We start from the raw sequence: 72,089 nt of genomic DNA on the forward strand, positions 1-72,089 counted from the left end.
TAGTATAGGCCCTATACATAGCGCTAAGGTTAGGTTTCCATATATGGGCATTCCTACTACGGCAAAGCACGCGCACACACAGTATTCTCTCTCACGTGTGCTCACTTTATGTATCTTAAACACTTATTCTTGTGATTATTGTTTTCTTGTCTCGTTTCAGCTCTTATATATATTCAGCAGTGCACTTCGACCTTATCAGAAAGGTAAATATATTCTTACGTCTTTATTTCCATTCATGAGCGGAAAGCTCCACCTCCCACTTGCGTCAGTTTGTTTGTACACACCCCGCCCCTCCCGGCGGAGCAAAACCACACAACCACATCTGAGCGGGATATTTCATCAGCGACCACGGCAACAGCACCTCTACAGTCTCAGCACGTCAACCAGAAGACATTAAAGGTAATGTCCTTCATCATGTTTCAGTTTTTACAACTAAATGTTTTATTTTCTTATCGAAGTCGTCTTGTAACAGCACTGTACCCGCCGCCTTTTTCCTGTCGTTTAGTTCACCGGGTCGTAAAAGTGGACTGATGCAATCCTCCCTCATGTGTTCAGTTGTATTGGCGCACTAATGTTTACAAAGAACATAACGAGGCTCAACTTTACTCGGTGGTTTATAATTCCCAATTTAAAAAGGCCGTTTCTAGCCGACTGTTAAACACATTTTCGAGTTTATTCACGGTGGTCGAGGTTTCGTTAGGCGGCTTAATTTGTAATTTGAGCGGGGAATCAGCTGATGTGCTGTCGCGGGCACGGAAAACCAAAACAGTAGTAGAAACGTGACATCAAAAAAGTGATGGGAAAATGTTCAGACGGTTAAAAAATAATTTAAAACACACTGCTTGACACATTTCCGTGTTAGCACTACGAGTCTCCATTCATTGTTTTGGTCCCTGCCGGCTAGAGCACTTTGCTAGTAGGGCGTACAAGCTAGGCGTGGGATGACCGTAATGTTGCGTTCAAAGACCCCACAAAGCGTCCAATTCCTCACAATCCAATAAATAATTATCACACAAAACGGTCTTTACTGCAAGATGTGATTCTCAAAGCTGACGCAACATTGCCACGTTAGGTTAATAATTAAAAGAGTGTCACCTGCTACCGCTAATCGCTTCACGCGATTAACACCACTTTAGTGTGTACATTACAATCAACATGTTTCCGTAATCTCTGAAAGCAACATTAGCACCACGCGAGAACCGACCGAAGCCACGTAGCTAGCTGGCGCTTCATGCCCTGACAGATGGACAGCTGAACATCGCTTGTGTAGTAAGTAAGGCTGTTTTAAGTGTAAAACAAATGTAGTTTTTATATATCAACCACGATACTTAATATCCGTGAGGGTCGTGAGTGAGTCATCCTTCCGGGTTGTGTTCACAGCCAGGTGGTCCGCGTTCAGGGTGTTACCATGCTTGGGTTGCATCAGCCGGTTTAGAGCCTCTTCAGTAGTTAAAATGTGTTTAAATGCATAAATTCATAAATACCCGATTGTGAATATGGTTAAGAAAGTGTCGATCAAAGTTAGTCATACCTTGCCAGTCACTACATTCAGAAAGAGACAATCACAAAAGCTTTTTTGGTGATGAACTCTCTGAAGCTGTCTCTTCTTAATGCCGTCTACATTTGCTGATTAAGGATATTGAAAAAGATTGCAGCTGGATGGAGAATCTCACTTTTATTTTAGTTAGTTTCAAACATGGGACTTTTTAAACATACAAAAAAAAAAAAGATTTCAAGTGGCAATTGTGGTAATGCAATTTTTGTTCAACAAAATCTAACCCTTCTGTTTTTATTCCTTTAAGGGTAATTCTGACTGATAATAATGATGATTCTGTATTTTCTAAGACAGTTATCCCATACCATTGCAACACTAACTGTCAGTTTTCTGTAGGATATTGAACATTCGACGAACAAATGTTAAGCCACTTGATATTTGTATGTCTTATCATAATTTTATTTGATCTGCACATGGCGTTGTTTTCTCTGACCTGTTGTAGTCATATCTCTGCATGTGAAAGTTTCCTGCTGATGTTGATTTGTACTTATGCTCCTGAGAGTGTTCATGTTAGTGATGGTTATGGGAAAGTGAACAGATCCTTAATTTGTCACATTCCATCTCACAGCACGGAGCAGTTTTTGGCAGGAGTGCTGGTTTGCAGCCAGGTGACTTAAAGGGTCGTTCAGTTCAGTCTCGGTGGTCGGTCTGTCCACACGCATACTTTACTGAACACCAACACGCATAAACAAAAACACATACCGCCTTTATGTGCAAACTAAAGGGTATCTTATACATACAAACATATTTCTGGCTCAAAAGACGAACTGTTCATGACTTCAAACACCTGGAAAACCATTGTCTGTGTGCGTGATGCCTGAAGAATGACTCACTGACCCGATACAGCCGGTCAAGATACAGTGTACCTTCCAGGGTTATGCAAGGTCACGTTCACCCATTTCAGTGGATGTTGGCCCCGCAGGGTACTGAACATCTTGTTCCCTTTGTTCACCTGCTGGCCCCACAAATGAGCAACATGAAACGAGTAGTTTCACAACATTTTGCAGTAGCCTGGTGGCTCATACGTTCATATTTGCAAAGTGACTGAAGTAGTTACATTACCTTTTTTACCATTTTTGTTTAGTTAACTTATGAAACTACTATTAATTTCGGACCATAAAGGCAAAAGAATGATTTTTATTTTTTTATTTTACAATTGATTCTCTGTTGTAATTGAATCCCTTTTAACCACAAGTATTGATTATTGTTATTTATTGACAAATGTCCAGGGAACTTGTCACATGCTACTTCAGAAGTTACCTGGCTAACTGTGTAATCCTGCTTGGTGCGATACCCCCAACGCAGCTCTAGTCTCTGCATGCAGGCATCTGCCCGATGGACGTAACCAAAATAACCAAACAAAGCTGACATTAATCTCACATCCACATGAATAGTGTTTTTTTGGTTTATGACCTGTGAACCAATGGGCACTTTTAACAGTAATCTCAGTTGAGTGGCATTTTTTGTTGGCATGTGACTTTTTGTGGATTTTGTTATATAGTTTTGTACCACATGTACATTGTCAATTTGATTTTTCCTTTTGCAAACTAGATACATTACTTTTTCCAAAAAGCTGTAGTTAATAGTAGTATATTTCTACTTTTCAAAGCTATAGTTGCGTTGACTCTAGGATTACTTTTATTATTATTATTGGGGATAGACTGATACAGTATTGCCTTTAGCCACTTAGTTATTATATCCACATTACTGGTGATTATTTATTAAAATTCTCATTGTTAAATATCATGTTAATACTCAAACCTACAGTACCGTCGCAATATCAATTGATAAAGCCACTATGATATAGCAGAAATAACACGTCTGATCTGGTTATATAACCATGGAGCTGTGTAGTTGTTGTTGTTGTCAAAGGTGGCAGTCAAAACAAAGCCATGCGTTGTTTGTATCAGTAGAATGAGGACCAGCAACAAGCTATAATGAGGTTAGCAGGTTTGTTTCTTCTCCAGGTAATCCTCTTAGAGTCTGTGGCAGCAGTTGCAGCAATGCTAAGTCAAGTAACAGGACCATTATCCCAGAAGCCTGCTGTAACCGGAGCACTGCCGGCCCGAATCGCTGGTCCTAGTCCTCCAACATTAAGAGCCTTTTAGTTTGTCCCAGTTGAAAGAACCTGAATATACCGTTTGTGGTTTTGCTAAAGAAAGTTAACAAACATGTGACGCAGAAATCCACTTGTCAGCACTTAATATTTGCTTCCCAGCTTAGCTTAAGTGTATTCATTTCTAGAGTGAGAACATAAAATGGCCGCAGGTAGCGCACTGGTTTTTTCATGTGGGTTGTTGCGTAGTGGAGCTCCGAGACGGCACATTTGTGAGACACAACTTCGTGCAACCTGGCATACAGTAAACCTGCCCCGCTCACACAAACGGGCACCCTCGTGAAAACCACAAGGAAAAGATTAGAGACTAGCTGACGTGACTAAGACATCCACCAGGTTAAACGCAGCTCCGGCATCACTTTAATTAGACCACCCTTAAAGGAGGCCGTACAGGAAGCAGGTCTGCATGTTGCAACAGACATAAAATCCAGGCATTTCACGACAAATTTCAATTTTTTTTTTGAAACAAACTTTAATTTTCAGTCAGTAATGAAATTGTCCAGTGTTTGATCATGAAGGTCTTTTCAGTTTTCACGGTCACAGTTGAGCGCTTTTGTCCTGCTTAGTGAGGGTGAGTGTGCAGGTTTGGTTCACACCCCCCGTGGAGATCACAGCCAGGCGGGCACAGTATTAGTAATAACTGTTTATTGACACAGCACCGACAATCTCAGATCTCAGTTCCTGGTGTGTGAGTGGAAAACGTCCTGGAATGTCACACCAAGTGGGAGAATATCCACCGTGTACCAGTTTCCCATCAGTCTTCAGAGGGCCGAGTGTTTATTGTTGGGTGCTTTCTCTGTGTTGTTTATATTTCATTGTTTGGCAGTGTTTGTCTTTTTTTCTCCCAACACTTAACTGTACGAGGCAGGATATTCTCTTTTGAAATGTTAGACTAGAAAAACTTTGATAAAATAGGTTGTGTTGTCTTTGTGGTATTAATAGAATATTGTCATTGTACTGAGACATTGTGAGAGCGTGTATCCTGTGTGTAATGAAAAAGAACAGGCCAAAATTAGACCACAGCATAATCTACACCGAAAAGACCCTTTTCCTCTTCTTCCTTTTAAAAATGTGTAATGTACTGTGTGACCTTAAATTTCATATGAACTGAACTCGTGACATCGTGAGATCGTGTTGCCAGATCCGTGTGTACAATCCAGTAACCCTAAGAAATACAAGCTTGTTAGTATCAAAACGTGTTTCAAGCCACTTTACGTTTTGCATATTGCTTCAAGGTGTTTGCAGGGCCTTAAAAGTTGTTTTTAAAATGTCTTTCATTTTGTTTTATAAATACTGTCTTAGCAAAATGTAGATTAACGAATGCTCTCTGACAACTGTTTTTCTGCATAAAACCTGCCTCTGTGTTATCATGATACTTAAGTCACAACACAATTAAGTCGGGATTTTACTTTTTTTTTTCAGTAGGCTGTCCCCAAAGGAAAACTGTTTGATCCAATAAGTTTTCAGTCTGTTCTTCTCACTTCTTGCATCTTTTGAGTGAACAGCAACTGATTCTATATTTTAGAAGGCTCCCAAAAATTAGATTTGTATTTGTTTTTGCATTAGTAATTTTCTGTTCAAAAAAAATTCAATACATGGCATCCGTGTATTGATACTATATTTCCACGCAAAATCTTGCAGTACTGTGATGTATCAGGAGTTTCTTTCCTCACTCATACTGTGCACAGGACCATATATACTCATCACTTTTGTACTTACCTGCAATTCTTAAATAAGGAAACAATTTGTCCAAAAATTAGTCTTGATTTTGTTTAAAAGAAAGCATTAAATTTAAGTATCTAATCTAGATCTAGATTCTAGACACCCTGTGCTCGGCTATGTATGTTATATTATTTTCAAGTTTTTCTTGACCCATGCTACACCTTTCAGCTAAATTTCACAAAAATTGGACCAGTAGTTTTTCCAAAACACTGCAGAGAAACAGACAAACCAAACTGAAATCCTAACCTCCTTGGCGAAGGTGATAATAGTGAAATGGCATTTTTGCATAACCGCGATCCAGGTAGACCAGCACACTGACACTGTGCCTCACCGTTCCCTGTGATGCTGGGTTAGTGTTTCACTTCTTCTCTTTGCTGCCTGATCGCTGAAGTGACTGATAGCCCTGAAATGTTTGTCCTCTTTCTCAGCACTCACACAGAGGAATCGGGTATCATTGCATAAATAGCTTCAGACTCAGTGAAACGTTACCTTTGATGCTGCAGAATAATTAAAGGATGAAGTGATTAAAAGTTTCTCAGTCAACCATGATTAAATTCCCATCGATTAGTATTTTCTCTTGAAGCTTTAGATATTAAAACAGTGTTTGATTACAGCACTTTGATTAACTTATGGTAAATACTATCCAGAATCAACCAAAGTTAGCAAGGCCATATGGTGCCATCTTGTTGATGCACATTTGAAATGGTTTTCATATGTTTACATGAAGTAATGGCTTTTATTTAAAAGTTTATGCAAACAAGAAGTGTTTAGCGCCACTAATTATTTGTGTAAGTGTTGTAAGTGTTTTCAGTATGTGTCTCAGTATTTTTTGAACATTTAAAGCCCATTTTTAACAATACCTTAATAATACCTATAATTATTTGGGTCGCTATAATTGCAATGTGAAATTTTCATACCGTTTATCTCCACAATAATCACAAGTACTGTATTTCTTCGATTATTTGGTCGCTCTAATGCTCATATTTATGTATATTCACCCTTTCAGGACAGTTTGGAGTTAATTTATGATCATGCAACCTCGAGCAAGTTAACCATTGTCATGGTCCATTTTTACCAAATTGTTAATGGTTAGTCATGTAGGTGTTGGTTGTAGTAGTCATAAAAATAGTGTAGTATTTTGCAGATAAGATAGGCTTCCCATGTCCATGACTTTAGAAGCATGGCTTTGCTAAGACTTGCACGCGCCAACGCATGTGATACCTCAAATAACAATGTGCTGCAACAATGAATTCATCTGGCATTTCTTGCATATGGGCACTCATAGTCAACATTTTATTTTGAAACATGATGCACTGAGCTTTTTTGACCGAAGACAAATGTTGGATTGTTAATGAAACAGGGCAAGATGAGTCTCTATCTGCTAATTTTAGAAGAATTCATTTATTCTAAAAGTTGCCATTTATATTTATATGAGGCTTATAGATAAATTAGTCATCTATTTAATCTCTTCATATGTGTTTAAACTAGCAGCTGTGTGACAGAGTACACGTTGCCTTATCTCGGTTGAGTATTTCATTGAGGTGGAGTGAACTAGTCTGACTTGTTTGAACACCACACTACATTTACCAAAAAATAAGCATATCACCATTACAAATCCAAACGTAAAAGTCAGTAAACATTGTAGATAAATATCGTGTAGAGCCTCTTGCCACAAATAACTTGTAGGCTGCTGGTTGTCCTTTTGTAATGTAGCTTTTTGCTCGTTTGTGTCGTTACATTTCAGCCTTTTTAAGTTATGTTCAAATAGTGATCTACGACAAACAAAAAACTTTGTATCTGTCATGGTCAAGTGTGCTGCACTTAGTGTCCTTGGCCTGTTTGGACTGTGTGTGTGTGTGTGTGTGCGTGCACACAGTGTGTTTTGCAGACACTGGTGTAATCATTATCACTCACCCTTTTTTAAAACTTGACAAGCTCCTAACTGGTGACGTTATTACTGCTGATATGGTGCTGTTGTCCTTGAGGATGGTTGTGTCTGTTTCTTTTGTTTTTTTGTCCATCAATCCATCAAAAACTACGAAATACCCATGCACACTGGTTTCCATGTGGAAAGAGGTTTGGAGGTTTAGTTACTCCTTGAGGAAAGGTAACGATCATCACGCTCAAGTGCGTTTTTACATGATTAAATAGAAATGTAACTTTCTAAGGAGATATTATTCATGCAACTACAGTTCTAATCTAATGTCTAGGATAATTTTTTGGTTATTTGAACTTTTCTTGTAGTTTTTATATAGGGTAAGGGTCATTTTATATAGATACAGTGTGTTTGATCTGTTCATCATGCTTCTCCCAGTGCAGCTGGTTCACCTTATCCAGCTCCTGGTTCATGCTGTCCTCCTCTCCCTTGTTGATATTAGCTTGCAGAACTGAACCATATCATCCCTTTACAGCCTCTGGCGTTCCCAGGCTTCTCCTTGTCGACTTCTATTTGCTAAAAAGAACATAAAACAAATAGTAGAGTGCCCTCTCTCGCAGTAAGGGAGCATTGAGGAATTGAACTGGGTGCCCTTGTGTTTTTATAAAGGTGTGTACTATTGCAGGTTTATTTGTCAAGGCAGAATTAAGTAGGATAGTGTTAAGTTTTCTTTGACCTTTTATGAGATCTCTCTGTGCCCTACTACTGCGTCTCATGATGTGCTACTATGCTGTGAGGGCGGAGGCATGAATTCCTGGAAGTTACGTAACTGGTATTCATACAGGTTCTCGTGAAGTGTCTTTTTGTTGTTTCTTTAAACCTGCCTACTGACTGTCCCCTTTCTGCAGAAGAGGAGAATGTTATTTCAGGAACTTTTCCAAAATCACTATTTCCCGGTTCTACTGGGCTCCAAAATTTATCCCACTCCTAGTATGTGATATCAGACTTTGCAAGTAAACTTGACAACCCATGCTATAAAGATGTCCAGCTGATTTTCATGGTCTAGGTGGGATATTCAATGTAAAAATGACATAATCTTTGAGCTTGTCCTTTGAATCTTTGAGTTTTTTCTTTGCTGCAGTTTGCAGTGGAATTATAATGTAATTTCTTTCCAGAAATGGTGCTCACAGTGCCAAACACAGAGCTGTGTGAAATGTTTTGGCAGTTACTGAATAGTTCCCTGTTTTGAGCTCTTGTTTTTTGCATTTTCTCACAGGTTCTAATCTGCTGCTGCAAAATACCACGACCACAGACCTGCTGCTTCCTGTTCCTGTGCTCGAGTGACTGTTGCCAAAGTCGTCACACCTACACTAAAGGACCAATCGTAACCAAGCACTTGGTTCACCTACCCATCTGCTCAAAGTACTATACTCCCAGACCAGTCACACGTGTTCTCAGCTGTGTCAATCACACACACCCACACTAGGAGGATTTAAAACACATAGTCTGGTTCCTCGCCCACACACAGTCACAGCAAATATGGCCAGCAAGCTGACCAACATTGGCAAAACCCTGCTGCGTCGCCGGGCATTAGACTGCTCTGGTGAAGAGACCCGATTCGCTCGCTGTCTGTCCACCCTGGACCTCATTGCCTTGGGGGTGGGTTCCACACTCGGCGCTGGTGTCTACGTCCTCGCTGGCGAGGTTGCACGTGAAAAAGCAGGACCGGCTATTGTCCTCTGCTTCCTCATTGCTGCTCTGTCCTCAATGTTGGCCGGCCTATGTTATGCTGAATTTGGCGCCCGTGTCCCCAAAACAGGCTCTGCGTACCTTTACAGCTATGTGACAGTTGGAGAAATCTGGGCCTTCATCACAGGATGGAACCTCATCCTCTCGTATGTGATAGGTGAGCTTTTTATGTTGTGTTTCTCTGTACATTTAAAAGTTTGCTAAAGTCCCAATTGATAATCTAGAGAAGAAAAAAAAAAAGAAACAATGAGTCATTTTCCACATTGTTGATTTATGCAAGTTTCTTCGGCTTCGCTTTTAGGTACGGCAAGTGTGGCCAGGGCGTGGAGCTCAACGTTTGACAGCTTGGTGGAACAAAAGATCTCTGACTTCTTTAAAGCTTCGATGACAATGAAAGTTCCAGGGAATGTGCTGGCAGAGTACCCGGACATATTCGCCCTCATCTTGGTACTGCTGCTCACTGGTGAGTCAGCCCTGCTCATCATTCGTCATTATTCTCAGTGGTTCACAACCTGGGGGTCGTGATCTTCTCTGGTGGTTACAAAATAACTCTGAGCCAGATTAATAATATAATGTGGGATAAAAAATTAAGAAATATATTTCCTATTGACAGAACTACCGTAACATTGCGTTAATAACAACGGTCATATCCCAACAGACAATAGGTAAATGGTGTCAATGCAGATTAATGTGAGTTTAGCAAACTTGTTAACTTCTGTAGCCATTTTCAGTCATAACTGTAACATTTAAAGATATAAAGTTAAACGCAGTCGTTCAACCTATCTGACATTTCTGCTGTGCTCATTAAACTAAATCCACCGACACAGAAGCCAAGCAATGTACAAAATGTTAAAAAAAAAATCAATATCAGTTTGAGTATACACTATATTGGGAATATTTTCTCCACTTTTCACACCACCCGATGAAGACAGCAGTAGACCAGCAACTCCTGTGTTCAGTGAAGTAAAATTACTGTTTTTATTAATGCAGTCTCTATCCTAAAGTAGTAGAAAGTTTAATGTCTAAATTTTTTAATTAAACTCAGGAAATATTTTCCTTCTTTAGCTGACTCCATAGCTTTTTTTAATACGTGTATTTTATAAATGTGCCATCAGTTTAATTATTGCTGTCCACATTTACAAAGTCACTATAAAAACATTGCATAACAGCCAGAACAGTTGTCACACTGGTTTTACAGTTTTTGTGGTATGCCAGTAGCAGTGTTAGAAAGAAATGATTGGTGTTGTTGACTGATGGTATGTTGGATGTTATGAAATCCGAACACATCCACCCACATAGCAGGACATGTTGTTATTGATGCTGAAATATGAATTCTCCCTTCTCTCGCTGTTACATCCCGCTCCTCTCAGGACTTCTGGCCTTCGGTGTGAACGAGTCAGCGCTGGTGAATAAGATCTTCACAGGCATCAATCTGGTGGTTCTGGGCTTCGTCATTATCTCTGGGTTTGTTAAGGGAGACGCAGCAAACTGGAACCTGACAGAGGATGACTACATCAGCTACATAAACAGCACCAACGGCAGCGGAGCTATGAAGTCAGTATTTGACAGCTGCCAGCAAATAAACTTGTAGTTTTACTGTTTCACCTGTGTTTGATTGTTAAACGTGTTCTCTTTTTCTGCCACTCAAGAGTTGAGGAGGAATTTGGCACGGGTGGCTTTGCTCCGTTTGGCCTGACTGGAGTCCTGTCTGGTGCTGCCACCTGCTTCTACGCCTTTGTGGGCTTTGACTGCATTGCAACGACAAGTGGGTGGTTTGAACATTAATAAATAATACTATGATAAGCAATGTCAGAAAAAGGGCCATATAAACAATAAACAGACATTAATATGCTTTCTTAAAAGGAAATGGTGTTTTTCAACCTGCTTCCCAATGCTTTTGTGTGACTAATAGGCAAAACAAATTTTGAAATTGACCCAGTGTTCAGCGTGTGGACTGCAGCCGACAGCTGTTAAAACAGGCGGCAATGTAAACACTTGGGGCATGTTTGCACCATCAGTTAGCCTAACATCCACTAAAAATGTTTGTTTTTGTCATTGACCGGCTCAGTTTACTGAGTGTCTGACATCATTATGAAAAGAATCCCTACACATATAGACAATTTTGTTTGATCTGAAAAAGCTCCGAAATTGCCAAACCCACCGGACTGCATTTCAATAAACTGTAATTCTATCATCGAAAAACGCACTTCATTCAAAGTCAACAGAAACAAAATAAAACTCACAAAAACCATCATGGTTCGTCTTTTTACTGTTTCAACAGTCAGCAACTCTGGTTCGGTTTAAATAATCCCTTAATTCATCCAGTTAAATGTAAAAATAAGCTGGCTCTGAACTTGCTTAAATTACTGTTTATTAAAGTAGCGTCTTGTGTATCTGACAATGGCAAATTCAAGGCCGTTTCTGTTTAATCAAAAAGGATCTTACCTATAAACAAAAAGGTTTATCCCTGTAGAGATCCTTTCTTGTAATGGTGTCAGACTTTTCTAACAATCATAGCCTTTCAGTGGCCAAAGAGGAATTTTAAGTAGATGTGCAGTGACAGTGCAAATAAACCTGTTACATTTCAGCCTGTTCAGCAGCTTATGGCTCCAGCCCTCTCACTCACTGTTTGTCAAAAAATGTGCCCCTCCAATTTGTCACTTACAATTTCTTGCTTGGTATGCACAAAAAATGTACAATAAGCACGTCTTTTCATACATGCATATCATCAAGATCTTGGGTGTCTTTTTTTTTTTTTTAATTCCCGGTATATTTCTCTGTTTTTTGTTCATAAGTGCTTCTTACTGAGAATGTTAATGACAATGTTTCCACAAAGACATATTGCATAGGTAGTCAGTCTCGTCTTTTCTGTGACATGGGAACTTGTTGACCTTTAATGGTTACATGTGTGGTAATAGGTTTTCTTTGCTACATGAATAGACCGTAGAAAATTTCTGCATCGCTTAGCACCTGTTTCCTGTATTGAACACTTTTTACATGTAACCTTTTTACTTACTATGCCAAGACCATCAACTAATCTTTTTTGTTTCGTTTCCTCTGCTGTGCTCAGGTGAAGAAGCAAAGAACCCCATGCGCTCCATACCTATCGGCATTGTCGCCTCACTGCTGATCTGTTTTTTCGCTTACTTTGGCGTGTCTGCCGCTCTCACCCTCATGATGCCATACTACCAGCTGAACACCCAGAGTCCTCTGCCTGAGGCTTTCACCTACGTCGGCTGGTCTCCGGCCAGATACATCGTAGCCGTGGGCTCTCTCTGCGCTCTGTCCACCAGGTAAGGATGAAAATTATTTTCTCACGTCTTCTTTTACAAAGCCTACGTTTAATACTAACTGCTCATTTTTTCCATTTTTTCCCCCAGCCTCCTTGGCTCGATGTTCCCCATGCCCCGCGTTATCTACGCCATGGCAGAGGATGGGCTGCTGTTCCGTATTCTGTCCAGGATGAACGCTCGCACAAAAACTCCTCTGCTGGCTACCATCGCTTCTGGTGTCGTTGCAGGTAAGCTCACTACCTCAATTTGTGTCTTTTTCTCTCTTTATCCTGCCACAGTTGTTGCTGTGTTTGCTGTGTCTATCCCATGTTGTCAAATCAGTTGAGAGCTGATGTTTGCAGTTTGCCAGGGCCACAGCGCTGTCTCCTGCCTCAGCTGTATGTAGCAGCCTGACAGTTCAGGATTAATAATTCTGCAAGAAAAGTCTGCAAAAACAGATACGAAGAGGCTTTTTTTTGGTCCATGCGTACAATGTGGACAGTCTTGAACATTAAAGCATTTCTTTGTTTTTCTTCCTTCACTGTCTTCCTACAGCTCTGATGGCCTTCCTGTTCGACCTGGCAGCTCTGGTTGACCTCATGTCCATTGGAACTCTGTTGGCGTACTCTCTTGTGGCCATCTGTGTCCTCATCCTCAGGTAAGCACTTATTCTCTACATTCACGCTCTCGGAGTTGAAACGATGTGTTAAATAATCTCCAGCAGCTGCTGCACTAATGTCATCGCCAAGTTACAATGAGGCCAGTTTAAAATAAAAGTTGTATCTAATAGCGGATCAAATACTCTGATATTTTACTAGAGTAAAAGTACTAATACCACAGTGTAGAAATATTTTCTGCAATCAGATCTTGCATAATTAAAAGGACAAAAGTTTTAGCATCATAATGTACTTGAAGTACCAACAGTAAAAGTACTCATTATGCAGAATGAGCCCATTTCAGAATAATGCATACTATTATAAAACTGGATTATAATTACTGATGCATTCATGTGTTTATCACTTTTAAGTTGCAGCTGTTAAAAATGGGGCTAACTGAAATTACTCTATGTACTGCCTGCTCACTTCACTGATAATCATAACAGAAATTATAAATAAACGAAGTTACATGTAACTTTTGTGATCACATGAGGTGGAGTAAAAAGAGCCATATTAACCCTTAAGATGAAGTGGAGGTGAAGTATAAAGTAGCATGGAATGAAAATACACGACTAAAGTGCAAGTACCTCAAGACTGTATTTAAATACAGTACTTGAGTAAATGTACTTAGTTACACACATTTCTATCTATTGGGATAATTTTCTGTTAAGTTATGCAACGAAAAACAATCCTTTGACGTTTTACCCACTTCCTCCACAGGTACCAGCCAGGCAGCCTGAGTTCGTCCAGTCAGACAGAGAAGCTGGTGGAGCTGGTAGAAGGGGAGATGATCGCTGTGAGCGGAGGAGACAGCGGCGACGAGCATGGCATGGAGACGGAGGAGAGGCTGCTGCGAGAGACCTTCACCGCCAAGCTGCTCTTCTGCCCGAGCGGAAAGACCCCGACGCAGACCTCTGGGCACATTGTCTACGCCACCACTGCTATCATTTGTAAGTGCGTTTGAGAGGATACTGAAGACAAATTTTGTCGTTGACTCCACTGATAAGAATACGTTAATTTGCATTTTGTCACCACATTATAAGTGACTTTATATCCTTCTGTCTCTCCCTGCAGCCATTTTTATCACTGTACTGTGCGTTTTCTTGGCAAACTATCTCCCTGAGTTGCTGGCCGGGCACGCAGCTGTTGTGGCGCCCTGTGTCATCTTGACTCTGCTCTGTGTTGTCTGTGTCATCATCATCTGGAGGCAGCCTGAGAGCAAAGAGGCTCTCACCTTCAAGGTAACGATCAAACCCTGAAAACAAACTTCGTGTTACAGAAAAGAGATTTCTCTGTTTTGTCTTTGTTTTGGCATTATCAAACTGTCAGTTGCTGAGAAACCACTTTTCTCTGGCTCACGCCGTTCCCTTTTCTCTCTGAGTGTTTTTGAGATGAACCAGGTCGATTTAAAAACCTTTCTTCACATCTTCCATTTCTCTTTCCTCTCAAGGTCCCTCTGCTCCCCTGGTTGCCCCTGTTCAGCGTTTTCGTCAATATCTACCTCATGATGCAGCTGGACCGGGGCACGTGGTGCCGCTTCGCCGTCTGGATGCTTATCGGTACATTTGAACATGACAAATTGTTATTCCATTTATAGTGTCACTCATTCATGTGACTGTTTTGTAACTTCCTGTTGCATTTCTCCTCCAGGTTTCGCCATCTACTTCTTTTATGGTATTAAGAACAGCAGTGAAGCTGTCAAAAGGTCATCCCCACGCAAATACGAGCCCGCGCTGCAGACCAAGACCCCCATTTACAAAGGCGCTCCTGACGACGGTGACGTGGAGGCGGGCAGCCCCTGATACAGACTGACGCAGACCTGGGGAGTGTTGCCAGAGCATCTGCACTCATTTTGGCAGTCTGGTTGAACTGGCAGCCAAATGCCACAATGTTTGCAGCTTGGAACGCAGCCCTGGGTTTAAAGGGAGGAGAGGCAAGAAAACGCCACACACACACACACATCTTACCTCTGACGTGGAGGCTGATTAACTTGATGGCTAGACACTGTGACAGAGCCACTTTCTGGCCCATGTGTCTGTTTTAATCTGTCTGTTTGTACTTAGCCTTAGCCCTCCGGGAGATATTTACCTGCCTATAACACATGCTTTGAATGGACCTGACTAACATAAGAGTACCGCGGTGCTCCTCACGAGGTTCTGTTTTCCGTTATATGAAGCCGTTAACTGGAAGAATGTTAAACTTTAGCTGTTTCTTCTTTGCTCACCTTTTTTGGTGTGCTGTGGCTGTGTGTGAAGCCACTAACCCAATAGTGGGTAAAAGAACTTCTATCACTAAAAATTATGACTTGAGCCAGTGAGGTTACGATCATCAAGACGCTCGGATCAGCAAGCTAGACTTTATTAAGCAGCAGTCATCACCAAGTGACGGAGCCTTCAGTAGAGTTAACGTATAGTTTTATTGGTCCTTGTTTATTGTATCTGTTTGTTTGTGTGTCAACAGGGTAGCACTGAGGCTGTGTGGTTTACAGAGTCAGGGCCTTGGCTCAGTTAGGTCAGTAGCACAGACAACGTTGATGTCATCTACACTGTACGTTTCAGTGTCTGAGGCGTTAGAACTTGCTTTTACAGGTCGCCCTCGCTGCTCCCCCTGCTCCCAGAAAACAGCCATACAGTAATTGTAAACAGCAGGTTTTTTTTAAACGGCATGATATAGAGTGGTGCAGGAATGGGTTAGCATTTTAGCATTCTCATTTCCCTCGTCTCAGAATTTTTTTGTTTTTTTAATTGTTTCTTGGTTAGATCGCCTAGATATGGTCAGTGTTGAACACAAGCGTAAGAGACTTCAAGATTTTGTTCTAGACGTAAAATGCACCAGTCAGTAATCCACCCCAACTTTTTAAGCTTTTACAATTTTTTTTTTTTTTTAAAAAAGGTGGTTGCTAACAAGTAGTTAAATGGCTACAGGTTGTCTTTATGCCATACACAGCTTTATAGCCTCGTTGAAGGCATGCAGCCGTAGTGCGGCTCGTTTAAAGGTTAGCTTTTTTTCATCTGCCGATTGCATTAACTTTAAAAAAAAAAACCTGTTCATTATAAAGATAATCTTGCCGAACAAAACATATAGGTGTCAAACTTTTGTTTGCACAGAGCTTACTTTCTGCAATTATCTCAAATCAAATGGAAAATCCCGTTAGCTTTACGACAATGAAATATTATATGTAATTTTTCCATGTTTGTCTCACATGTAGACTGTGTTGAAATGGTATTTGCGGGCACCTTGTGGCCTTTGTTTCAACCTACACCGGATAACTAAAATAAGTTTAAAAACTTATAACAGCCAAAAAAGTAACAAAATACTTTCAACCCATAAAGGGCATAAAAATACAGAAATCGAAGTTAAAACTGAAAAAGCAAAGCAGGAGTTAAGAGATTTAATCTGCTTCTCTTTGTTATTCCAAAACACACTTTTATACACTTATTTGCCCATATTTGTTTCAATGCAAGTTCATTCTAGGACTTTGTGGGCCTAAATATAAGTTTACTAATTCCCCCTCAGTTACATACTTGGACCTGTTTGCTTCAGGTGCTTTAATCTCTCCACCTCTGGCTGATCTGGGAGCTGTGGGATCTGTTTCAAAACAAGGGGTCTTTTTTCTATCACCACTAAAATATCTCATTCCCCTTTTTGTTATTTCTTTCTTGTGAAAAAACTCAGAAAGGTTCTTCTTTAGTTTCAATTGAAACTCGTCCTCGGCAGCTTTATCTGTTGAGTTCCCATCACTTTTATTTTATTCAGCTGTATATTATTTGTACTACTTTATTTACTTCTGATAGAACTGTTAATATTCAGATATTTATAGTTTTGTTTGTTTGGGGTAGCTTTCTTTTGTTTCATTTTGCCTTTTCATATCAGTCTCAATCATTTTAATATGCGTTGTAGATGTTAATGTATTTTCATTGTTACATGTACATTTTTTTAGGGTGCAAACCTTTTTTGCCCCTTGCTACATCCACATATTTTTTTTTTTGTTGCAAATGTCTTGCATCTCCGAAAGATTTAATAGTGATCCCTTCTGACCAAATGAACATGTTTTTTGAAAGTGGGCTTTTCAAAAACAAAGACTAACCACTAAAAGTTGGTCTCTAAATTGTGTAATATAAAAAAAAGTTTACCCCAACCCTCTGGAGTCAATATAACTTATTGTTAATAGTATATTTTTGTCGTTTTAGTAAAGTGCTTTACTGTAGAATGTACAGTATTTGTTTAAAATTGTATCTTTTTTTGTATAATGCTGTAAATTATACAAACAAACTTTAACATATTACCTTGAGTATAATTTGGTAGATGTTTTTTGTAAATTACACTTAAAGGCATTTCATTTGACACAATGCTGCTGAAACCCAAATTACACAAATCCAAGTCTCCTTTAAAGTTGAACAGATCGAGTGGATGCAATAGTGAAGCATTTCTGTAGATGCTGTCACTAAACAGCTTCAGTTTTTGCTTAGAAAATGCTCCCTCATTTTAGACATGTCAAAACTTATATATCACCCATAAAGTTTGTGGAGAAGGGATGTACAGTAAAGGTAGATTTGGATTCAGCCAGTGTTTTTAGATGTGAATCAACAAACTGGTGCCTTCTGCCTGAGAAAGACACTGGGGCTGGTAAAACAAAGAGTCCAGCCGTACTTCTGACCATCTCATATACGTAATGACTTTCACTGGAGATTCGAACTCTGCCTGGCAGTGATATCATTTAAAGGCTGTGTGGCTGTGACTCGTGTCACACAGAACTCTTCATACTCAGCCCTTGTGCCTTTCAAAAATCAATACTATCATCTCCCCTCCTCAATGCTATCTCATTAACAGCAATGACCTATTTTTGTCTTTGTTTTATATCCTGTACATATGGCTGTCATGTACAAAACGAGCTGTATTTTCAATGGTTTTTTAAAAAAATAAAACAATAATTCATGCTTGTATCTACCTTCTTGATTTTTTTAAAGAATGCTCAGAATAAGCTGCAGGCCAAATTCTGTGAGTCACCAGTGACCCCACTTAACTATGTTAACAATGTACTCTTTAAGCTACAAAATGACCTCGGGCTGTTTGAATAACTTCTGACTAATATGTTAAATGTTTTTTTCAGTAGGAATAAGCCCCAACTTTAACACCCCAAAACAAAAGAAGTGTTGAAACACCTTTCTGCCTTTCCATCTCTGCACACGACGGCTGCCCTCTAGTGGTCGCGCACAGCATTACGCCAATCTGTGAACTGATGCTATAACCCAATATCCCTGTAAATTATACAACAGCAATGTCAGTTTAATGTCACAAAAACCAGCATACCTCTGATTTTTGCCCAAGGCAAATCTTTATTAATGTCTCCAGGCATTTCCTATTGATGACACTTGTGCTATAATAATCCCAGAGTCACAACAACATAAAACAGTGAACTTTGACAGGGTTTAGTTTCAAACAAATTACTTACAGACTGCGTAATGTGATACCAAGGTGTTTCCTGTCACCTCACAGTTTAGATTTATTATTCACAGGATGAACAGTTGTATCTATGAACAGAAAGTTGACTGCGTGTGCTAAATAGGTTTCTTTCCAAAAGGCACTCCAAAAAGACACTTCCAATGCACAATTAAAAAAAAAATAACCTGGGTTTGAACCAGGGACCCTCTTGCTGTGAGGCAACAGTGCTACACCACTGTGCTGCCCAGTGGTATAGTGGTTAGCACTGTCAAAAATTTCCAAAAAGTGCCAATCTGCCCTGAAGTCTGTGCAGCTGTAGTGAAATTCAAATGATCTCAATTTGCTCACTTTCAGTGTTTCTCTTACATTTTTTGTAACTTCATTAATTCTGCTCTTTCTGTTGAGATTCCCAATACGGAGTGAAATGGCTATTTACAATATATCAAAAATAAAAATTGTTTTCTTTCTTTGGAAATTTTGAGTCAAAATGGAGGCATGCATGGATCACAGAGACGGTTATGACTGAATCTATAAATGGACTGCAGGCACCCGAAGGTGTGTGTTTAAGAGCAGGCTCCGTATCCAAACATGAGATCTGTTTCCAATGCATGGAGGCCTAAGTGTTTGATATTGAAAACAGTAATTAAATAATTACATGACTAACTTAGTAACAAATTAATTTATCAAATATTTTTTGTGAAATTTAATTGAGGTGAGAATTTTTCTATAATTGCCCTTTTTGAAGGTATGTTTTAATGTTTGATGATCACAATCAGCCAAGCAAATGCCCCATGCCTCTCTGCAGCTTCTTTAACTACTACTATCAAATTAAGCTAGTTAGACCGTGAAAGCTAGTGCAACAAAAGCGTCAAAGTAACTCTGAAAGAAACAGCTTGAGGTAGCTGCTGTAAATAAAGAACATAAACATTGTTAATAAACTCTCCCGTGCATCGTAACACTAGCTTTGTAGCAAGCTAGCTAGGTAGCTAGCTAGGTGGAGAGGGGTGATCTGTACTTAGCACGAGGGGAAGTTAGCTGATTAATTCAGATGCCTTTGCTCAGCTAGTTGATGTTATAACTGACATTTTTTACCTTTTCACTCTCACAAGAGACTGTTTCCTCCTGCCTCAAGACAGTCATCATCGTTCCAGTATCTAAAAAGCCTGCTGTGTCTTGTCTTAATGGCTACCGCCCTGTGGCTCTTACCCCCATCCTGATGAAGTGCTTTGGGACACTGTTTCTCCAGCACATCAAAGACAACATCCCTGCCAGCCTGGACCCTCACCAGTATGCTTTAAGAAACAACAGATCCACAAAGGATGCCATATCTACTGCTCTTCACTCAGGCTTCACTCATCTAGAGAATAAGAATAGCTACATCAGGATGCTGTTTGTTGAATTCAGCTAAGCCCTCAACAAAATCTCTCCCATGAAGTTGATTGGAAAGTGTAACACTCTGGACTTCAGTTCAACGCTCTGGACTGGATACTGGACTTCCTCACATGCAGACCCCAGAGAGTTCGGATTGGGAGTCACACCACCTCTACATTAGTGCTCAACACCGGAGTCCCCCAGGGCTGTGTGCTCAGGCCCCTCCTGTTCACACTGTACACCCATGACTGCACTTCCAGACATCAGGAGAAGTCTATTGTGAAGTGCATGGACGACACCACCATCATCGGCCGCATTACAAACAACGATGAGAGTTCAGAAATCAACTATTTTGGTGCACAGAGAACAACCTACTGCTCAGTGTCAGTAAAATCAAGGAGCTGATTGTTGATTTTAAAAAGGAGGCAAAAACACACACCCCTGTCTACATCGGTGGAGCTGAGGTGGAGCAGGATGACTATCACTGAGAACCTGTCTTGGTCATCACACATCACCACTCAGGTTAAAAAAAGCACAGAAAAGACTCTACTTTCTACAGAAACGTACAAAGGCTAAATTCCAGAGCAAGATCGTGGTTAACTTCTGCAGAGGAGTGATAGAAAGCATACTGACTGGAAACATCACAAACTGGCATGGTACATGAATAGCCCAGGGCAGGAAGTGCTCTGCAGCGGGTGATTAAAACAACCCAGAACATCACTGGTTCCCATCTACAGAGCATCAGTGACCTTGGTGAAGTGAGGTGTCTGCACACAGCCCAAAGGGTACCGAAAGGCAGCAGCCTCCCCAGCCACAGTCTGTTCACCCTGCTGCCATCTGGGAAAAAGATAGACGTATCCACTGCCGAACCACCATACTACGGAGCAGCTTTGTTCCCCAGGCTGTGAGTCCCCTCAACTCCTTCTTCGATGCCAAAAAGATGTAGCAGGATTTAGGGTCAACTTTGATTTCATTTCTTCTTAAACAACATTCAAAAAAAAAAGACAAATTAATCTACCTTGTACCGTGAAATAAGTCACTTAGATTAGCAGTGCAGTACAATCAGTGAATACCTCTTTCTGTCATCTATCTGGTTATAGTCTGTACAAGGCTGCAATATATGCTGAGTATAATGCAAGAAAAGGATGAAGCATGGCTCAGTCTTGGCTTCACTGATTCAAATTTAAATTAATATGAGAGCATTAACACACTGAACTGATAGTAGCAGTTGTCAAGAGATGTGTGGCAACATAACTGGCCAATGGCGTATAACTTTACACATAAGGAGAAGCCAAAAAGTGCAGTAAAGCTAAAGTGGTAAAGCTAAGGATTATTAGTCACACACAAATGCACACAGAACAGTGATGGGGTTAGGATGCTTCTTGTGCTTCTATGCCCGTAAGGAAGATCGACGAAGAGCCATAAACAGGATCTCCACATCCTATATAGAAGTGTGTAACTGTGCACGGAAAATATAATAAGTCCCAAAAAAGTGGCCCGAGTGCAGCCAAGGCGAAAAAGAGATCTCCTACAGATGGAGTCCTCTGAAGTATTTCTACCTGTCATCCCCACATGCTGCACACAGATAAATCAGCAGTAGCATTGCCGGCTGCCCTTGGTGACCTCCTCCGAGGAATGGACAGTGTTTGGAACAAATCCACTCTTCACGCCCTCCCAGCCATCCTGGATCTTGATGTCTCCTGTCCGAACTAGCTCAAAGATGTCTTTCGTCAGATCCTCAAAGGCCTTTAGATAAAGAAAAAAAATGGACACCACACTGTGAAGGATCATTCAACCATTAAACAAACACAAAACAACTGCTGCCAGGAAAAAGTGAAATCACATCCACACCTTCTCTACATTGATGGATTCTCGTGCTGACGTCTCCACATAGCGCATTCCATAGGCCCCTGCCAGCTTCTCTGCCTCCTGTTGTGTCACCTGTCGCTGGGCCTCCAGGTCACACTTGTGACCAACCAGCAGGAAGACAATGCTGTGCGGCTGCACGTGGCTCTGTGCCTCCTCCAGCCAGTTATGGACGTTCTGAAAGGAGCGGCGGTTTGTGATGTCGAAGAGTAAAAGCCCACCCACTGAGTTGCGGTAGTAAGCTCTAGTGATGGACCTGAAAATATTGAAATATTCGTCAGTTAAAGTAACTAAAAGGACTGTGTTAGGCGTTTTGGTCCCCAGATTTTGCTGTGAAGTGAGTGCTCTTGACTTCCCTGTTAGCATGTTGACGAAATGACAGAAAATGCCATACTATAGTATGGCGAAAAAAAATCTCAAAATATGACAGGTCCAAAAACAGTTGAAAACCACATAAAATAGCATGCCTAAACAGGCCTTAGTATAGGATGTTGCAAAAAGAGCATGAAATTGCATGTCAAAAAACAACCGAAAATGTCATACTATAGTGAAAAAACTGTAAAGATACAATTTATCAAAAAAACAGCTAAAAATACATAAAACTGGCAAAAAAAACCCATAATATAACATCTAAAAAAATATAACCAAGAAAGCAAGCCTATAGTATTGCAAAAATGTCCAAATTTGACATATCCCGAAAAATGAATCAAAACACCTCAAAACAGCATAAAATATCCTGCTGACACACACTATAGCATTAAAACCTTCAAATATGGCCAAAAACAACAAGATGACATGTCCCAAAAACAGCTGAAAACACCTCAGAACAGCATAAAATGACGTGGTGAGACATGCTATAGCATTTAAATTTGCAAATATGTCCTAAAACAACAAAATGTAGCATGTCAGAAAAATGACCAAAACAGCAAGGCTATAGCAAGGCAAAAATGTCAAAAAATGATATGTCCCAAAAACAGCTGAAAACACCCCAAAACAGCATTAAATAACACAGTGAGACATGCTATAGCATTAAAACCTTCAAATATAGACAAAAACAATAAAATGTAGCATGTCCAAACAATGACGAAAAACAGCAAGGCTATAGTATGGCAAAAATGTCAAAAAATGACATGTCCCAAAAACAGCTGAAAACACCCCAAACAGCATAAAATAGCCTGATCAGACACGCTATAGCACTAAAACCTGCAAATCTGGCCAAAAACAACAAAATGTACCATGTCAGAAAAATGACCAAAACAGCAAGGCTATAGTATGGCAAAAATGTCAAAAAATGCCATGTCCCAAAAACAGCTGAAAGCACCTCAAAACAGCGTAAAATAGCGTGCAAAGACACGCTATAGCATTAAAACCTGCAAATATGGACAAAAACAACAAAATGTAGCATGTCAAAAAAATGACCAAAAAGGCAAGGCTATAGTAAGGCAAAAATGTCAAAAAATGACATGTCCCAAAAACAACTGAAGACACCTCAAAACAGCATAAACTAACCTTGTGAGACACGCTATAGCATTAAAACCTGCAAATATGGCCAAAATCAAAAAAATATAGCATGTAAAAAAAAAATGACGAAAAAAACCAAGGCTATAGTATGGCAAAAAAAACGTCAAAAAATGCCATGTCCCAAAAACAGCTGAAAACACCTGAAAACAGCGTAAAATAGCGTGCAAAAACACATGCTATAGCATTAAAACCTTCAAATATGGCCAAAAACAACAAAATGTAGCATGTCAAAAAAAATGACCAAAACAGCAAGGCTATAGTAAGGCAAAAATGTCAAAATAATGCCATGTCCCAAAAACAGCTGAAAACACCTCAAAACAGCGTAAAATAGCATGCAAAAACACGCTATAGCATTAAAACCTTCAAATATGGACAAAAACATCAAAATGTAGCATGTCAAAAAAATGACCAAAAAAGCAAGGCTATAGTAAGGCAAAAAATGTCAAAAAATGACATGTCCCAAAAACAACTGAAGACACCTCAAAACAGCATAAAAACTAACCTTGGAGACACGCTATAGCATTAAAACCTGCAAATATGGCCAAAATCAACAAAATATTAGCATGTAAAAAAGAAAATGACGAAAAAAGCAAGGCTATAGTATGGCAAAAATGTCAAAAAAAATGCCATGTCCCAAACGCAGCTGAAAACACCTCAAAACAGCGTAAAATAGCGTGCAAAAACACACGCTAAGCATTTAAATATTCAAATAAGGACAAAAACAACAAAATTTAGCATGTCAAAAAAAATGACCAAAGAAGCAAGGCTATAGTATGGCAAAAATGTCAAATAATGCCATGTCCCAAAAACAGCTAAAAAACACCTCAAAATAGCGTAAAATAGCGTGCAAAGACACGTTATAGCATTAAAACCTGCAAATATGGCCAAAAACAACAAAATGTAGCATGTCAAAAAAATGACCAAAACAGCAAGGCTATATAGTATGGCAAAAAATGTCAAAAATGACATGTCCCAAAAACAGCTGAAAAACACCTCAAAACAGTGTAAAATAGCATGCAAAAACACGCTATAGCATTAAAACCTTCAAATATGGACCAAAAACAACAAAATTTAGCATGTCAAAAAAATGACCAAAGAAGCAAGGCTATAGTAAGGCAAAAATGTCAAAAAATGACATGTCCCAAAAACAGCTGAAAACACCTCAAAACAGCGTAAAATAGCCTGCAAAAACACGCTATAGCATTCAAATATTCAAATATGGCCAAAACAACAAAATTTAGCATGTCAAAAAAATTGACCAAAAAGCAAGGCTATAGTATGGCAAAAATGTCAAAAAGTGACATGTCCAAAAACAGCTTAAAAAAACCTCAAAACAGCGTAAAATAAGCGTGCAAAGACACGTTATAGCATTAAAACCTGCAAATATGGCCAAAAACAACAAAATTTAGCATGTCAAAAAATGACCAAAACAGCAAGGCTATAGTATGGCAAAAATGTCAAAGAATGCCATGTCCCAAAAACAGCTGAAAACACCTCAAAACAGCGTAAAATAGCATGCAAAAACACGCTATAGCATTCAAAACCTGCAAATATGGCCAAAAAAACAACAAAATTTAGCATGTCAAAAAAATGACCAAAAAAGCAAGGCTATAGTAAGGCAAAAATGTCAAATAATGACATGTCCCAAAAACAGCTGAAAACACCTCAAAAGCAGCATAAATAGCATGCAAAGACACGCAATAGCATTAAAACCTGCAAAAAATGGGCCAAAAAGCAAGGCAGCTATGAAAAACACCATTTGACCCGTCCTAAAAACAGTAAAACATAAAACAGCTGGTGAGACATGCTATAGCATTAAAAAAAATGTGGCCAAAAAAACAACAAAATGTAGCATGTCAAAAAATGACCAAAAAAGCAAGGCTATAGTAAGGCAAAAATGTCAAAAAACGACATGTCCAAAAAACAGCTGAAAACACCTCAAAACAGCGTAAAAATAGCGTGCAAAAACACGCTATAGCATTCAAACCTTCAAATATGGCCAAAAACAACAAAATTTAGCATGTCAAAAAAATGACCAAAACAGCAAGGCTATAGTATGGCAAAAATGTCAAAAAATGACATGTCCCAAAAACAGCTGAAAACACCTCAAAACAGCATAAAATAGCGTGCAAAGACACGCTATAGCATTAAAACTGCAAATATGGCCAAAAAAACAAAATGTAGCATGTCAAAAAAATGACCAAAAAGCAAGGCTATAGTAAGGCAAAAATGTCAAAAAATGACATGTCCCAAAAACAGCTGAAAACACCTCAAAACAGCATAAAATAACCTGGTGAGACATGCTATAGCATTAAAACCTGCAAATTATGGCCAAAAACAACAAAATGTAGCATGTCAAAAAAAATGACCAAAAAAGCAAGGCTATAGTATGGCAAAAATGTCAAAAATGACATGTCCCAAAAAACAGCTGAAAACACCTCAAAAACAGCATAAAATAGCGTGCAAAAACACCTATAGCATTCAAAACGTTCAAATGGCCAAAAACAACAAAATTTAGCATGTCAAAAAAATGACCAAAAAAGCAAGGCTATAGTATGGCAAAAATGTCAAAAATGACATGTCCCAAAAACAGCTGAAAACACCTCAAAACAGCATAAAATAGCGTGCAAAGACACGTTATAGCATTAACAAATATGGACAAAAACAACAAAATGTAGCATGTCAAAAAAATTGACCAAAAACAGCAAGGCTATAGTATGGCAAAAATGTCAAAAAATGCCATGTCCCAAAAACAGCTGAAAACACCTCAAAACAGCGTAAAATAGCATGCAAAAACACGCTATAGCATTCAAACCTGCAAATATAGCCAAAAACAACAATCTTTAGCATGTCAAAAACATTACCAAAAAGCAAGGCTATAGTATGGCAAAAATGTCAAATAATGCCATGTCCCAAAAACTGCTGAAAACACCTCAAAACAGCATAAAATAGCATGCAAAGACACGCTATAGCATTCAAACCTGCAAATATGGACACAAACAACAAAATGTAGCATGTCAAAAAAATTTGCCCAAAAACAGCAAGGCTATAGTATGGCAAAAAGTCAAAAAATGACATGTCCCAAAAACAGCTGAAAACACCTCAAAACAGCATAAAATAGCGTGCAAAAAACACGCTATAGCATTAAAACCTTCAAATATGGACACAAACAACAAAATGTAGCATGTCAGAAAAATGATGCAAAAAAGCAAGGCTATAGTAAGGCAAAAATGTCAAAAAATGCCATGTCCCAAAAACAGCTGAAAACACCTCAAAACAGCATAAACTAACCTGCTGAGACACGCTATAGCATTAAAACCTGCAAATGTGGACAAAAACAACAAAATGTAGCATGTCAAAAAAAATGACGAAAAACAGCAAGGCTATAGTATGGCAAAAACGTCAAAAAATGCCATGTCCCAAAAACAGCTGAAAACACCTCAAAACAGCGTAAAATAGCATGCAAAAACACGCTATAGCATTCAAACCTGCAAATATAGCCAAAAACAACAATCTTTAGCATGTCAAAAAAAAAATTACCAAAAAGCAAGGCTATAGTAAGGCAAAAATGTCAAAAAGTGACATGTCCCCAAAAACTGCTGAAAACACCTCAAAACAGCATAAAATAGCGTGCAAAAACACGCTATAAGCATTCAAACCTTCAAATATGGACAAAAAACAACAAAATGTAGCATGTCAAAAAAAAATGACGAAAAACAGCAAGGCTATAGTATGGCAAAATGTCAAAAAGTGACACGTCCCAAAAACTGCTGAAAACACCTCAAAACAGCATAAAATAGCATGCAAAGACACGCTATAGCATTCAAACCTGCAAATATGGACACAAACAACAAAATGTAGCATGTCAAAAAAATTGACCAAAAACAGCAAGGCTATAGTATGGCAAAAAAGTCAAAAAATTGACATGTCCCAAAAACAGCTGAAAACACCTCAAAACAGCATAAAATAGCGGGCAAAAACACGCTATAGCATTCAAACCTTCAAATATGGACAAAAAACAACAAAATGTAGCATGTCAGAAAAATGATGCAAAAAAGCAAGGCTATAGTAAGGCAAAAATGTCAAAAAATGCCATGTCCCAAAAACAGCTGAAAACACCTCAAAACAGCATAAAATAGCATGCAAAGACACGCTATAGCATTAAAACCTTCAAATATGGACAAACACAACAAAATGTAGCATGTCAAAAAAATGACCAAAAAAGCAAGGCTATAGTATGGAAAAAATGTCAAAAAAATGCCATGTCCCAAAAACAGCTGAAAACACCTCAAAACAGCGTAAAATAGCGTGCAAAAACACGCTATAGCATTCAAACCTGCAAATATAGCCAAAAACAACAATCTTTAGCATGTCAAAAAAATTACCAAAAAGCAAGGCTATAGTAAGGCAAAAATGTCAAAAAGTGACATGTCCCAAAAACTGCTGAAAACACCTCAAAACAGCATAAAATAGCGTGCAAAAACATGCTATAGCATTTAAACCTGCAATTATGGACAAAAACAACAAAATGTAGCATGACAAAAAAATGACCAAAAAAGCAAGGCTATAGTATGGCAAAAATGTCAAAAAATGCCATGTCCCAAAAACAGCTGAAAACACCTCAAAACAGCGTAAAATAGCGTGCAAAAACACGCTATAGCATTAAAACCCTCAAATATGGCCAAAATTGACAAAATGTAGCATGTCAGAAAAATGACCAAAAAGCAAGACTATAGTAAGGCGAAAATGTCAAAACATGACATGTCCCAAAAACAGCTGAAAACTACATAAAATAGAATGTTGAGGCTCCTCATAGCATAGGATGTTGCAACAACTGCCAAAAACACCATGAAACAGAATGTTGCAAAACAACTGAAAATGCTATACTATAATATGGCGAAAAATGTCCAAAAAACGGCTAAAAAAAACACATAAATAGCATGCTGAGACATGCCATCGCATAGGATGTTGACAAAACGGCCAAAAACACCATAAAAGGGTATGACGAATAAATGGCTTGAAATTCCACAGTATTGCATGTCCAAAAATGATCAATAAAGCGATCATTTCAAATGTCGAAAAAGTCACAGTATAGCATGTTGAAGAAGTTAATAGCCTAGAATGTTGAAAAAAATGGTCCAATAAGTCAATATTTTAATTCTTTCAAAGTCATTATATAGTATGTTCCAAAACACCATACTAAGGCATGTCAAAAAATCGTCACCAAAGTTGTCGTTCCAAATACCAAAGAGTGTTATAGTATAGCATGTTTAAGTAGTTTTTGGCATGGCATATAAAAAAAACGGTCCAAAAGTCAGTGCTCTAAAGCCAAAGTATAGCCTGTGGAAAAAAGCCATACTATAGCATGTTGAAAAATGGTCAAAAAAATGATCATTCAAAATGTTGCAAAAGTCATAGTACAGCATGCTGAAGCATTTTATAGTATGACATGTTGAAAAAACGGTTCAAAAAGTCAATATTTTAAGTGTTTTAAAGACAAAGTATAGTACGTCAAAAAAAAAACCATACTACAGCATGTCAAAATGGTCCAAAGAGTGATCGCTCCAAATGTTGAAAAAAGTCATAGCACAGATCCAAAAAGTCAATATTTGAAATGTTTTAAAGGAGAAATTCAAGGCTGAAGTAGGCAGAGGGCAAGATGTGTTAATGCGATGTTCATGTGTGTGGATTTATGAACAAGAAAAAGTACTCACAAAAACATCTATACATGGAAAAGCAGAAAAGATTTTTTTTTTTTGTGAAGATCATGATGCTGTTTTATGAAACCATGAAGAGAAAGAAAGAGTTCTGTGTTTACCTAAACCTCTCTTGTCCTGCAGTATCCCAGATCTGCAGTTTGATTCTTTTGCCCGGTTCGATCTCCACCAGGCGAGAGAAGAAGTCCACCCCCACGGTTGGGTCTGACACCTGAGCAAATCGGCCCTCGGTGAACCTCCGGATCAGACACGACTTGCCAACTGTGGAGTCACCGATGACAATCAGACGGAACTGATAAAGCCATATCGTCTCCATGTCTCACCAAAATCAATCTGTGAAAAAATGAAGGCATTCACTCATCAGTCATATTACAGCTTAATGTCTTATTTGTCTGACCGACAATCCCGAAGAGTTTACAGTCATATTTGATAAAGAACATGACATTTTCGCTTAAAACATTTCAGAGACAATTAATGTGTCATTAACTTTCCAGTTTATCTATAGTAGTAATTTGTTTTGATCAGTTCTTATACATTTGTTTCTTTTGAAGTGAGCATCATTTGCTATGTGTGCTCATTAAATGTTATTAAATTGGAGGTGTTTTGATACTCTTGAGTAAACAAAATAGGCTATGTGTGCTCGGTCTTACGGAAGCCCTAAAAGGACATTTCTGTACATTTTATTTTCTCTGTTTTCTCGTGACGACATATTTCCAGTTGTTTTCTCAAACTCACGACTTATTTATGCTGTTATCTTGAGATTACGACGCTCGTTTCCTCATGATAGCGACTTATATTTCTCCTAATCTCGGGAAAACAGAGCTACAGAACCAGTTGCAGGATCTGCGTTATACTGCTTTTATTTCTGTCAGATTATCAGACTATCAAAGATTATTATTTCTGTGAGCTTCAGGTGTCTTCTGCTGGTTATTACAATACACCGACAGTCTATTGGTGACCAGCTGCAACAGTTTCTGATTTTATAATTTTTGAGTGTGATCTGTATCATGATTATCATAACTATAATTGTAAACATTAGCCTACCTGCTATTAATTATATGACATAATACATAAATACATGAGTGGATTTTTGTGTGTGTAAACTGACCTGTACAGACCTATGAGATATATTAGAAGATGTGAAACTGAAAAGCATTTGATGATGAATGTACCTGTATTTAATTTTGTTTTTTATTTATTCACAAGTTTATTAATCGTCTCCTTCTCCTGTGGTGCAACTTCAGTTTTACTTATTACTGCCCCTAAACATGGATGTATTTTTTGCATCACATGCATAACTGCAGGGCATTGTGCGTGATATAGACCTCTGAAGTGACCATTGATGTTCACTCGCTCCCTCAGCCCTCAAAGGATGGATCTCACCAAATTCACTTCAGTTTTTCAGACTATTGTAACGGCCCTGAAGATGGCGGCAGGGATTCCCCCAAAGGGCAAATGTCGAGGGGAAGTGAACGACTTCTGCCTTCGCCGTGCATGCTGTTGTCAGCAGAGGAATAAGCATTTTTTTGTCATTATTGGTGGTTGTTTTTCAAGCCATTGTATCCAAAAAATTATGTCTTTATCCCGACAAAACGGGCTTCATTTTCACGAGATAACGAGATAAATTAATCCGTTGTCACAAAAAAAACAGCTTTGTTTTCCAGAGTTAACAAGAAAAATAAGTCCTTCATCATAAACCTGGGATAACAGCATAAATAAATCGTGATCTCAAGAAAACAACCAGAAATATGGCGTCATCACGAGAAAACGGATTCTCTTTTTAGGGCTTCCATACTCTCAAAAAGCCACAGTTTAAATAATCTTCATAATATGAACTCTAAAACACAATCTTGTTTTGACTTTTGACTGCAGTTTTGTTCAATAACAACATCAATCCTCACAGTAAATGAAACAGCAGCTTAGATTCAACACACTTTAAAGCCTCTACAAACAGTAAAAACAACACAACGACAGCCTCCGCTTCAGAATCGGTGGATGTGTTTAAATAGTTTGAGATTAGAAAGAGATGTGCATTTAATCCACAGACTGTGTCAACCACATGGATCACTCTTGGATTATGGCTGCCACCATGAGGGGAGTAATAGGCTCAAATCATTTTAGCAGTGTGCATGTGATTTACAGTTGGGTGATCTAATTTGAGGGGAAGGAGGGAGGGGGGGAGGCCACTCCTCTCCAACTCAATAAACATTGGCATAGTCAGCCCCCATGTGGATAGTAGGCTAGTTGTTAGACAGCAATAACACACAATGAGGCCTTGAAGCTTGCCAAACATAAGCTCAGTGAAGACATATCTGCTAAACATGACTGCTAGCTGACAATAGATATTCCTAGAAGACCTCCAGTGTTACTACTAACAAGATATGCTGCAAAGTTTAAGCAAATAAATGAGTAAATTGTTTGAATGATGAAACCCAACCCATTTAGCCCAATCCCAGTATGAGTAATTTTTACTTTAAAATAAATATTTAGGATAACGGTGTAAAAAAAAAAAACTGTAGGTTATAACTTACCTTAAAGTTGAGAGCTCAGTGTCTGTAAAAAGTAAAGCCCATACCGATGAGTCCTAAAAATGATCCTCCAGAGCAGCAGTGGGTGTTACAGTAATAACCCGCCAATGCTTCATATAAACCAGGCCTCTTGTCCACCATCAACGTGTGACCCGTTTTTAGATTAGAAACCAGCACGTTGAGTCTTCAAACCGACAGATGATCCGAGCTGCAGGTTCATTTGGCTCTTCGTTTGATATTTCCGTGAGGATCCGCGGATGAAATGGCAGCAGGACACAACAGCAGCATCACACATCTCCTCATCAGCACCACTGCCGTAACTGTGCGCAGAGCGGCGCACCTACAATCCTCGGGGTCAGGCTGCTGCCTTCAAAGGCTGTAGGAGAAAAAAAACAGTTATTACGAAATGAGCGCACATGATAAAAATGTAACATCGCTTACAACATTATACGAAAGCGTTACGCATTTACTTGAAAAAAAAAGGGAAAGTAGCGCTAATTATGGAAAATAAGAGCAGAATGTCTTTGTCTTGAGAACTTGTCTCATAATTCCTATCAATGAGAAAAGATGATTTCCCATGATTTCAAATGATTTTCTCATGATTGTGAGATGATGATAATTAAAAAAAACATGAGTAGTTTTTTTTCCCACGAAAACTTTCTCATAATAATTTAATTAATTTAGAAAAAATGGGTCAATTTTTTTCACAAGTGCACAATTCTACTAACCATTATTAATTTTTCTTTTTGCTACCGTCTTAATTTGCATCCCTATTTGATATATAAACAATCCAGTAACAGACCTATGTTGTTAAATTAGCAAATCAAGCAATTAAAAAAAAACAGCTTAAAGGCACAACATTTATAATTTTAGTAGTTTAATCGCAAAATACATATTTCAAATAAAAAAAAAAATGCTAGTTTATGAAAATACTAAGACTTTTTTTCTTCAAAGAAACATATTCCTTTTCTCCAAAGAATATTTAATCAAAGTTTTTTAGGCATTTTTAAATTTCAATAATAAGGACATGTTTCACTTACGTTGTGGATACATTTTACATTCAAATTACATCGTGTGTAAAAAAATAAACAAACAAAAAAAAATTAAAATACAGAAAATTTAGGATTCTAAAGTTTGAAAAAAGTCCCAGTCCAGGAAAGTTATAATTTCACTCGTTTGACCTTAAAATAGCCCATTAGGCTACATATTTTAAATTGAAAAATATATTGCCAGTGGAGGGTGACAATGATATGACTTTTTAAAAACATTTCATTTTTTCCCTCCAAAGAAAAGCATGATGGGGAATTTTACACTTCTACAGCTAGAAAATGTTTTCACAAAAAATTACATTTACACTCATAATAAATTTTACATTCAAAAACAAATGTAAAATGAACATAAATTGAGGAATCTCAAGCAATAATAAAAGCACATCTGTTTTATTTTTACTTGCTTAAGCTAGAAATAGCTTTTTTAAACTGAAAAAATATGTCGCCGGTATAAAGACCTTGTTATGACTTTTTAATTTTAACATTAACACTAACATTAACTTTTTTTAATGTCAGGTTACATTTTTTTCCTCCTGAGTCTATCAAACTTTTGCATGTTCGGCATTTACACTTCTACTGCAAGGAAATGTTATACATAGGTTGCAAATAAACAGTGTAGCCTTCATACTTCATTCATACCTGCAAAACATAGGCTACTGTGTGATAAGCAAAGTTAAATCTGTACTGTACTGCATATGATCTCGGCTGCATGAAAAATCTTGAAGCCGATTTTTACGAGGACTTTTTGAACGCACCACTGGAGTTGATCACAGGAGCTGAGTCTCCCTGAAGTAGACCGATTCAAAGCGTCTCTTCTGATAAAAAAGGGTGTGCAGCAGCGATCACAGACGAGCTTGTTACGCAAATCTCGAAGATACTGAATACTGGACAGTGCATTGGATAGGAGAAAATGACCTTGTTTTTTTTACTGTCCACGACTTCACCATAGATAGTTTACTGGCTTGTTTTGCGATAACTACGCACCAGCATCCTTTTTGAAAGTTACAATAATTCTACTAAGTTTTTTTCCCCTGCAGAGCTGCAGTCATGCAGCAGGAGCTTCTGTTCAAAGTCCTGGTCATCGGGGACTTGGGGGTCGGAAAAACCTCCATCATCAAGCGGTACGTGCATCAGATCTTTTCCCAGCACTACCGAGCCACCATCGGGGTGGACTTCGCCCTGAAGGTGATGCAGTGGGACGAGGACACTGTGATCCGGCTGCAGCTGTGGGACATAGCAGGTATGTCCAACTTGGTTTACAGGTTGACTGTTGCATCAGGTGATTGTTAAAGCTATGAAGCTCTGCGTGACTTCTTTTCTGCAGGGAAGAGTGTGTGTTTTGGGATCTTTGGAAACAAGAACCTTTTGTTTCACCTCCACCAGCTGTGAAAACCGTTAAGCTACTTCTGGAAATAAGCTTTTGAGCTCCATCTGAGGGCAGTTTTAGAAAAGTGGGAGCATGAGGAAAAACATAGAAACACAAAAGAAATTGTTCTAATTTCTAAGTCGTTCTAGGGGTCTTGTTTTGTCAGAACTGTTAGATCAAAAACAGTTGGCCCCTTTTCAGGACTGTCTTAAAACAAGACAGACTGCTGCAGGAAAAATACCTTTTTAAACTTGTTTTTCACTTTACAACTCAGTGATATAACGTTTTTCTCAGTAATAGACATGAACTCCCAGTGAGAGTGAGTGTCTGTCCACTACTGGATGCCCGGGTCCCTCCCTGTCATTTGAAGCCTGTTTGAGGAATGTAGATCTTGTGCCTGGCTGTGACTCAAGTGATCCCATGCTCATAACATCAATCACATGATGGCGGCTACTGTAGAATAAACACACACACACACACACACACACAAACTTATCATATTTGTCACTAATAAAGCGTGCTCTGAGTTGATTTGATTTCACAGACTTGAAAGTTATCTTTACACCACCATGTGTGTGTGTCTGATTGGCTGTCTCGTGCGTCCCAGGACAGGAGCGGTATGGGAACATGACTCGTGTCTACTACCGGGAAGCGGTTGGGGCCATGGTGGTGTTTGACGTGACGAGGGCCTCCACATTCGACGCAGTGCTGAAGTGGAAAGACGACCTGGACTCCAAGGTCTGCACAGATTGAGGCCTGTCTTTCTCTTGTCATTCTTTGTCTTTAAAAAGCTGCATATTAATACATACTGTATTTGCATATGGTCACTGCAAACACACACAATAACAAATTATGCCAAAGTTTCAGTTAAGGTTAGGGCAGTAGTACTGTTTTGGTAAAATGAGATACATTTACTCACAAATACTGTAAAGAAATCATCTGCAATTCAGCCTAATATATGGAATTTACCTTTCAGTATTGATTGTTGTAATCATTTAAGTTTCACATAATGTAGGAACAAATTCAAAGTAAGATTATTTGGGGTGCCCCTTAAAAGTCGGAGACTTTAATCATCATTCGGCAGACCCTCAGTCACCTGAGATTGCTCAAGTGGAGCAGTGTTTTATTCTGTGCAGTGTACTTCTTGGGGATGTTTTGGGCCCCAGATTTTGCTGCGGAGTGAGCGCTCTTGACTTTCATGCTACTCTTTGCAGCTGTGGACATGCAAGCAGCAACACAGAGAGAGAGACAGCACTGTACACTGAAGAGGTGGTAAATTTACAGCCCACAGCAAGTCAATAACACACAGTGTCTGGCATTTGTGTAATATCTAGTGTTGGCGAAAGCGTTGTTACACATTTACAATCCGTCATTAGCGCCATTAGCTTGTTCACTATATCAAGTGAATGTTGCTGTCACACTGAACCCCCATTTAAACTTTAACTCTTTGTATTGAAAACAAAACAAATAGTCTAATATTCATATTGAACAGCCAAATCCAATTTGACTGGCATGATTATGAGTCAGGTACAGCCCTGGAGATTATGCAAAAACAAGGATTTAACAGCTGTTTACACCTGGTATTACCATGCATCTTGGGTGATCTGATCACAGACAGCTCTAACTCTGTCTCTTTCCACCTGGCATTTAAATGCATCTCCACACGCGTCTAAAGTAACCACATGTGATAGGTCTCACTTCACTGCTCTATATACAAATAAACAGGTAAATAATTTCTGTTTACAAACACCAAATGCATTATGTGTTTTTAATCAGCAGAAGGTTTATCATGGTATTTGCACAATTCAAGCAAGGTGATATCGATAGTCTGTACACAAAAGATAATGCAAAGTAATTTTGTTAAAGGTGTCAGTATGCTTCAGCCAAAGTGTAAGAGTAAGTTGTGTCTGAGCCCCCCATGTTAACAGTCGGTTGACTACACAGTTAATAACAAGCCTACAATAGTTTGGTGATGAAAACACAAAAGTCATCAGCAACATTCAGTGTCTGCTGAACGATCTGCTTCCATAAAAGGGCCTCTTTGTCTTTGCTGTGACTGTTTCTGAGTGACATATCATATAGCTGGTGATTGAAAGTAGCTTAAGGAGGGGTAGTGATAACACCAGCACTTTGCTGAAAAGGTCAGAGATTTCAACTAGAAGTGCTCGGTGTGGCGGCACTAAAAAGGTGAAGCGCTCTGGAAAAAGACGTTAGACACTGCGCTTTCTCCCAAGGCAGCTGCATTGGCTCTCTCCTCCTTGGAAACAACTTAAAAAGATGCCAGCATTGAGAAAAAGAAACATCTGAAAAGCACTACTGTTGAGGCACACTGACACATTAAACTGGCTGTAGTCAATATGTTATAATAACAATCAAATGTCGGAAGAAAATGACAGTGTGAAAGGGGTCGTTAGAGTTGCAAACCTAAAAATACAGTAGATAAGAAAAGGGTATTCTCACATCAAATTTCTTCCACAATTAAACTTCATACAGCCAAAAGAGTAAGTTACATGTTACCGTTTGCACAACCATCATATAACCTGTCTTTCTTCTCTCCTCAGGTGACCCTGAACCACGGGAGGCCAGTTCCAGCTGTACTCTTGGCCAACAAGGCAGACCAGCTGTGTTCCCAGCAGCCCAAACTCGACTCCTTCTGCAGAGAGAACGGCTTCGTTGGCTGGTTCGAGACCTCTGCAAAGGTACGAGAGGGGAGACGCTGGAGTCACATCAGTGGGAAAAAAAACATTTAGAGTTAGACGAGAAGTGGTGGTAACATTTCCGACAAATCCTTTAATGTACTAGTGATTTCTATGCAAATATAAAAGGTTTGAGGGCTTTTTTGATTTTGTTGTAAAGTGGCTTGACCTGAAGCAAAGACTAAAAGACTCAATTCTGCACTAAATTAGTCATCAGTTCGATACATCAATTACACAGTCAGATAAACTACATACTTAACAGGCTTAATGATAGGACTGTTATTACAGCAGAAGCCCACAGTAAAAAAAAAAGATGACTGAAAATTACTGTCAGCTGTTTCAGTGCAAACACCAAAAGTCAAAAACATTATTTCAACAGACAAACACAAGAATGTCTTCAGTCTGGTGTGAACTGGCCGGCTGTTATTTCCTCCTGTTCAAAGCCCATCTAATGAGTTACACACCAGAGTGCGAGTCAGAGACAGTAGTGTAGTTGGTGAACACAAAGGCTCAGCAAACAGGACAGAAAGGTTTCAAACACTGTGTGACATCCTGACTTCTCATTAGTTTAGTGTGCAATGACAGAATGAAAAGGGAGATAGTCAACTAAGTAAGAATCAATGCTGTATTCTCCATTCGGACTGTAATAAGGGCCGCTTCATACATTTGTGGACAGATGTGACCACTGATTAACAAATAAATAGCACAGAAAGAAAAAATAGACTTTTAGGGGTTTTGGTGCCACAGCCTCACTTGGTTATATGACCGTCATCTTATGGTGGCTAATGTTGTCTGGTGTCAACTCACTTAGATATTGTTGTGCAACTGACATTGCTGAGTCAGTTTGCTGATTTAATGATTCTTCCCTATTTGTGCTTTTGTTACACTTTTGTCAGCATGATATAAATATTTTAATATTTTTATAGCAAAAGTAAAAGTCTAGGTCAAACGATACATACTGGTATTAAAAAAAAGGAGGTTGCGCTTCAACAATGGGATTCTCAGGGGAGTGCTAAACCAGAAATCCAGTGAGTTTATTCCCAAAAATTGAAAAGGTATCACTTCCCAAGTCTTAAAGTCAGAGACAAAATAATCACATTTCACTTATTTATTTGGCTTGCATCACTATAAAGAAATGCATACTGGTAGGTTATACTAACAGGGCTTTTCCATTGGCACTTAAGGCCATGCAGAGTCAGATCGTGCCGTGCACTTCGAGTTGCACCAAGTTGCGCCCGAGATGAACATCTACCTAATCACGCCAGACTACCTCTAAACAGATTACAGTGACATCAGAAGGGCTCTGTCATCATTAGATTAGGTTTGATTAGTTTTTTATCAGATTTTTTTAAAAAACATGCAAAATAAATAGAAATTAAAAATAAAAGTTAGAAAATAAAACCCGAATACCCAGCAAACACATTCATTAAACTCCATACGTATTTGATGTTTGAAAAAGGAATATGGGAATGTGAATATTGATCAAATCATACAAACTTTTTTTTATATATATATTATCAATAAACTTACTATTAAAGAGGAATTATGCCTCTTTCGGCTGCAGTGTACACCATACACACCTCGATCAAGTCAGTAGTTCAATCTGAATAAAGCACACACACACACACACAACAAAAAAGGCATTCAGGAAGGATTCATGCATCATGTTTAAATATCCTCCTCCCCTATTGCACAACATAGCAGATACTTCATCAGTTTCAATAAAAGCAAAGAGACACTTGCATGTTGCAATTGTAAACAGCACTAAAGAGGACGCTGCATTTAACTGTTAAATCGTTTATGGAGTTGCAAATTGCTGCGGCACTGGGCCGATGCACCACGTCGAATTGGGTTAAACCATGGCAACATGTGCATGAAAAAGGGCCTTAAAAGTCTTTAGACATGCTAGAGCGCTTTCCTTGTCATTCCACTACTCAAAGTGCTTTCACACAATGAGTCACATTCACCCATTCACACACACATTTATACATTGGTGGCTGAAGCTACCGTACAAGGTGCCACTTGCCACTCAGTTCATACACAATCACACGCCAGTGGAACAGCCATCAGTAGCAATTTGGGATTTAGTATCTTTCCCGAGGATACTTTGACCCCGTTGACTGGAGGAACCAGGGATCAAACTGCCAACCTTATGATTAGAGGACAACCGGCTCCTACACCTGAGCGACAGTCCCCAAATGACAATGCAAACATGCTGATGTTTCTGAGGTTCCAACGTTTACTGATGGCACTACATTCAAACGACAGCTGATACTCAATGATATATTCTTATTTTTGCAGGTAAAGTCATAGTCATTAAAATTCATCTTTAAGAAAGAAATCTCTCAACAAATGTGAACTTCATGGTGGCATTAGATGAAAAGTCAAGGGTATTCTTGTTTTCCCTCTCTCAGGAAAACGCAAACATTGAGGAGGCGACACGCTGCTTGGTAGGGCACATCCTGAACAACGAAGAGTGCCCGATGGTAGAGCGAGACCCCAGCTCCCTTGTCTTGTCTGGATACACAAACACCACGAAGGATAGCCTCAACTGCTCGTCATGTCTGAAATGGTGACTCCTGATCAATTACAAGCAACCAGGAAGTGAACAGCTGGGAGGTCATGGCCGCATAGAAAAGTTTGGCTCAGGGACTGTTTGTAAAACTAAATCCAACTTAGGCCAAAGTGATTAATAAATACAAATGTGAAACAGATAGAGCTTTGAACCAAAGTGCCTCTTTTCACACTGCAGGTCAAAATAAAATCTGGAGCACAAACAAGTTGTTTTTGGTTTTTTTAATACCCTGCAGATTTAATAATTGAAGGTAAAAAAAAGATTTTGTTTTAAAGAAATTCAATTTTAAGTTATGATTTATGTTTCACAGCAACAGAACCCGTCCACCCCCACAATTTGTTTATTTCATCCTTTTATTCAGAGAAATTGTACGGGATTATTTTTTTCTTTTAGAGGTATTAAAAATGTCTTTAAACTATTTACATTAATTTGTACATTGTTTGATGTCAGTATAAACTTACAGTGCCTCATATGTACACTTTTTGTACCTATGCTTCTTTTGTTTGCACTGATCCTTTTTGACATTGTGCCTTTGATATGTGGCTAAACTGACAGCTCCTAAAACTTTTGTCTGCAGTGTGAACATGGACTTAAAAACACAAAGCCTTCTTGCATTCTTTGCTCTTTTCCTCAGTTCACCATCATGCAGTAAATCGAAGCAGCTAAAACTGCTGAAAAAGTCATGAATTTCGTACATGTACTGGAGCTAATATGAGTGCTGACAGTACAACAAAAGCCTAAAGTGAACCTTATGCTAAACCTTGTGGTTACATATGAGACGGCAACTCAATCCACCCAGTCACCCGAAAACTAGGAAATTATTATCACATATATTATCACATATGTCAAATATGTTATAGTACCCCTCCAGAAACATTTGAGAGCATGTAAAACATACTCTTTAATAATTTGTTAAACATGGTTTTCCCACATAAAAAGTAAAAAAGAAAACTCTAAAAGGGGACTGGAAGCATATCTCTGTCTCCCTCATTGAGAAATTTGTTTCCCGTCTACGACCACTACTTGCACTAGATTTCGCTCTCTGCTTTCTCCAGAGCTGGCACAGCTCTAAAACATAATGTGGAGATTGGTCTGGTTATGCATGAAAATTAATCCCTGACCTTTGACGCGGCAGTGTGTAGGATTTAGTGGCATCTAGTGGTGAGGATTGCAGATAGCAAGCAGCTGAAACTTCTCCTATATGCCAAGCATGAACTCCCATTTAGATTTCCTCCAGTTCTCATTGTTCAGTAGGTTTTTATTGGGAGCTGAATTATGTGCAGAGGTCGCCTCCTCTCTAGAACAAACAGACAATGTGATTACAGCTGGTGAAAACACTGAATAAAGCAGTTTCATGTTACAAATCAGTCCACTGCTCACAGCAGATGGGCTTCTGACTACTGTGGCAAACTTGAGAACATGAAAATGCAAAGGGCTCTAGAGCCAGTGTTTGGTCGACCGTTCTGGGCTACTACAGTAACATTGTGGTAAACATGACATTCTCCAAAAACAAGGAACCACTCCATGTGTCTACATAAATGGCTCATTCTAGTAATTCTTATACTCAGGCGTTTGGCTTGTCATGGAGGGGCTGCTCACTACACTGGCCGATGCTAAAATGTAAAATACAAAAGGCCCTAACACAATTGGTATCATTAGGTGATTACACACTAAAGAAAACATACTTATTGTATTATATTCCATTTCTGCCAATATATCTTTCTTAATCCTACACACTGAACCTATAATTGAAGTAGTTTGACAAAAACAAATTCCTAAAAGCCAAAGTTTGCTAATCTGACATAAAATGAATCTCTTTATGTAACATGAATACAGAGGATGCATCGGTGTATTCATAATTGGCCTGCTAATACATGAAGAGCTTTTCTTTCATACTGGATGATGAACTGATGGGCTGGAAAATCTGCTCCTGCGTGCAACCGGGAAAACACAGAAGGATCCTTTGTAGTCACAAACAAACATATGTGGTGTGAAGGTAACAGAGGAAAGTCAGTTTAGGAGACGTGTTCATTAATGGACTATTCGAATGGTTGATAAAACCTAATAGTTATTAGTGGATGGAGAATTTCTCTCATTAGCAATAGCAGTGGTAGTGTAAACCACGTTACAACATCTGTGGTTCTTCCAGGACCTCTCTTTCTTTTCATCGTACACAGTAGTATCTCCTTCTAGTTAAGCACTGATTTCATTTAATTATGTGTGGTATCAGTCTCTAATGGGTTACATTTCACCCTCAAAAGTGGATATTTCACCATGGATAGAAATAACTTTATATCAGACCTGACTCACTGTCAAACTATTGGCTCTATTGTTGAAACGAGGCATTTTCTTCAACCCTAAAATCAATTTCTTGCCAGTCAAAAACATGGCATGTGCTGCTCTTTTCAGCTCAGCGCCGACTGAACAGCCGCCTTTGTTGAGTGTGCCTCGAGTGTTATTTGAAATTCCATGTTTTAAAATTAGGCATCAGCTTTATATTTTACTTCACTCCCTTTGATGTGTAATAGCCTGTCTTTGTAATGTAACACATTTGTAAATGTATTCCATATGAAGCAGACTACATGCAATAAAATATGTATTTGTGGAGCCCTATATTACGCAGTGATCTCTGCATGCGTCACGTCCTCTTTGCTGTCAAAAACTGGATATCGACCAGACACTGACTTGAGTCACAAAGAGAGCAAATATTAACTGATTCTTCACCAACTATTTTTATAATTCACTAATCATTTCTCCTACGAAACATTCCTCCACTCCAGCTTCTCACTTTACGTCACTGTAAACAGAATATCTTTGGGTTTTGGATAACCTCAGTCTGTGGCTCCTATGTATTAGCGTACACTCGAGTCACAGAGGTAACCGTCAGTTTCTCTAAAAGATAATTAACTGGCTAAAAGAGCCTATGAGGGTTGTGAAAATAAGTGTCAGTGTCACCAAGAGGGTTTCATCTGTTTAATTATCTCCGAGAGAAACTATATGAGACTCACAAACTGGTGCTTGAACTGTAGATCAAATGAAACAAGACATTCTTAAATCAAATTGGGATTTTTCTTCTTTTTTTAGACTCATTGATTAATAGACTAAAATTAATAATCAACAGATGGGATAATGAGGATAATTATTTGCAGTGCTATAAAACATTATCTTCAACTGTAAACTAGAGCTGCAACGACTGACTGATCATTCAATTAATCGTCAACTATTAAATTAAGCACCAACTTACTTGATAATTGATGAGTCAGTTTGAGTAATTTAAAAAAATGAAGCAAAAAAAAATCAGATTTTAGCTTCTTAAATGTGAATATTTTCCTTGCCTCTTAACTACTCTGCAGCAGGAAACTTAACGTCTTTGAGTTGCAGACAAAACAACATATTTGAGGATGTCATCTTGGACTTTGGGGAACACTGATGGACATTTTTCACCATTTTCTGATGTTTAAGACCAAACAGCTAATCTATTAACCAACAAAATAATCAACAGATTACTCAACAAAGAAATAATCCTTAGTTAGAAACCTTCTTTAAACGATACAAAAAACCCCCAACTTTCCTGAAGGGTGTTTGCACACGTCTCAGAACTGATGTAATATTGAGTAATAGCCATCGCAAAAGTCCATGTTAAATCAATTTTTGATCATGTGAAATTGTTCTAAATTAAATTGAACATTTCAATGCAGTTTTCTGATGATGTTTTCTAACCTTACAGGAATTTTTTCTTACACTATTTAATCCAGCAAAATTCCCTGTGCTAAAAGATATATTTCCTAAAGAGATTTCTGCAGATGCTCTTCTCATCTTTACTGTAAAATAAAGCAGGAACCATCACTGCATGCTACCAGATGGTATTTACTCAACCATAAAATGTCAATTAGATGCATACTGGGAATGTTGTTGGAACTAAATTAATCAAACAGGAACAGTCCTGTAAAATGATTTTAAAGTTGCAAGAAATGTCACAGAACAGGTAACTTGACGGGAATATCATGGGCTATGTTTGCAAGAATTTTATTATGGTACTAATAATAAAACACCTTAACCTTTCAATGTAAAATCTGGGGTCACAGGCTCTCTGAATATACAGGAACACTGTGAGATGATTAAAAAGACATTGTAATGCTACTGTCAAGGGTGCAGGTTTCGTTTTAACATTAGGGGGACACATATGAAACTGGGAGTTTGGGGGATTTTCCATTAGAAAACTATGAGTAGCCCTTTTCACACATAGACTGCAAACCTATCTAGACATTACCCAGAGGTGCTGTATGTGAGAACGCAAATGTCCTAATCAGTTGGATCGAACATTAAACACACTTTATCCTGCAAGCTCTCTGGTACAAAGTCTGTAATGTCAGACTGAGTTTGAAAAGAGCAGGTAATAGTCAGGAATTTCATGAGCGAGTGACATATGAATGACATTTCTATAAAGAGTCTCACTGAAAACCAGATGAAAACAAACATCTGCGGATTAAGAGGAAGGGTCATGTACAAGAGTATGGCAATGAAAATGTCAAACTAGAGAGATGATGAGATTTGTCAGTAGGGGCCAATACAGAAATTGTCAGACAAATTATAAGAAGGGCAAGAGGCTCTGCTGTTAATGATTAAATCACAAACTGGTTACATGACCGTGGTGTAATCCACATCATGTCCTGCCTCCTGTACGCTCTTCCCAGGTGCCACCACTCATTTATCATTTCTTTATTTCTACATATGCACATTAAGAATATACAATACATAATAAGAAAGAATGTGAAGGAGAATTGCCCAACGCCCTCCAGGGGCTTGTAAAATGGCATCCTCAAGGCAGCAACTACAAGAAATATCAACAGAAATAATAATCAATTAAATTTTAAAAAATATTGAAAGACAAAGACATTACTATGAGAATTAATCTTCCCAAATATACTCATCTGTTTCACAAGTACAGTAAATCAGTCAGGGTCACATAAGCGCACATTAATTGATTCAAGGAGTATGCACAACCACTGCTGATATCAATCGAAGGACATATTCCACCACTGACCTCAACAAAACTAAATCCCCTTTTACACTGCCTGTTCAAGGCGGGAATATCATGGCCTTATGGTGCCTCGCTGTTCTGTATAAAAGGTATAATCACTGAATGGGGGGACAAAGTGACCTCTCCTCTGAGCCAGAAACAGAGGTAGTAACAGTGCCTTACGGTGTCTGTATGAACAGGACAGCCAGCAGGACAGGACCATGGGCAGGACGGGTGTAACATTTTGTTTTATGTGTTATGCCGCCCAGTGCAGGAGATTTAAAAATCAGCTAGTAACAGTTAGCGGCTAACTCCAAGAAGAAGAAAAACTACTGTAAATTTCTGCAAATTGGGGAAACAACTACATAAACATGTACAATACATCAACCCTACGATGAAGTTATTTTTCTTATTTTGCGCAATGAATAAATATTACATACTTTGAAAAACACTGTTTTTTTTATGTCTCCATCTGCTGGTGGGTCATTATGATAAGAGTATGCACATAATGATGTCAATTCCACCACAAAACAGACTTGATCACTAATATCAGGTGGGAATAAAGTGTATATATTGATATCGGTATCAGTTATCAACCAAATGAGTTGTTATGCATCAGCAAAAATATCCAATATCATGCATCCCAATTTTCAGACAGTGGGGATCACACTGAAGCATCACACAAATGAAACACTTTGTGTTGATGTTATCATGGATTTCCCCGCTATGTGTCTCCATTTGATTGGACAGTAGGTAATCAGAGAGAGTTTGCACATCACACTCTTGAGCCCTCCACATGCACGGAGGTGATGAACCAGCTGATGCCCCCGGTTTTTTAAGGCAAAGGGTTGCCTTAAAAAACCGGGGGCAGCCTTCTGCTTTAAGATGCCCTCCCCAGACCCGGAGAACTAGCCCAATCGCCCTCCTTTCCCAGTCACCTGATTCATGTACTGCCATTTTACACACAAGTTTGACTGGGGGGAAAAAATCGGAATTGGCCTATCGGCAACCTCAACACACAGATATACACCCTTTTTGTAAGAAGATTAAAAAGACTGGGGGGTGGGGGGTATAAAAAAAAATCAAAGCGGCTGAGGTTAGATGCAGCCAGCGCGGGGTGCTGTGTGGATCACAGAGGTGTTTGGATCTGCGCGTAAATTCAGAGGAGAAACCGGACGACGAAGAAGAGGAGGAAAAGGACAATGCTGTTTTATATCGTCTTTGAAAAATGACTCTTCATTAGGGGATGCCGCATAGATCTGATAATAATCAGTAGTGTTTCGATTATCTTTCGGATTCAGCCCTCGCACAGGCGCCGGCATCTCAGGGATACATCACAGCTTACTGTACACTGTCTTATTTTATTTTGGTACTTTGGATGCTCTTAATTATACAGTTTTTTATTCCTGTAGCGGATGTCTTCGACTGAATATTAAATGGTTCCCTGGATGTGACCGTCTTATGTTTTATTTGGCCGCCGCATGAATTCTCCCACCGGATCCTCGTCGGTGTACGCTGCTGTCCTCCTCCTCCTCCTCCTGCTGCTCAGACGGCCGATTCTCGCAGAGGGCACTACCCTCCTCCCTGCCTCTAAAGACATTTTGATCGTCCTCCCCGGTTCCCCCCACCCGGACTCCTCGACCATCACTCCGCCTGCCTCCTCTTCCACCACCACCACCACCACCACCTCCTCTCCAGTAACATGTCGGGACAGTCTTTGACGGACCGGATCGCCGCCGCGCAGCACAGCATGACCGGATCTGCCATCAGCAAAGCCGTCTGCAAGGCCACGACGCATGAAGTCAGCGGACCCAAGAAGAAACACCTTGACTGTAGGTTAAGCATGCCATTACTGTAGAGATAGCTGCATCTTTCTTCACAAAGGATAGCTTGTATAAACAGCATCTGTTAACCCCCCTCTTCTCTCTCTCTCTCTCTCATCCGGCCCGGTTATGTTTGCAGCCTCTTTAATTAGACACCGATACATTCCCTTAGATTTAAATGGCAGCAAGCAACATCTATTAATGTAAGCTGTAAATTTGGGATATAAAGCGAAAGGGGGCAATCAGCCAGGTACAATCTGTGCATGTCATTCAGGGGAAATAGGCCACTCTTGTAATCATATTGCAACCTTTTACAGTGTAAGGCCTATCCATTATTAACGCCACTATCAGCGGCAGCACTAACATCTTCTGGAGACACTTCAAAATGTGCGTTATTTCTGCAGCATTTTTTCATTTCATCTCACATTCAAGTTCACTGTCATGTCCTCTGGTGCATTATTGTCATTAATGGATGTGTTACTGCTGTCAGTGCTGCTGGAGGAGCAGTGTGTGTGTGTGCGTGTGTGTGTATATGTGTGTGTGTGTACTGTACAGCTCCGGCTGGTGGGTGTTAGGATGAGGCGTTTAAGCAGACAGACTCTTTATCTGCACATTCTGCTAATGAGCTGTGTGTGCAAACTGCAGCAATTATGTACACTCAGGGTAGAGAGAAGGAGGATTCCTCACATGTAGATTGTACCAGTGATTATTAGGTTAGGTGGCTTTTCTGCCTCACTATAATTACTTGACATGATCGATGGAGAGCACGGGTAATCAATGGTGCTGCCAGTCACAGGCAGTTGGTCTGACAGCTAAGAACAGACAGACAGACACAGACGGGGGTGAATAGCAAGATGGCTAATCAAGAGGAAATCAGTCTGAGAGAAAACAACAAGGCAGGTAGCCAAACAGCCCCAGAGTCAGCCATCCAGCCGCACACCCAGCCAGTCAGCCAGCAAGTTTGGCAGCGGATTAGTCAGTCATGTCCACAGCAGAGGTGACACTGGGAATTCTGGGCTCCCTCACAAGATGTGCCACCGGGCGCCTCAACACAATACATCTAAATCAGGGCTGTATCGCTTTGCCCTACTAAAAAGGCCATTAAAGCAGAAAAACACCCAGTGGGGGTGTCTGAAAAGGTTCAGAAATGCACTTAGGATGAAAAAAGCCGTTTTGTGACTCTTGACATCGAGTAATTACTGCTGCGTTGATTTGATACAAATCTTATCTTGATGGCGACCACCACTAAAAGCTAATTATTTAGGTTTTTCAATGGTTTTACTGCATTTGCAACGGTTTACATGGTTCAGATGGAAGCTAAAGGATTTCTGAAAGGTGCATAAGCCAACATCTGGGTTCCTACACATTTTCATGGACAAAATTTCAAAACATTTCCATGCCTTTTAAGAATCCATGGTCATTGTTTTTCTTGCCCCACTTTCCCAGTGTTTACATATCAGATTTGAACTCTATTCAAACATAATTTCAGCTAGCTGGCATAAATGAAGGAAGACACAGAACACTGAGAAAATGAAGAAACATACATGATGGTAAACAAAACGTAACAGGCTTTAGAGCGATGTATCGTCATCAGCTACAGAAAATAAATTTGCCATTATGTAAAATTATGTGGAAGATTATCCATAAAAGACTAGTGTAACATTTCATTACACACAACAAAAATCCACTACTTTTCCAAAACTTAAAATGTTTTTTTTACTAATTCCATGACTTTTCCTGGCCTGAAATGTGATTGTGAAATACCTTGACTTTTCCAGGATTTCCGTGACTGTGGGAACCCTGCAACAGTGACTGTAATTATGTTTAATTAAAAATCAAGCCAGCTGATGAGTCCAATGGAAGTAGTAAAGTTTTTTTCTTTATTGCTAAGACACGATAAATGAAGCTGGGACCTGCTTGATCCTCATCATCACCTTCTTAGCACAGCAGAAGTCGTCAATTAGAGATGTTTTGACACTTTTTTATTGGTTTTACAAATGGTTACACCATTTTTAAAACAGTCAACACTGATTTTGTATTTTGTTTGTCCATTGTGTAATTATTGAAAGACTATAATCATTTGACCACGAGTTTTGTTGTCTGATGGAAATGTTTCTGTTTCGCTATTTTAATGTTTTGTCAGTGCTAAGCCATTTTGCAAACAAAATGGGGTAATTTTTGCCTGAGACTTTCAGTATAAACTATTGTGTGAACTGTTTTGAAAATGGAACTTCTGACAATGTTCAAACGAATGAGAAAAACTGAATTTTTATATGGAGAAAGATTTATATAAGGGCATCTGATGATTGGCACCATTATTTGTCTATTAAGGCCCTGACACACCGAGCCATCGGTCGGCAGTAGGTCAATGTTGGGCCGTCGGTGAGCGTCTGCCACCCTGGTTGCTGTGGTGTGTCCCACACCATCAGCCCTTGTCTGCTTTTTTCCACTGATTCAGCATTTTGATTCGGCATCAAAGCCAGTTAGTGAATGAAATCACTCTGATTAGCGGTTCAGCTCAGTGCACGAGAAGAGAAACAGAAGTGAGGAAAGCAAACAAAAAGCTACAACCAAGAGGGAGTGAGATCACACAAACTTGTTATTTACAACAAGATTGTATTTCTTTAGCCATTCAGCTCTTTAGCAGAAATATTTCCTGATGGTTTGGGTTATTATTCACTCGTGCATGGTTAATATGTTTTGTTATTTCAGCACTGGGTTGTCTAGTTAATTTGCTAACTTGCTAATTGGCATCATGACGGTCTTCTGAATTCCTTTTTCGAATGGCTGACCAAGACAGACTACCGCTGTCTGCTGATATGGAGAGTTATTTCCTATCATGCAGGTGCAGAGCATTTGTGCTGGCTGTAGTCTTTGCAGTGTGTTCATGTGCAACTTTTTGGTGGAGACACAGGTGACATGAGGCAATGCAGTCGGCTTTATGTCGCCGCTGGTTCTTTGATGTTGGTTTTGTTTGTCTGCGCCTTTATTGTGCTTCCTAGCAGAGCCACAGTTTTATAAGAACACGCAGCCCCTGCAGTTATTAAATGGTAGAAGGTCATCCACCTTCAGCACCCGCCATGAGTGGGAGTCTCTCAGAAACTAGTAAATGTCACTTAACTCAAGGGTGAGAGCAGATAATCTTAAAATAGAACCTGAGCATTTACATGACAAATTTTCATCTGTCAAATGGATTATAAAAGAAGGTTTATACTGCTGCTCTCAAGGACAATGAAGTTTCTCTCAGAATGGGTCGGCTCATTCTGGTCGAGGTGGTTACATGAGGCATTTTTTTTGTTCTGATCTGGCTCTTATTCTGATCATTAGTGGAATAAAAAGCTCCATGCCAAAGCAGAAACTGAGGGCCTGGCGCAATTCAACCCCCTGGAAGCTTGAATTGAATTTTTAGCTGAATGAATGTTTTGTACTTGAGCCATTCAGATGCAGCTGTTCTAATAGACACAGCTAGCTTTCACAATAAAACACTTTTTATTTCCTGCTCGAGGGGCCCCTCTTCTCCACCCAGGACATGATATAACATAGAACTCTCTGGCATTTCACTGAGTGCACACGCTGCACTTTAAGGTTAAAGGAAAGACGCTGGGAGGGAGTATGTTTGTGATCAGGAGGTCAGTGGATCTACAGTAATCCCTGCCGTGGTTGGGAAGTGAATAAAGAATGCAGAGATAAGGCCATGAACTCAACCGCTCTAAAAAGAGCTTCTGATGAGTCAGCTGTTCAAGACTGTGGGTCGATCTCAGGTCTGAGAGTTCAGGTGTTTGTTTGTGTGTGTGTGTGTGTGACCCACACTGTCTTTGTGCAGTTCACCTGGACCACCACTGGAGTCTTTTCTTACTCAACATGGCTGGTGAAACAGGGTTATAGAAAGTGTCAGACACTTGGTCTGTGTTTTAAGGTAAAGAGGGGTGCACATAGAACAAGATCAATGTGGGTAACAGAATAATAAGCTTACAGGAACAGGATATAACATCAGGGTTCATAAAGACAAGAGCAAGTCACATTTAAGGACTTTTTAGTACTTTTTCAAGTCCATCTGTTACTATTAATTGACTAGAGAAATTATTTAAGCATGTAATTGGCAAAGGACAAAAAGCGGAAAAAATATAGAGAGCAGAACACAGCGAAGCAGCCCCCCACCACACTACTACAACAACAACAACAACTCATTGCTGCTTATTTACTGCCGAATTACAGCTAAAAACTTTCACTAACTGCTGACGCTGCTCTGGTGTGAGTGTTTTTGCTGACTAGCAAAACAGAGGGCAGCAACTAGTCACTGGTATTCACCAACTGATTGGCGCTCATACGACATTAGAAAAAAATTGCAACCACAGCCGTTATTTGCTACCTAGTTTAAAACATTTATCTAATACATTTCATAAATAATTCATCATTCGGTTCTCCTTTCAATTACCTCAAAGTACTTTTTCAAGTCAAAAATGTCAGATTTTCATGGTATTTCAGGACTTGAATTTGACACTCAGAAATGTAAGTACTTTTAAGCTCCTCAAGAGCTTTGTACAAACTCTTGATATCATGATATGTGATAAGATAGATTTTGGTTATTGTATAGCCAAGTGGCCTGAAGAAAATGTTGGAATTGCATCTTTATGCAAACCACAACCATGTTCAGTTTTTATGGGTTACACATATTAAATCAACATCTCTGAAGTGATGTAGTATATTTGCTGCTCTGTCACCTGGAGGTGAAGGGGATGTTGGATGGTGTGACCTTCTGGCAAGACACCTGCCAAGATACACACCACTGTCTGAGACCAACAGACAATTCTAGTGAATCACTGCTCTTTCTCTACTGGCTTTATAGCCACCAAATATTGGTGGTTTTTAGCGACCCCCCACTGTTTGTCCACCATAGACAGTGCCACGGAAAGCAGTTGTCTTTTAAAGAGACATTGCTGCCCTTCCTGCCAGGATAGTGCCACAATAACGCGATTGTTTTTTACTGACACATTGCTGCTTTTCCTGCAGGGGGATACCGCTACAAAAAGTGTTTTTTTTCTACTGAGACATCACTTTGTTTCCTGCTGGGATAGTGCATCTAAAAGTAGTTGTTTTTTACTGAGCCATTGTTGCGTTTCTTGCTGGCACTGTGCCACAGAAAGCTTTATTTGTCTTTTAAACAGAGACAACAGCAGTTTCTCCACCAAAACTGTTTTTTATGAGCTTACACATGACCTTTTACCAACCATAACCAAGTGGTTTTTGTGCCTAAACATAATCACACATTAACCAAAGTGAAGTGTTGTTGAAACATAAAGTTCCAACGTTTTTGCTTTATAATATCATACAAATATAACTTAAATGTGGTTTACAGAAGCATACAAAGCCAACATTTTTTTGGCAATCGGGTTGTATTGTTATATTTTACAGTAATTGTTACAGCAAAAGTGATGTCATTTTCTGAATATTATTAAGGTATCTGATCAAAATATGGTTATATTTGATTTTTTTTTTCCACCGAGACCTAGTTTTTTTTTGCCAAAGACTTATAATCATTTCCACTGGAGCTAACTTACTTAGGCTATGATTTTCTGTTTGGGTCATAAAGAAAGAACCTGGGCATTGATTCTGGATCAATTCATCTAATCTGAGAGGTTTGATAAATAAGGAGGACATTTCAGTTACCTTTAAAATATACTCAACTTGTTATTGATCCATCTTTGCCAGGAACATTGAAAAGAAAAGATGAAGCGCTGTGCCATTTCTCGAAATGCAATGAATGATAAATCAAATACAATTCTGGCCACTGAAGCTATTCACCCAGGTTTTTTCTTACAGTGTCATGACCTTGACAGACAAGTTGGTGACATAAATGGCCGATGTTGATTATTTACTACCCCACACCAAATGATGAGCATGACAGACAGAGTAATGGGTTTTCACTTTCACCAGGCAGTGCATTGCATGGCTGAGATAGCAGAGAGTGGCGATACAAACCAGATTCATCACACACAGAATAGTAATCAGGCCAAAAATGACCTTCTGACCTGAAAGCACAGTTAGCTGTGTTATTCAGCGTATGATTTATTTGGTTGTGTGTTGCGGCTGTGATAGTGATGTGCTGTAGATTTTTGCAAAAACGTGTTGAGAATAATCACGGGCCTTTAGCTCCTCGGTGGCCACATTTTTTTGACTTACAGCCAAATTAAGTGACATTGGGAGGGAGACGAAGTGATGGCAGAAGAAGAAAAATACGTTAGAAAGCGTGGCTTTGACTCACAGTCTGACGGGACGGGAATGTTCAGACAGAGCATGAATGGATACCCCTACGCACTTTCTCCCACATCTATGTGTCAGTATAATGACCCTATCTTGCAATGCAATTTCAGGTCCTGAAATGACTCACTTCTTCCAAGGTCTTAAAACCTCTTTAATAAAGTTTTTATGAAAAGCCCCTCCAGTCATGACACTGGTTTTATATTTTATTCTAACTAGCATTACAAATATTATCTCATCTTGTACTTTGTATTAATGTGCGCATGCTGTTATCCTAAATCTCATTTCTAATTGTGTTATTGATATACATTATTTCTTACATAGACTGCAGTTTATCAATAATCCCAGCTGGCAGTCAATATTTCATCACATTCCTCTGGCTATCTACACTGTCACCTGTCAATGATTAAATTAGTGACAGGTGACAGTGCTCCTAGCTGATGTATTATCTATCACCCAAAGGAATACATGAAGGTGGACTGAAATATTTGACAGAAGCAGCTCTATTAATTATCTATAATAATATTCAATTAGAAGCATGAGAGCTTGGCCATTACTCTGTGAAAAGTAAAATAATGTCTTCAAACAAGCTTTGCTAGCAGCTCTGTGAGGCTGCACTTAGCCACAGTGGTGCTCGAAGCTAAATGCTAACATCAGCGTTTAGTAAAGACCTCAGGCTGGAGTGGGTTCTCACTCTTCCCTAATTGAACAAACAGTCACAACAACAAGAAAACATGTCACATAAATGCAGCCCAACTACATATTTAAAGGTCTAGCGTGTAGGATTTTTGGCATCTAGCACTGATATTGCAACCAACTGAAACTTTTCCTGTGTCCATCCAAGAAATGTCCTAAAATCCTAGAAATGTCCCAAAATCCCAGAACACCCTAAAATCATTTTACATTTCATTTTATAAAAGTGGCCCCCAAGCAAAGTAAGTTGAGTATCCCTAGTGTAGGAGAACTACTGTGGCCAATGTGACACAGCTAATGGACAACTGTAGAAACAACATGGTGGACTCCATGGAAGAGGATCCGCTCCAAATGCAGATCATGGACATATAAAGAGAACTGGATACAGTGTTGAAGGCAGGGCCCCGTTCTTTCCTGAGAAAGTTGCTCAGAGCCCAAAGCCTAGACTTTGCGGGTATAAAATTACCCATTATATTTCACATTGTGTGGTAAAGGAAGTGAACTACAGACGTTCGCGAGTCGAGCGGCTGACTTCTAGTTTAGCGCTCCGCTAACTTAAATGAGGATAAAATGATTTCATTCTAGACTTTCGAAATGTTGCCTGACCAAATGGATCAAATCCTGATAGTGAGACGAGTCATTTCGTGGGGGTTTTGGCCCTCAGAAATCTCTTTCACAATGTAAGTTAATGGGGAAAAGTCTTTTAGGCCCAGTGGCATCAGGTGGTGGACCCAAGGTTATGAGAAAATGATTTTTAGTTTCAGGTGATTATACACTGTTGAAAACATAAAGTAGGTAGGAATAATAGGGTCCATTTATGACAATATATCCCCTTAAAATCCATCGCAGTAACCCTGTAAATATTGCCATTTTAACAGTATGTAGTACTTCCTTATCAGCAAACATGTCAATATCTGCACCACAATTAACAATAGTTCATGCTGGTGAATATTTAAACTTACCAAAATGTTAATTACTGCAGCTGACGTATGATATTAGCTAATATGCATTAGTCCTTAATTCAACAATTTTCCAATAGCAACAACTTAAATTAGAAAGACTCAGATTGTGCATGCTGACCTCCACCGAGGCCAATAGTCCAGACTTCTGACTTAAATCTGCAAGCAAACACTAAATGTGTCTGTGTGTATTTTCAAAACTGTTAGAATGATGTCAAAATGTCATTTTTGCTTATCTAAAATCTCATCACCTCAGCTGTGCACTTATGATGTAGAAAATAATTGATGTATCTGACCCGTGGTTAGGATCCACTCCAAAATTAAATGGGTTCTTCCTGACTTAAGGTACACCCTCACATCAAGTTTCATGACATTGAAGTCAGTAGTTCTTCAAGCGTTCACAAAAAATACTGCATGCAAACTTTAACTTTTTGGATTTTGTCGCCTCAACTTGCCACCAGCCTCTGTTGGTTAGCATTACTATGTAGTCAAAGGAGACAGTAGGAAAAAGATGCGAACACTTTAAAAAATTAAGATTTCTCATTAATGTGTTGTTAAATTAAACACACTTTTTTGGCATTTTTGCCTTTATTAGACAGGACAGAAGATCGATAGCGATGAAGGGGAAGAGAGAGGGAATAACATGCAGCAAAGGGCCGCTGCTGCAATGGCATTGCCTTCATTTATGGGGCGCCTGCTTTATCCACTGAGCCACCTGATGCCCTTTAAACACATTTTTGTTCACTCTGCAACTCTGCTAGTTTCTCCTCCTTTTGCACAAGAGAGACAAGACTTCACATTTTACTATTGGCTGTTCTCAATGTTTACATCATTGAACTTCAATATTAAGAAAGACTAAAAACTTGTGATATTAAACAAGTATGATTTTGTCAGAATGTTAAGATAAGAGACTAAGCTGAGACTAAGTTTTATGACCCACGATCAAGATCACAGGTGAAGGTAAAACAGACAAAGGACAAATTAAATGAAAAGTCAAGTTAAAAGTTTAGCAATTCTAAAGCAGAACATAAATGTCTGCGCCCAATTTCATGGTAATACATCGAAATGTTGTTGAGATATTTCAGCCTGGAGCAAAATAGTTGACCAATATTGCTATCCATAGCGTGGCTACAAAGTGTGTTGCTTGTCCACCTCACTGGTTTGTTTATTCACTTTTGACAGGAAACATTAATTAGCTGAAATCAATATGGTCCCATTAATTATTGAGCCAGGAAGGAAATTCACAAACAAACCATTAACAATGTGTAAAGCATGACTAAGCACTACCATTACCATGTACTGTGTTGATATTAATGCCCTGAGATTAAATTAGAAGGAGAAAAATAAAATAAGATCAGAGGTGATTTCAGGATACCTTTGTGTATATATAGTCAGATTCATAGCAGTTAGGTATAAATGATCTTTTTTGATGTTGCTGTATATTGATATTTATTCAAAATGTGTTAGAGAATTACTTGATAAGTTTGTAAAATGCTTTCTACATGTTTCAAATTTCAGATGCACAGACCTCTATACTAAGTCCTAATTCAGAGGACTAAATGTGATGATGTTGTTGCAGCAGAAAGTCTGAGGCAAAGTTGCACGAGTTTGTTGGAGACCTTAATCAATATTGTTACAGTTGTTACCAGCTGTCTTTTTGCTGCTGAGGTTTCTAACTCCAAAATAACATAAAATAAAGTCAAGATGAACAGGAATGGAGCATTAGCTGCGGTGAACTGCGGGTGCTCCGGGTGCCTTTGACATGCATCAAACATTTAACTGTGGTATCAACTGGGACTCTTTGGTATCCAGCGTTTCAGTGGGCACAGAAAACATCACAGAGCTTTGAAATAAGCCCTGATAAACTCTGATCCTGTGGAAGAAACAGACACAGGATTTGCCTCAGAAACCAAACCGTGCTTGAAGTTTCTCACAGTAACTCAGTGCGGAAATACTCTCACCATCTGTCTTTGAGTACAAGATCCCTTCCTCTCACTCCCCCAATGGTTTCACTCACTGAATCTGCCTTTTTAATTTAGCTCCTGTATTTGTCGTTATATATTGATGCGCTGTTCTTTACGACGCCGTGCTCTGCTGTGGAATTCAAGTAGAACCCAACATGTTTTTTATCATCTCATCTGATTTATTTCCTCTGTCTTTATTCAAATTTCCCTTCACTAAAAAAGTTATGTCTCTTACATGAGTATTAGCTTAGATCCTGTTCCTGGCTGGGTTTTAACCTTTTGAAACCTGAGCAAATTAGCTTGAGATCTTTCAAAAGCATGTGAAGAAGGCATTGAACAACTTCACAAGGATTGGACCAAAAATAGTAAAAAGGCTATTCTGCTGTTTACACCCGACCATATAACGAGCTGCTGTGGATCCCACTGCATGCTGTTATCCACTAGTGCTCATCAAATTGAAGCGTCGAGGTCAGAAACAGTTAGGGTTACGGCAAGAGGTCATGGTTAGGACTAGCACTAGCCAACCTCAGATATTCTCTGAGAAGAAGTGGTAAATTTAGGACAAAAAAACTCATAAATGTACAACCAGAAAGTCTGATGACAAAGTATAAATAGTGGCAAAGTCCACAGAGGTAGGAAGATGTGGTGGGTGAGTGGTTTAAGTACAGGGGCCAGATGCATTCAACTCTGATTTATAACTAAAAATGTGTGTATGCAGAGATGCAGAAATATGCATAAGCACTCTTTTCCTCAGATTTATAAAGCTGTGTGTACGCCTGATTCTGTTCATGAATCTCAATCATCCTGGCGTTTGACTAATGGGTAGGAGCCTCATTTCCACACCCACAGTTCGCTTTAAATGGATGTAGAAACACCCTTAAATATACATTTACATTCATTTTTTAAAATGTTCGAAATGTATATTAAAAATAACTCAATTCAATTCTATTAGACCTGTCCATGAGAAATTTCATAGAGAACGTTTCGCTGGTCACATTTCAGAGGGTCTCAAACGATGCCAGGACAGCTGTTGCAATTTGTAGCCTCCATGCCACTAACTCATCACATTTCTGCAAACAATCATCCGGTAAACTCTCAATCATCATTGTTATTATTAAACATCGGGAAGACGATCAATGATCCTTTTGTAGCGCCCATGTTGAAACTGACTTTACAAAATTCTTCACAGGATAACAGGACCACAAGCAGGGAGATGAATTTAAAAAAAATTATGATGAAATTCATCATTCCTAAATTATTTAAAATTGACTTTATAAGTGCCCATTTCATAAATATTTTACAGAGAAGTGCACAAACTGCAAAAAAAATAACACAAGTAAAATTGGAAAACATCCTAAAAACAATGTTACCTGACTCTCAACCTTTTTAATCTGCTCCATGAAGCTATCTTAGCTAAAACTATCTGTACACCTGATCTCGCAACACATCCTCCCTTTATAATTACTAGTTTATGTGCAGGAACAGGTGTACGCATGGTATCTGTGGGGTTTGAGACAATGTTAACTTATTATTTTCAGTTTTTAGGATGTATAAAACTACTGATTGCATGCAGTGTACAGAAACTTTAGCAGAATACTGAGGAGATCTGTTCGAGTTAATGTCATATTTCAATGTTGCTACAACGCCCAGAAATATACACATCCGGGTGTGGCTTTTCCTGCTATGGACATATAAGTGCATATAGTATCTGCCTTTAAATAATCTGAATAATCTCAATTTTTACAGTACTGCCGAGAACGTAGTGCTTATCCATCTAAACAAGGTTTTTTAGAGTAAAATGGTGAATTAAATTTAATTTCTTATCCTGGAAAAGATCTTAAACTTGCTGATCAATGCCACTGAACTGATTAAATGGGGCAGCTCTACAGTAAGTGCACAATACAGTCCATTTATACAAAGGGCTGTACTGTAAAACACACAAGGTCAAGTTTAGAGAAATAATTATCTTTACCACTGGAGATATTAACAAGCTTTTCTATACAGTAATCCCACTGAATCACAGCTGAATAAGCACATAACAATAAGCATGCTTCTGCTGGTTCTGCTTGGTTCCTAAACCTGGGAGTCAGTAAATCTTTGAGATTAAATAGAAGCCGAACATACTTCACATTTTGATCTTTTGCCAGAGAAAAATCCTTGAAGAATTCAGGGCATTGTTCCACCAATTTGTCCTTGTTGTACATTTAGTTTTCACTGCTGAATTTGCAATGACCTGTTATTTTTGGGACATACTGCTGTAAATATAAAAATGAAACTCCCTTGCTTTTAAAATGGATCCAGTTACTGAGTTAACTTGGCAGTTCTTCATTGAAAAACACACACACTCAGCTTGCCATTTGTCGGACCTTTTAAATCCAACATGCAGCTGAACACAGAGCAATATTTCCTTTTGAAATGTGTTCCACATTTGCTTTGAACAGACGATTTGCACTCTGGAGGCGCGTCTCAGCGGGTAAAAATTGGAGACAACTCCGTTATAGTCCATCACTGCTAACAAAGATCCTCTAGAGGAAAACTCAGATTTGTTATTCATTATATGATTATTTATTTGACAGTCTTTTAAAAAAAGTATCAATCCCTTGAGTTTGCATTGACCGTGCAATGCAATTTTCCATCTTCTTACTTGATATTTTACTGACATTTCATAGGAGTAAGTAGGTAGCACTGTTGAATTGCAGCCACAAAATGGATTTTGTGAGACTGTAGCACTAGTTTTGATTCATCTGTCCATACAGGCTGCATCATTAAATAATCATTTGTTTATTGATTTGTGTGCTGATATTGAGTGAGTCAAAATTAATGCAGTCAATAAGGCTGCACTCATCATGGTTGTTCATTCGTTCTATTGATTCTTGATAACTCAACCTGTGAGCTCTCTAAGGTAATAAATTATGATATTGGCAGGTGGTTGCTGCTTTTATTAAGTGACTTACAGTAAAAGAACAGGCAGGTTGAAGTCAAACCTGTGACTTTACAATAATCTCTTACCTCAAGTCCTTACACCTGTTTTTATAATCTTTCTTCTGCTAATTATTAGTTTATTCATTTACAGTTTTCTCTGCATGTCCAGATTCTTTCATGTTATTCTTTTGTGTCCTCCAGACCTGATCCACTGCACCAATGAGCTGAACGTCAGCATCCCCCACCTGGCAGACACACTGCTGGAGCGCACAGCCAGTAACAGCTGGATAGTGGTTTTCAAAGCGCTCATCACCACACACCACCTCATGATGTACGGCAACGAGGTGAGCTAAGTACACCGACATACGGGCGACCACAGAGGGCAGGGATGAATGTTTCTTTTAAAACTCTTATAATAACAAGCAAGTCTGTCATCATGATATTACAAGCTTTTTATTTAATGAGATTAAAATGTATTATAGGGTTTCAACTGAAAAAGCTCCAAAAATGTTATCAAATGATTAGAATTACAGTGTTTTTTTAGTAATATATTCATAAATATTGCTCTCGTAATCCTGGGAATTACCTTGATTTGTTTCAAATACACAACTGTGAAGAAAAGACTACCATATCCTGACAGCCATAAGTCAGTGTAGCACACACTTATACTCTTTTCCACCAAAATAAGCGTGTACAGAGAACCCCAGTAATGAGTCCTAAAACCTGGAAATCCCTTTTTGCTTTGCATTTCAGCACTTCCAGTTCACTCGTCTCACAGTCAATGTTTTTTTTTTTGAATGGGTTTTTTGTTTGATGTAAATAAGGTCTGTGATTATCACATGCTGAAGAGATTTACATTTTCTTCAGTGTCATAAAAATCAGTAAATGCCCCACTTGTGAACTCTGAAGCTTTAATGTGTCTTAAAAATGCCGTTCGCTAACAATTGGTGGTGGCGACGAGACCGCCGTGTAGTTCATTTTAGCCAAGCAACAGCTGTCTAATTTTGGCAATTACATTTGGGTTTTAAAAATCCTGAATGTGGTGGTTATTGGTGATGACTACCTTGCTGAACAAAACTTGTTGGTATCCTAAAAGTCATCCCTGAGGCACTCTAGGTGAGGGTTCTTTAAACGTGGGAAAGTCTGCTAAAAATAGGTGATAGATTGCTTTCCCCTGCTTGTAGACAAGAGTAGTGTTCACTACTCTGCTTTAGATGAGTTTCTGTGGAAACTCATGTGAAAACAGGTCAGTAGAAGTTACTTTGTTTTATCTCTTACTTATTCAGTCTATCTTTGAAACTCAGTGCTTGGACGGAGACAGACGGTAAGCTTTGACAGCGTGTCATTATGTCAAATTAGCACGCCCATCTGTGCGTCATATTTCCATCACTGCTGATCAGAGCCAAACACAACTTGACCCAAAAGAAAAAGAGGAAAAACTGTGACTACTAATGTCATTTGTCAAGAAAGTAAATGCCAATTGTAAATTTTCCCATTAAATAAAAAAAGACAAATGTTAGCAGGTTTTATGTGCAATGGAAAAGAGGCTTTGTTTTAAACTTGAAGGTCATTCCAGTACATGCATTGCTTTGTCAAGTTAGTACTAACAGTGATGTGCTGCAGATTATCAGCTTTAGGATGAGCACATTAGATCAGTGGAGAAGTGATTTGTCAATTTTCCATTGGTCAATGGACAGAAAACCAATAAGCAACAATTTAGATAATCTTTTAGTTGTCTGAGGAAACAATTTACAGATTTATTTATTATTTTTTTAAAATATAATGTTGGCTGCAGCTCCACACGAGATGATAAACTATTAATGAAGCATCAGATCAGAGCACACAGGAGTCTATGAAAGGTTAAAAAGGATGACATTTCCTATACAACCTACACACTGCCAATCAGCTCGTCGAGTCATTGATCTGTCCACAGACTGACATTTTGCTCTCCAGGTTGTAGCAATTTTTCTCCAACTATTGCAGTAAGTTTCTTTGAAGCTCTATCTTCCACATGTTCAACAAGGACTGATGATGTGTCCTGCTGACATTTCAATGGCTGGTGTGACAAATCACCTCACTCCACTTTGCTCACGCTGCAGGAGCAACAACCGAAATATCAAACATGTTAAACGATGAGTGTCTCAGACCAGAAAGAGTGATTACAGCGGCTACACTGACCCTCTCAAAGTGCTCAAACAAGAAAGTTTTTGCAACATGACAAGTGACGTGATGTTTTGAGCAGTGTTGGGAAGGTTACTTCTGAAATGTAACAGGTTACAGATTACTAGTAACCCTGTTAAAAACTTAAGGAGTTACGTAACTTTTAATTACGTCATCAAAGTAATGGGAACTATTACAGTCAATGACTTTTCTGACAAATGTTTTTAACAGGGAAACAAAGCTGAAAAGACCTCAAAACACAAGTGCATAGATGGTGCACTCAAATTTGTCTCAATGCCGTTGCCGACCTGCGTTGTCCATAACTATGTCAAAACAAGGCATCCCTGCATGGCCGAAAGATGTAAAGCAATAGAATCAACGTTTTACTAAATATACAAACTATTTACTGAAAAGACTTGTCACACTTTTCAGATGAAACCTTTGTAATCACCAACATATTGATTGATAACTGTAATTTGATTACATATTTTTCTCTGAGTTACTATAAGTGATTACAATTACATTTATTCTGTCATTTAATTACTGCAACTAGTTATATGTAACTAGTTACTACTCCCTAGAATGGGATGATTGTAGACTTGTAAACATTTAATAACGCAAACATCAGTTTTGGAGGAAGTCAAAGTGACCTGATTGAAATGTTTGTGAAGCAGCTACTCCTGCCTACAAATGAAGCCTTCAGAGTGTGAGACACACAGTGTTATTGTGTGTGAGTGGACATGTCTTGATATTGTCAGAGAACAGCATCAGATAAGTCACTAACTCTTTCCTCTGTCCTTTTTCCATCAGAGATTGATGCAGTACCTTGCCTCCAGAAACACGCTCTTCAACCTCAACAACTTTCTAGATAAGGCTGCACTACAAGGTGATTTAATGCCATTTGGCTGTTTGTAAACTCAGCAGTGCTGTACATCTAACGAAATGACTTTATGTCGGACTCTCACTGGCTCTGTAACACTATCAATAAGCCCATTTCACAGGGAAGCTGCAGTCCAGGATTGAAATGGCTACAGATAAATGTGCTTTTTGTTTGATACAAGAAGCCGCTGAATGTTACTGAAAATGGAAACACATGCTCAGTAGCTTTGTAATTAAATAAACTAGCGCCTGTTCAAAACATGCCTGTTTGAAACAGGCTGACTGCTTGGCCTTCAGTATTGCTGCATGCAGCTTTCTCCAGAGCTGCTCATCCAAACAGCTTCACAATAGGGCTGCACAATATTATCGTTTTATTATCAGCTCGCATGACTGAGAAACACTGTGATATTGCACTTTGAACACGGTAGAAAAGTATTAAATTGCATTCTATTTGTAGATGCTTTTTTGTTTGATACACTCCCACTGACTGTATAAATTAAAGATGCAGCTACAGTGACGTCACTTATTGGTTTATTATTGACCATTTTCACCATCTTGGTGTTTTTGCAGCCAAAAGTGACCATATTTAGACAAGAGGTTAGATCTGTGCCGGAGCGAGGGGTGGATTTGACTCACACACTGTGGTGAGGCCTCGCAGACAGCCTGTCACTTAAGCTGTGCTGCCCTTAGATATTCGCCACTTTGGGCCTTAATAAAATATAAACAGATGAGTAATAATTGGCCCCTCATACAGTGAATGTTCAAACTAGCTATAGAAACCAGAAGTTTTTCTCCTACCAGGCTAAAAACATGTTTATTTCTGCTGTAAAGTTGGGTATTTTAACATGGGGGTCTATGGTCGTTTACTCTGCTTTGGAGTTGTCCTCGTGTAGTTTTTTGGCACTTCCACATTGACTTAATTTTTCAGCGATGGAGGCTGACGCTTGTACACATCATGCTGCCAATCAGACAGAGCCCTTGCCATTTGGCATCGCCTGATTGGGCAGTAACTGCACTCATGCGAGTGAGGTTTATTAAACTACTGCTGTCGTACAACAGGTGGAAAGTATGACAAGATAAGTGCAGATGAAAGTGCAAATGCCAGAGAGGAGCTGGCACCTAAAAAAGGAGTCTGGCGGCAATACTTTGGATATAGGAGAGATGAGGTCGCACAAGAACAGCTACCGTGCATTTTTTACATGTGTTGTTGACTTACTTCAAATAATCTTGGAAACCGATTGCCTTAAAAAAGTAAAGGAAGCAGAACTATACATTTTAATTTTTAGTTTACTTTATATTTAAGTATTAACGTTACTTGAAATTTACTTGTATTTAATTCATTTTGTGAAGTTGTTGCAACTTAAAAATGACAAGTGTATTACGTTTTTCTTTTAAGTGTTAGCAACTTCAGTAAATCAAGTAAGTCTGACTTAACTTGATCGCAACAAAGAGTATTTTGCCAATGACGAAGCTAAGAGATCTGCAAGTTCTGCTTTTCTAACATGTTTAAGAGAACACAAGTACGATAGACTGATTTGCAACTAGCAGAGAACAGACATATAGCAATGTAAACTTGGTTTACAGAAGTCGCTTAAACTTAGAAAGATGGATTTTATTAAACTTGTCATTTTTAAGTTGCAACAACTATGCAAAATTACATAAATAGTTATAATTGTTATATTTAATTACATTTTTTAACACAATCAGTTTCGGAGATTTTTTTAAAAAGTATAATCGACAGATCAAATCGTCAGATTTTACAGTGTAGTCAAGAATTAAAACCTTTTTCAAAGCCTCGTATTTCTCACACTTCAGTAAAAAGTGAGATTCTATCTCAACCTTTTCTTTTATGACAAAGTAAACACAACCTAGCTTTTTCCTGATATCATGTAGCCCTTTTACACACAACACTACCATTTCTTGGGAGTATATGTGTCCTTTACTAACAGCTTATTATTTTGGACCTGACTATTTTTGGGATCAAAACTGTTCATTCTGAAAGTTACATTGATGACACTTGAAATATCTGAGTTTCCTACGATGTAACATCTGGGTATTTGCACCGGACATTAAATACCGTCATATACCGTATACCCCACTGAAATTTCAGGAGGGTATTAAGGTATGAAATATTCCATACTGCCCAAGCCTATTCAACACCGCACTTCCTTTGGTCCACAGCAATATTACCACCAAGTATGAAGTCGGATAAATCGGATGGTTTTTAAGAGAACGAAATGCATACAGACAGACAGAGACTTTTTCCATTTTAGTTAAAAGTAAAACTGAATAAGTACTCAAATCGCAAGGTTAAGATGGTGCACAGGCCAATGCAGAGAAAAGCAGATTGCTCATGTAGAAGTTAGTCCATTTCATATGAGAGGGATTATGGATTCTTAACCTGGTTTGAAAACAGGCCAAAGTGATCAGTGTGTAACTGCTGCGCCCCCTCTGTGCCTCCCCAGGGTATAACATGTCAACTTTCATCAGACGCTACAGCCGCTACCTGAATGAAAAAGCCATGTCTTACAGATTAGCAGCAGTGGACTTCACCAAGATGAAGAGAGGGTAACAAACTCAACACACACTACTGACACACACCTCACATATATGGAGATGCATTATGGGCCTTGTTAATCAAAAACACATGGAAATATTATTCTTATGCTTTTAACCCTTTAACACCTTGATCAACATCACTTTTCTTATACTGCATTCAGATGCCTTTCACTAGCATATAAACCTCTAAAAACCTGAGAAAATTGGTTTTATTTCTTTCACATACATGGGGAAACATATAAACACTGCATGTACCAAACTGGGAAAAAAAGAAAATGTAAAAGGTGATAAATGCTTTGAAAATTAACTTTCCAAAAAAATGTAATTTATTTAAATACAATTCAAACTTTATGATTTTTTAAAATATATATTTAAAGTTATTGTTCTTTAGTACTTTCTTGAAGTAATTTTCTTGTTTTTTTGTTTCTATGTTTTTTTTAAACTTTTTTTTGTTTATGATCTGGGTTTTTATTTTTGTAAGTTTTTACATATTTCTTCCCAATTTTTGGGCCATATCTTGTTAAGTCGTTTGCTGCCCTCCTCGGTGTCTTAAAGAGATCAAGCCAATTTGCTCAGGTTTCAAAGGGTTAAGCAAATGGCAATGGATGTTTTTTTCATTATCATGTTTTACTTCCGCAAAAGTTACATAATTTAAATATAATTACTATTTAGTTAAACACCAGCAACTTTGGCCGCAAGTAAGAAGAATTATGGGATAATTGTAACTGCCCCCCAAATAAAATGCTTAAGTAGCACTAGTAGAAAAGTGTCAGAAAGTCAGTCAACTGAACTCCACCTACAACAATCATATTAGTAGTGGTCATACTAAACAAGGCTGTGGTTTATTGAACTGAGCAGCATTGTTTTCCTTATAAATTACACTTTTTTATTTGTAGTGTGAAGAATGTGTTATTTCAAAATAAACACAGTCTCACCTTAAAGTGTGTTTCTTGCTGCTAATCCACATTAGGAGCATATATCTGTGGGACCTCCTCACACACACACGTCAGTCTGAAGGCCTGATTAGTCCTGTGTGTGTGCGTGTTGCATGCGTGTCTGTGTGCATGTATTCTTGCCTCTTACCAGGGCTGATGGTGTGATGCGCACCATGAACACAGAGAAGCTGATTAAGACCCTGCCCATCATTCAGAACCAGCTGGATGCACTGCTGGATTTCCAGGTAAACACCTGACTGAAAGACACAAGACTTATGTAAAATACTGCAATATCGAAATACAATCTCTAAATGACAGTTTCTTTCCCTCTTTACTTCTTTGCTCCAGCCTAACTCCAATGAGCTCACCAATGGAGTGATCAACACAGCTTTCATGTTGCTGTTTAAAGACTCCATACGGTTGTTTGCTGCTTACAACGAGGGAGTCATCAACATGCTGGGTAAACTGCATATATTGTGCAATCAGGGTTCAAACATATTTTCAGGGACAAAATTTCAAGGACCCATACCCCCCCTATGTTTTTAAAAGAGGTTATTTGCTCAGGTTTTAAGCATTTAATTACCAAGCCAGCGAGGAGTCAGGCTGAGAACAGAACATCTGAGTCTTTAGTGAGGAGTTCATCAAATGATTCATTATTTAACTGATCTGATCTGAGGTCGATCTACTACAGATATATAGTAGACTGTGTGATTTATTTCAGCCTGCATGGACACCAGATGTGCAGATTCATTGGGACTAATCAGCAGCAGATTGATTTTTTTTTAGCAGTTTTTAATTGTATGCACTTTCTAACAGTATCATTTAACAAACCAGTGAGCTATAAAATCCAATTACTTATAATAAATAGTGCTTTTCCCTCATTTGTGAATAAATAGTGATCCTGTGCTGATTTTGGTCTTTTGATACACAGAGAAATACTTTGACATGAAGAAGAACCAGTGCAAAGAAGCTTTGGAGCTCTACAAGACTTTCCTCAACAGGATGACCAAACTGTCCGAGTTTCTCAAAGTGGCAGAGGTAACGTCCATTTGTCCTGCTGCTCCTCCACGGAGGAAACGCAGCGTTAAACGCCACTGGAGAGGGCGAGAATATCTGTCTGGGGTGAATCTCTACGGTCTCCTGTAAACACATCTTTATGTTCCTCTATAATTTTGTCCTCCTCAAAAAGCAACCTGTTGAGATTCACACCAGACTTCTGTTACCCTTTGGATCTGATTTACGGTCGATATTTTCCTAAAAACTGACCGTAGATCAGTGACCACAGGGCTCTCCTTAATCTTCCAAGTGTTTTTTTTTTTTTGCCTCTAGATGTTCCTCCTGTTTCTGTCCTTCTCTTGCCCTGACCTGGGGAGGGGGTTACTCCATGACGAGTGATTAATGGCTAGCCTATCAGAGAGCCACTCATGTAGCGCTTCCAGTTGAGGGACCCCTCGCGTGCTGCCTGTTCACATGCCTGCACTGCATGCCCAAGCAAGCTCTTTCTCTATCACTATCTCTGTCCTCCTCTTATTTTATTTCCTCCCTTTTCTTAAAAAAAAAAAATCTCTACAATGGCTGTTATCCTATTAACAGTTGCTAGGCTTCACAGTGAATATAAAACAGTTTTATCCTGCGTAGCATTATCCCGCGCGCCATCTTCAAAGGCTTTCTCTCTGCTTGGTTTCGTTCCCATTTAGAGGGAGGTTTGGGGTGCAGCCGCTCGATCCAAAGAAAAACAAAACAAAACAGACTAACGTTGACTTTAAGGACCCATTCATTTTACCTGTCTAACAAAATGTGTGTTTGTCTGTTTGTGTGTCATCTGTGTCCTCCCCTTTCTCTTTCTGTTCAAAGTCAACATTAGTTGAGTGTCTTCCTTTTGGATGTTTCTTACCTCGCAGTTGTCACGTGACCTGTTGTCTGCCCTCTCTGCCCTGCCTGTTCAATCAGTCGGTGTGCTCAGCATTCATTTCAAACCAGTCTCCAAATCTCAGTGTGTGTGTGTACTTATAAGTGTGTGTGTACATATATTGTGTATTTATATAGGTGTTTGTATGCGTGTGCATGCGCCCTCCTCCCCTCCTCCTCTGTTGTCTTTATTTGTTTTCCTTTCCAGCCACTGCATGACGTAATGAATGCTTGGGTTTGATTCTTCTTTCTCCCTCCTCCTCCTCCTCCTCCTCCTCCTCCTCCTCCTCCTTCACACGCCTCTTCCCTCTTTTTACTATTGGGTTTTTTGGTTTATTCCTTGTTTTTATTATTACATTGGGTTATTTTTTTTTTTTTGCCTCCCTCCTCCCTCCCCTTACCCCCTCCCTCCTTTTTTGTGACACAGCGAGTTGGGATAGATCAGGGCGACAGCCCCGATCTCACACAGGTCAGTCTACATCTCATCTCAATCAGTCAATCAACCAGTCAGTCAACCAGTATTTAAATCCGTCAAGTCAATCCCATAATGCTTCATTTCTAAACGCTCCCGTTCCCTACTCACCCTACAGACCTGCCCACACTGCAGCTGCCCTGTCCTCCTCTGTTCTTCACTCTCCTTAACTCCTTTGCCTTTTCTCCTTTTCTCTCGGAGTCTAGAATAGAGAGGAAACAATAAATGAAGACCTGCAAATAGCCTTGAAGCACATTCATTTTTCATAATCAATAGCAAAAGGAATGACATTTTTGTCCTTATCTGAATCACTGCAGAACAAATTTTACTCTAAAAAGGTAAGATGCAGTTTTGCAGCTGAATATCAAAAGTTTTAGCCTCTTTTTCTTTCTTTTTTTTAAATGCATATTTCTATTTTAGATGTCCATGACCAGGGCTTATTATCTGTCTGAATTTCCCTAGCAGTATTTCTGGCATTTTCCCAGTGTAAATATCAAGGCTTGTCTCTTCATTCAAAGGCTTATCATATAAATAAGTCAGCACAGCTTTATGAAATAGGTTTTTGCCCACATAAGCAGTGTTCAAAACATTTCCCATGAAAAGATTATGTCCCTTTGCATTAGCTGTGGGGAGAGCAGCGAATGGTTTTTATTAAATAGGTCTCTGCAAATATGACTTGGATAGGTGTACATAATGCCATCAGAAGCACTGCATATCATGCTAAAGGCCCCAATTGCAAAGTATCCTTTTCAGTGAAACCATAATTGGATGTTTATAATACAACAAATTTCCATTAACAAACTGAAAAGGGCTGACTTTTTTTTTTTAATTAACGCTATGTTTGTAGTGCTTATGAAGACCTTATATGCGCTTATTCAACCACATAGTGACCCATGCCTTATACTAAGCATTAGATATGTGTCTGTTTTACTTTTAAACCTTAGCATATTCTAGATTTCTCTGAAGAAGGATATCCAGAATTCGCATTTTACTCTCTTTCCCCCTTAAAATAAGTATATGAGAAATCTTTTCTTTGCTTGTTGTGTTTGCGTTGTGTTCTCTGGTGCTGAAATGTAAGGCTCTAGGTGAAAACCGTGGTATCACATGTGGTCAAAATGAACCCATCCATCCTTTTTTTGTTTTACAATAAAGAGTGCCGGCCAGCTGCTCAATGTGTATACCTGGTTTATCACCAGACGTTTACATTTCACTGAGTTAACTTCCTTGGCTTCCAGTGGGATAAATTTTGGTACTTAGTTCAAACTAAATCAAACGACTAAAAGGTTAATTTGACTGTTAACCTAACGTGGAATCCACCAGTTAACTCTTAATTTTGGACTGTGATTTTTTTTACACGTATGCGTGCGTAAGTGTGTGTGGTTATGAGAGCGTTTGTGCACTGCTGGCCTCTGCATGGGCTCGTTAGACGGTTCACAGACGTGTTTGTTGTGTTTCTACTCTGGAGCCCTGCAGCGATGATGCTCTGCTCTGCCCTGACCTGTCAGTCCCGCTGTGGACTCGCTTGCATGATCCGAGGCTGATGTGTGCATGCTGGTCAACCAAACCTGATGAAACCAAATGCAAAACACAAAAAAAAAAAAAAAAATCAAAGAGCTGTCGTAGAGTAGACAATGAATTTGAGGGTAATGTCTTAATCTTGCTGCTGCTTTGTGTGTGAGTGAGTGAGATAAAGTGAGACGGTGAGGAGAGAGTGGGAGTGAGAGACAGCAGTGTGTCCAGTTTTATCCGCTTGTCTGTGGATCTAACGTTACCCCATCGACTCCCCTCCCATTTACCCCCTCCTCAGGCTCCCAGCTCTCTCCTGGAGGCTCTGGAGCAGCATCTAGCCTCTCTGGAGGGCAGGAAGCTCAAGGACCTCTCCTCTGCCAGCAGGTATGATCAGATCAGCTGCACCAGCCACTTAAAGGGATAGTTCACATTTTCTGAAGTGGGGTTGTCTGGGGTACTCATCCATAGACAGTGTATTACATACTGAAGATGTCAGTCGGCACGCTGCCAGTTTGGAGAAGCAGGCTGGTGTCTGACATGGAAGCTAAGCAATCTGGAGTCAGTGACAAAACATATTTTAGCCACTTTTAAAAAAGTCCCACCTAAAAAAAAAAAAAATCATTATCATTAAATGTATTGTATATATTTATACTACATATAGAATCTTTTAATTGCTTTACCTTGTTAGGGATGTCCCGATCAGATCAGAAAGATCAGTATCGAGCCTGATCAACGCGTTTTTAATTGATCAGGATCGGTTATTTTGAGCGAGTGTCGCGCCCAATCCTTTGTTTACATCCTCCATTTCACAGATGTTGTAAACAGTAAACAGAGAGCAGGATTTGCAGCAGATAGTCAGCTTTTATTGTAAAGCTGCTACTTCAATAAGTAGACTGATGTTTTTTAATGTTCTGCTTAAGCTGCTACACCACTTTAAGTGGAACTGAAATTGTTTTTGTTCACTTTTAGTGAACTAGCATTACTATAATGCTATAATAAGCAGAATTGTGACTAAATAATATTTGTTGTGATGGGGAATGTTAAAGTTCAGCTATAACGTGACTGAATTGGAACTGTGATTATTATATTCCTCATTTATAGTGTTCTGTGCTTTTATTGCAATGCTACACTAAGATCTGAGAGCAATTTCTAAAGACATTAAGTTTGTTTACTTGCTTATTTTGTTGGAAAAACAAATGCTGAAACATTTTAGGTTGTTTGTGATTTTGTTAAAATAAAATTAAAATAAAACCTTAGGAACAATTTGTTTTTTGTATTGCATCACAGAGCTATTAAACTGTCAAGCACATTGATTTCAATAACTTTGAAGTATTTAAAATGTGCATTGTGCAGTTGTATTATCCAGGTAAATACAAGTACCACATCAGGACTTGGTATCACTGATACTCAATATCAAATGACTCAGAGGCAAAAAGAACTTGATCAGGACATCCCTACCTGCCGTCATTTCATTCACTGTGATTTCAAACAGGAAACTGAAGCCATTTTAAATTTCAGACTCCACTGAGAAAAACAGTGATTACCGTCTATTACTGCTGCCTCAAAGAGTTATTTTGTTTGTGTCATTGTATGATTTTGGGGTTTAAAAGAGTTCGTTCAGATTCATCAGTGTTATACAATAACAAAAACTGAATAACAGATCTAAGCAGCGCTAAACAAGCAGCTCTCGTGTTTAGTGAGCTAAAATGACAAAAGCTTAGATGGGGAACTAAAACTGTTCATATATTTCTTGTTGAAACTTGATGTCTGACAGTAAGGAAAAGCAGTGAAAATACTCTGAATATCACATACATTTGAACAGATATCAATTTTTATTAGGTGGGACTTTTTTAAGTTGGCTAACATAAGTTTTATTGGTGACCCTCTGCAGCAGTGCATTGCTTATTTTCTGTGTCAGACTCGTCTCCTTCTCTAAACTGGGGGGTGTGCCAAACCCCTATCCACTGTAGGCAATGCACAAACTATAAATAAGTACCCCATTCAACGCCACTACAAAATATCCAGACTACTATAACCACTACCGCTGCTCCATCCTACTGCAATTAATACTGTACAAGTACTATTGCTGCTACAAGCACTACTGCCATTAGTACTACTGTTGCACTAATGGTACAGCTGTTACTACAAATACTGAATAACAAGATGAAGAGTCTACAGGCCCGTTAGCAGCTCTGCAAGGCTGAATTTAGACTGAGTGGGGCTGATGCTTAGCAGGTCATGTTTACCATTTTAGTGTACAGAGCATGCTAAAAATAACTAATTAGCACTAAATGCAAAATACAACTGATAGAAGTGTCATTAGTTTTGCAGTTTTTTTGTTGTTGTATGTGTATTGAACAAAATTGCAACATTAAGTAGATGGTGCTGAAGAAAAAGTGTAGTTACTTTAAAAACTGTACTCAAGTAAAACTAAAAGTAAAAAGGAGGTAAATGTGTATTGAACAAAATTGCAACATCAAGTAGATGGTGCTGAAGAAAAAGTGTAGTTACTTTAAAAACTGTACTCAAGTAAAACTAAAAGTAAAAAGGAAATTTGCTTATTTAGAAAAACAAATGCCACTGGATGGAGAATATTACCTTGATTTTAGTCCTTTTCAAAAGGGGTACTTTTTGCACACTTTCATTAAAAAAAACGTGGTTTCAAATTGAATTATAACAGTCAAACTCCTCTTTGCATGTATTTCTGTTTTAACTCAGTTAAGGGTCATTGTAACTGATAATAACCATAGATCTATAATAGGCTATCGATACCCTTACACAGCAATACTACATTAAATGTAAGCATACACAATTGTAAGAGCTCTCCGTTTCAAAACTAGTTGAGCAACAATCACAGCACAGAGTCCTTAAATCCACGCCAACAATTTCATTTCATTCTCTAAAAACGGCCTTTGCAGCAACTAGCTAATTATCAATTACATCCGTCAGTC

The 72,089-nt window shown here is 38.8% G+C and overlaps 4 protein-coding genes across 4 annotated transcripts in view; 3 read left to right on the forward strand and 1 right to left on the reverse strand.

Annotated features, from left to right (window-relative positions):
- Nucleotides 1–307: 307 nt before the first annotated feature.
- Nucleotides 308–17,889, forward strand: slc7a3a (solute carrier family 7 member 3a). Its single transcript, XM_042498728.1, has 12 exons — nucleotides 308–399; nucleotides 8,546–9,175; nucleotides 9,320–9,481; nucleotides 10,389–10,572; nucleotides 10,668–10,783; nucleotides 12,089–12,311; nucleotides 12,399–12,538; nucleotides 12,846–12,948; nucleotides 13,667–13,896; nucleotides 14,021–14,187; nucleotides 14,397–14,505; nucleotides 14,597–17,889. The coding sequence occupies exons 2-12, from the start codon at nucleotides 8,809–8,811 to the stop codon at nucleotides 14,746–14,748; spliced, it is 1,953 nt and encodes a 650-aa protein (XP_042354662.1). The 5' UTR covers nucleotides 308–399; nucleotides 8,546–8,808; the 3' UTR covers nucleotides 14,749–17,889.
- Nucleotides 17,890–20,920: 3,031 nt separating this feature from the next.
- Nucleotides 20,921–29,179, reverse strand: LOC121952496 (ras-related protein Rab-39B-like). The gene is made up of 3 exons (XM_042499221.1): nucleotides 28,965–29,179; nucleotides 21,611–21,881; nucleotides 20,921–21,505 (listed from the first exon to the last, which is right to left on the reverse strand). The coding sequence occupies exons 1-3, from the start codon at nucleotides 29,177–29,179 to the stop codon at nucleotides 21,350–21,352; spliced, it is 642 nt and encodes a 213-aa protein (XP_042355155.1). The 3' UTR covers nucleotides 20,921–21,349.
- A 4,308-nt stretch (nucleotides 29,180–33,487) lies between these two features.
- Nucleotides 33,488–39,078, forward strand: rab38c (RAB38c, member of RAS oncogene family). Its single transcript, XM_042499343.1, has 4 exons — nucleotides 33,488–33,680; nucleotides 34,414–34,544; nucleotides 36,368–36,505; nucleotides 38,917–39,078. Exons 1-4 carry the CDS (start codon nucleotides 33,488–33,490, stop codon nucleotides 39,076–39,078), a joined length of 624 nt encoding a protein of 207 aa, XP_042355277.1.
- A 6,014-nt stretch (nucleotides 39,079–45,092) lies between these two features.
- Nucleotides 45,093–72,089, forward strand: part of LOC121952578 (phosphatidylinositol-binding clathrin assembly protein-like) — a 39,062-nt gene continuing 12,065 nt past the window's right edge. The window contains 8 exon segments of the mRNA XM_042499342.1: nucleotides 45,093–45,929; nucleotides 58,918–59,060; nucleotides 61,687–61,762; nucleotides 64,221–64,323; nucleotides 65,401–65,494; nucleotides 65,598–65,709; nucleotides 66,181–66,287; nucleotides 69,437–69,522. Of these exon segments, the coding sequence (XP_042355276.1) occupies nucleotides 45,800–45,929; nucleotides 58,918–59,060; nucleotides 61,687–61,762; nucleotides 64,221–64,323; nucleotides 65,401–65,494; nucleotides 65,598–65,709; nucleotides 66,181–66,287; nucleotides 69,437–69,522 (851 nt within the window). The 5' untranslated portion in view covers nucleotides 45,093–45,799.

Source organism: Plectropomus leopardus, chromosome 13 (assembly GCF_008729295.1).
Source record: "Plectropomus leopardus isolate mb chromosome 13, YSFRI_Pleo_2.0, whole genome shotgun sequence".
Taxonomy (NCBI): domain Eukaryota; kingdom Metazoa; phylum Chordata; class Actinopteri; order Perciformes; family Serranidae; genus Plectropomus; species Plectropomus leopardus.

Bases quoted from the DNA above. Each gene is read 5' to 3' on its own strand.
- rab38c (XM_042499343.1), top strand. From the start codon at position 33,488: ATGCAGCAGGAGCTTCTGTTCAAAGTCCTGGTCATCGGGGACTTGGGG. The intron at 33,681-34,413 runs GTATGTCCAACT...CGTGCGTCCCAG, and splicing joins GCAGCTGTGGGACATAGCAG to GACAGGAGCGGTATGGGAAC. The intron at 34,545-36,367 runs GTCTGCACAGAT...TTCTCTCCTCAG, and splicing joins AAGACGACCTGGACTCCAAG to GTGACCCTGAACCACGGGAG.
- slc7a3a (XM_042498728.1), top strand. From the start codon at position 8,809: ATGGCCAGCAAGCTGACCAACATTGGCAAAACCCTGCTGCGTCGCCGG. The intron at 10,573-10,667 runs GTCAGTATTTGA...CTGCCACTCAAG, and splicing joins AACGGCAGCGGAGCTATGAA to AGTTGAGGAGGAATTTGGCA. The intron at 12,949-13,666 runs GTAAGCACTTAT...CTTCCTCCACAG, and splicing joins ATCTGTGTCCTCATCCTCAG to GTACCAGCCAGGCAGCCTGA.
- LOC121952496 (XM_042499221.1), bottom strand. From the start codon at position 29,179: ATGGAGACGATATGGCTTTATCAGTTCCGTCTGATTGTCATCGGTGAC. The intron at 21,882-28,964 runs GTAAACACAGAA...CAATATTTTCAG, and splicing joins GCAGGACAAGAGAGGTTTAG to GTCCATCACTAGAGCTTACT. The intron at 21,506-21,610 runs GTGTGGATGTGA...CTTTATCTAAAG, and splicing joins AATCCATCAATGTAGAGAAG to GCCTTTGAGGATCTGACGAA.